This window comes from Phodopus roborovskii, unplaced genomic scaffold (genome assembly GCF_943737965.1).
Source record: "Phodopus roborovskii unplaced genomic scaffold, PHOROB, whole genome shotgun sequence".
Taxonomy (NCBI): domain Eukaryota; kingdom Metazoa; phylum Chordata; class Mammalia; order Rodentia; family Cricetidae; genus Phodopus; species Phodopus roborovskii.
This window is the reverse complement of record NW_026126410.1, coordinates 39,984,047-40,055,532: the sequence shown is the minus strand read 5'-3', so window position 1 is coordinate 40,055,532 and position 71,486 is coordinate 39,984,047. Positions and strand designations below refer to the sequence as shown.

General features: G+C 43.9%; 3 protein-coding genes across 3 annotated transcripts; 1 reads left to right on the top strand and 2 right to left on the bottom strand.

The window, feature by feature from the left end:
* Positions 1-32,638: 32,638 nt before the first annotated feature.
* On the bottom strand, positions 32,639-51,045 carry Atpsckmt (ATP synthase c subunit lysine N-methyltransferase). The gene is made up of 5 exons (XM_051182615.1): positions 50,878-51,045; positions 46,017-46,294; positions 43,533-43,670; positions 41,470-41,520; positions 32,639-33,349 (listed from the first exon to the last, which is right to left on the bottom strand). Exons 1-5 carry the CDS (start codon positions 50,888-50,890, stop codon positions 33,179-33,181), a joined length of 651 nt encoding a protein of 216 aa, XP_051038572.1. The 5' UTR covers positions 50,891-51,045; the 3' UTR covers positions 32,639-33,178.
* A 183-nt stretch (positions 51,046-51,228) lies between these two features.
* Positions 51,229-62,093, top strand: Cct5 (chaperonin containing TCP1 subunit 5). Its single transcript, XM_051182613.1, has 11 exons — positions 51,229-51,416; positions 54,538-54,598; positions 55,028-55,192; positions 56,560-56,758; positions 57,995-58,187; positions 58,264-58,413; positions 58,878-58,997; positions 59,513-59,698; positions 59,782-59,919; positions 60,114-60,294; positions 61,849-62,093. Exons 1-11 carry the CDS (start codon positions 51,312-51,314, stop codon positions 61,974-61,976), a joined length of 1,626 nt encoding a protein of 541 aa, XP_051038570.1. The 5' UTR covers positions 51,229-51,311; the 3' UTR covers positions 61,977-62,093.
* Positions 62,094-62,727: 634 nt separating this feature from the next.
* Positions 62,728-68,972, bottom strand: Cmbl (carboxymethylenebutenolidase homolog). Its single transcript, XM_051182614.1, has 5 exons — positions 68,744-68,972; positions 67,779-67,886; positions 65,919-66,061; positions 64,087-64,178; positions 62,728-63,353 (listed from the first exon to the last, which is right to left on the bottom strand). Exons 1-5 carry the CDS (start codon positions 68,956-68,958, stop codon positions 63,174-63,176), a joined length of 738 nt encoding a protein of 245 aa, XP_051038571.1. The 5' UTR covers positions 68,959-68,972; the 3' UTR covers positions 62,728-63,173.
* Between the last annotated feature and the right edge of the window lie 2,514 nt (positions 68,973-71,486).

Genomic DNA, 71,486 nt, shown 5'->3' with positions numbered 1-71,486 from the left:
GCTAGGGAGCTTGCCTGCAACTGTAATACTTCAAAACTAAGTAAAGAACTGAAGAGGACGGGAAGAAAGTATGGGAAGCACAATATAAGTCCACTCATGTGAAGCGTTTATCCCTGGGACGATGGTGTCTGCCAGAAGCTGTGAGCAGATGGGTAGGCATTATCTTTTAATGACACAGAGTTTCAGCTTTACAAAAGGAAACTGGTCCTGGAGATGAGGGATGGTGATGGCTCACAACAATACAATGTTATTGATGACACCCAGTGTACACTTAAAAATAGTGGAAATGGCACACTTTATTTTCCAAAGGAAATATGAACAAATGTCTGCCCACACCAGGCAGGCACTATTGCACCCAAGTCTAGCTGGGTAAGACTTAATTGGGGTTACTAGGAGGAGCGTGGGTGAGGAGCTACTTATAGGAACATGAGTGAATCTTAGTCCTCTCCTAATGGGGGGATGTCCTTCAGTTTATATGTTTCTCTTATTTGGTTGATGAATAAAATACCATTTGCTCAAAAGAGGCAGGAAGGTAGGACTAGGAAACGAGGAGAATTCTGGGAAAGGAAAGCAGAGGGAGACTGCGGAGAGTCACCATGTAGTGGAGGAAGGAGTAGCAGGTCCAGGCCCTTCTCCAGTAAGATAAGACCAAGTAGAAATACATAGATTTATAGAAACGGGTTAATAATTAAGAGAGAAGTACCCAGTAAGAAGTCCTAGCCATCGACCAGCAGTTTATAAATTAATATATGTCTCTGTGTGCTTATTTGGGGCTGAAGATAGGCAGGACCTGGTGGGAAAGAACCTCCAGCAACACTCTCCATCACTAAGAAGCCCACCCAGCACCCACCTAGGTGATGATGATCTGGGAAAGCTGAACCCAGAGCTTCCCCACCACCAGTTAAGTGTCTTCCTGAAGCAACAGGTCACTGGTTATATAACCACGATGGGCTTTGTGAGTTCTGTCACCTTCTGAGCTTCCTGTGTCGTTTGTACCTCTCTCCTCTTTCAAGAGGGGATATTATACTTGTGAGGAAACAGCTGCACAACAAACCACAGTTTAGGTGGAGAAATAGCTCAGCAGTTAAGAGCACTGGCTGCTCTTACAGAAGACCCAGGTCCAGTTCCCAGCACCCACATGAAGGTTCACAACTATTTGTAACTCTAGTTTCAGGGGATTCTGTGCCTTCTTCTGACCTCTGAAAGCACCAGGCACGCATACATTGAGGCAAACAGTCATAAAATAAAGATTTATTAAAAAAAACTTGATACAAAATAATAGGATATTGCACTGCAGAGGTGTATAAAAGAAAGGACAGAGTGAGGTGTCATACAGAGATATGGGGAGAAAGTGACAAGAACAGAGGCCATCTGAGGACCCCTGCCATGTTAAAGGACAGACACCAAGCACCCTAAGGGCACTGGCTTACAGCTCTCAGAAGATAAGTGAGCACTAATTTGGCACAAATGTCCTGCCATACACTTGGTTCTCCCATTCCTCTCGGTAAAGGCTCTGTTGCTTTGATTATGATAGGTGGGTCTTTATGATCGGAGTGCAAAAAGGTTAGAGAAGGGTTTGCAGAAAGATGAGGCCCAACAACCTAACGAGAACTTATCTAAAGTGGCTCCTTGAACTAGGACTTTAGACATTTCATCACCTAAGCTGAAGATGAAGGGACACAGCCAGAGAGACCTGTAGAGTAATATTCTGCATCTCCACAAACCTCTCTTCCACATTGCTTCAGGCAGGACCAGTTACACCATTTGCAAGAACCTGGTGAAAAATGAAATGCATGGTCCCTTGTTCAAAAACTAAGAATTATAGGCAACAATAGCCGAGCATTAAATCAAGCACAGGGTGTTCCCTGAGGCAGGTGGCATGCCTACATAGCCAGCCTGATTTCCAGGGAGCACGATATAGCAAAGGGTGAGTATTGGTGTGGTAGAAAATTCTCAGACTCACTTTTATTTACTGTGTGTTTGTGCATATGTGTGTGGTAGATGATTTTGTACGTGTTGGGGAGATGCATTTATACATATGTATGAATGTGTGAGTCGTATATGCATTAGTATGTGTATGTAGTCTATACATTTGTATGCGTACGTGTATAGAATATGCATTTGTATGTGCACACATGCATGTAAGTGTGGTATATACATTTATACAAGTGTTGTCTATGCATTTATATGTACATGTGTGCTTCAGAGATTCACCTGACTTTTGGTGCTAGCCAGTTTTGTCATCTTGGCACAGGTTAATCATCTTAGAGGAGAAAAAATACTCTACAGGCTGTAGACAAGCAGACAAGCCTGTAGAGCATTTTCTTAATTAGTGATTAATGTAGGAAAGCCCAGTGCATTGTGGGAAGTGCTCCAAGCATAAAGTAATGATAAGGAAACATTAACTAATTGAAGTTGATCAGTATACACTGTATGAATGTATTCAATATCATATTGTACCTTATAAATATGTAGTTATTATATATTAATACAAGAGCATTTAAAAGTGTCTAAGGGGGGGAAAGGCTAAATGCCTTTATTTTAACATTACATTGCATACATTATAAAATTGTTGCCTAGTCATGTGCAACCAGGAGGATTGAAAATAGGAAAGAGAGAGAGAGAAAGAGAGAGAGAGACAGAGACAGAGAGAGAGAACATAAAAGAGGGAGCCAATATTGGTTTGAAGATAAAGTTGAACACAAAGAAAGGGCGAGGGAACTACAAGACTGCTCCCAACTAACAATCTCAGCTCCCATGGAAAGGCTATCATAAATGCCCTTCCCGGAGAGTGAGATCAACAACTAACTTCTCCATGGAGTCCTCAACTAATGCCTGTTGAAAATAGGAGCAAACACCCATACATAAACACTGAGTCGAACTAGAACCCAGAAGCAGATGGAGAGGACAAGACCATGCGGTAGAAGTACATAGAGACAGCTTACCTGAACAAGGAGGAGCTAAGGGCCACTAGACTGATAGCTGGGAAGCCAACAGGGGACTGACTCGGACCCCCCTGAATATGGGTCTCAGCCAGAAGGTCTGAGCAGTCTAAGAGACCTCAGACAGTGGAGCCAGGATGTATCCCTGGTGCACAAAAGGACTTTGCAAACATATCCCCCATGGAGGGATAACTGCCTTATTCTAGAGATAGGAGAGAAGCCCTAGTCCCTACTTCACAGGACCTGTCAGATCTACATGACCCCAACTGGATGGCATTCCCCTACATATGGTATTGTGGTGGGGGGTTGGGAGGGGAGGGTGTTTAGAGTGCATGGGAGAGGGCAGAGAGGGCAAAAGGGAGGGAAGGAGGGAGGGAGGGCTGGAGGGGAGGGAGGGAAGGAGGGAGAGGGAACTGGGATCGACATGTAAAATAATAAATTAAAAAAAAAAAAAAAAACGCTTTGACTCCAAAATTTAAGTTGAAGAACAAGTTACTGGGGAAAAGGATTTCTATGTTTGTTTCCACAGAAAATGAAAAGATGTGGCTTCCTTCCAGACTAATGTGGTTTGATCACGCCAGACCGCCTGAAACAGAGTACAAGCTGATCCTACATTCCAAACAGCTGGACAAAACAGCCCTACAGACTACAGCTAGGATATCTGAATCTTCTTCGAATCCCCCAAGACAGCGCCCCTTACCAGCAGGAAGTAGTTTGGAAAGAACGACGCCCAAATTCCCAAATATTGTGTATAAATGTTTGTTTTCATTTAACTGGACTTTGTTATATAAAATTAAATAAAAAAATTGTTGCCTAGTAAATATATACAACTAAAATAATTAATTTTAAAAACATCCTGCCTTTAACCTACTGACAATATATTCTGGAGTGATGAATGCTGTGGAAATACATTAATTTTGTTATTTCTAATGCTTTCTAGAAATTTAAAAGTCCAGACTCAGTTTTAATATCTGTGCTACCAGGTCAGACCAGGCAGGCAGAGGACCAGAGACTACGGAAATGATGCGTGGTGGAAATAAACGGGGCGTACCCCCCCCCAGCTTAGAACATGGGCAAGTTCTCTTCTTAGAAGGAGATGCCTTTCAAAGCACACCAGAAAGCTCACCACTCTATCCATTCCCTCCACAGGATTGACTGTAGCTAACCCCTTGTCACCACCACCCCCTTCTAATGTCTGTTCATCCAACAGAGAAGGAGGGAGCTTCAATCCCAGCACCCTCATCCCAGTATGGTTCTGAGTTGAGTCCTCTGCCAAGAGGCACTATAGGAAATGAAAGACAGAAAAAAGGATGATGGCGGTTGTCCTTCTGTATCTTTGTTTCTTTTATTGGTTGTTGAATAAAACACTGATTGGCCAATAGCTAGGCAGGAAGGATAGGCGGAGCCACTAGATGAGGAGAAGGCTGGGGAGAGGAAGGCAGAGAGAAGCCTCAAGGAGAAGCCATGATGCCATAGAGTAATATGCCAGACTACAGGTAAACCGCGGTCACGTGGCAATAAATATATTAATAGAAATGGGTTAATAATTAAGACAGAGCTAACCAATCAGAAGCCCTAGCCATCAGCTAACAGTTCTTAAACTAATATAAATCTGAGTGTTTCTTTGGGGCAAAGTGCTGTGGGACCAGGCAGAACAGAAACCTCCATCTTCAAAAAGGAGCTTGCATTGCCTTCTAGAAGCAACTGCAGTCAGGTGCCAGCAAATGTGAGAAGGGAGCTCCTAGAAAACTCTGGAGAAGCACCTGCCTTGCACTATACTACAAGGTACACAGAGTAAGCTGCCCAAGACTCTTGAGAATTACCGAAGTTCCCCGGAGTCATACACCACCCACTGCCAAGTTCTGGCTGAGATCCCAGTGTCACGTTCTCTGCCGTCAGTCCCCCAGATGCTTCCACAGTTGGGTAAGCCTTTACTAAAACGGTCATCATCGAAACTATGTAGAGAGGCGACTGCTTCCTGATCAACCCTAGTCTGATCATATCATTAGAGCATGCTTTGGGAGGAAAATTAGGAAACCAGTAAACAGAAGTAGGGCGAAGTGCTGAAGGATAAACGACTGAGGCTTTTCGGCTCTTGAAGATGCTATAATGTGAATTTTTTTTCAGTTCTTAAAAAAAAAAAAAAAAAAAAAAAAAAAAACCATTGATTTTCATTATGTATAGTGTTCTTTTGCCTGCACACCAGAAGAGGGCACCAGATTTCATTATGGATGGTTGTGAGCCACCATGTGGTTGCTGGGAATTGAACTCGGGACCTCTAGAAGAGACTTCTAAAAGAGCAGCCAGTGCTCTTAACCTCTGAACTATTTCTCCAGCCTGTGAATATATTTTTTTAAAAACTGTACTTACACCATACAATATCGCTCAGCCGTGAAAAGAATAAAATCCTTTGAAATCAGAGGTCATTACATCAAGTGAAATGACCCAGGTGTAAAAAGACAAGTATTCCATGGTTTCACTTATATGTGAAAAGGATCTTTCATGGAATTGAGGGTGGGTACCAGAGGCTGGAGACACAGGGAGAAAGAGAAGTGAAGAGGGTTGGATTGTAGCTACCAAGTTCTTGTTGGCTAAGAGAAATAAATTCTGGTCTTTTGTACAGTAGCATGGCAACAGGTAATGATAAGTAACATATTTCAAAAAAGCTAGAAGTAATGATTTTGCATGACATTTTTTTTAACCAAGGACTATGTGTGCAGAGCATGTTGGCTTGCCTTTAACATGACATGCTGTGTACAAGTACTAAAAACATAACATGCTAGCCCGTAGCTGTGTATAATTCCGTTTCAAAATGAATGTAAAAGAAACCACTAGTAAGCTAGTGGGATCACATAACACTATGAAATATCAGTGAAGGCAACACAAAGAAAGAAGATGTCTGCTCTCTTTTCTCCTTCTGTTTTTATGTCCTTGTGAAATTTAAGATGAACTAGAGGTAGGAAGACACTATAGCAAAGTTATTTGAGGACAATGTCTGTTGGCCCCTTTGAAGATTCGTTTCCCACATGCATTAATGCTTGAGGCTGATGTCTCAAAGGATAAGGCTCAAGGCCCTTCTTTGTCTTCTAATACAGGATTACTTAAGCTTCAGATCTGTATGTTTTATGTTACAGAGCTAAAGTGCCTACTGACTTGGTTGATAAATTCTCAAGATTGATTTGGCTGCTCTTACATCCTCCCACTAATTGAAAAAGAATTAACTAAAGGCAGATTTTTGGCTTCCTGTTGCTGTAACAAAGTGCCTATGACTGGCACTTCATGAAGAGGCTACTTAGCAGGCCCTTCTTTTCCTTGGGATTCTGTTTCTGTTCTTACCTGTTTTATTCTTCCATTCCTCTCAACAGACCTTCTAAAGGGGCAAGACAGCTCTGTCAACAATTTTTAGCTTGGGCAATTACAATGTCTGCCACTAGAGAGAGAGAGAGAGAGAGAGAGAGAGAGAGAGAGAGAGAGACAGGTTCAATTCTCCAGACCTTAAGTTCAGACTCCTGGGAAAGCATCCACATGTGAACTGAAATCCCCAGTGAGCCAATCAGTTGTAGGAAGGGAAGATAGGGCATGTTGTACAAAATACCTTGTCAAGTAGATATGGTAGAAGGTATCTGGAAGCTTCCAGAAGAAAGGGCAATGCTTTGATTTGAAGGTCAATTTTTACCTTCTCCCTCATATGCAGCCTTTCCCCAGGAGTCCTCTCAAGGCTGTGTCCCTCTCTAACCCTCATTTCTTTCCTTGAGAGTCTATTTTCTGGACCTCAAAGGCTACCACATGTTCTAATTTATAGTGTGTTTCAAGCTAGTCTTAACACCCTATTCTAACAATGTCACAGAATGTGTGTTAAATCCCGTATAAACCTCATCATTCATAAGAATTCACAGAACTTAGTGGGGTTGCCATGCTCTCATTTGACAGCTGTTGAGAGTCACATATAATCTGACCCTGTTCTTGGCGTGTAGTTCACGTTTAACCTCTACACGGTCCGGAGATTTTTGGGAGCTCAGTCAATTCCTGTAGTGACACTGTGACCCAAAGTGAGTGGAACTAATGCTATGGGAACGAGGCCCAGGCTTGGCTCCGACTGGTGATTGCACACAGCCCTTGCCTGGATATATGGAAGCCAACAAGCAGGGAACTATGAGTGGTTTTAAGAGAATCAATCCATCATCACTACTAACAACCTAACTTAAAACATGTTCCTCCAACAAGGATTCAAGAGCATTACCTGAGTGCAAAGCATAGCACAGTGATTGATGGGCATCCTCCGAGGTTAGTTCTGTTTAATTAATAAAGGACAAACACTAATATATCGAATTACTTGATCATATCAGTCATTTTCTATGAGATCTGGGAAATTTCCTCTACCTTTTTTGTTAATTTGATCATCCAAGATAGATTTTGTTTGTGCCACTAATAAACCATCCCCACAACTAGAGTGACTTTAAATATTGCATCTCTCCTATACCCATGACTATTGTGGGTTGGCTGGAAACACAAGCTTACAAACACTCTGCCATCTGGATATCACAGATTGCAGTTATGAGAGGAATGAAAATACAGAAAGTGGTGCTTCAGAAGACAAGGCAGTACCTCTGCTAGCGGTAGGTACCTGTAATCCCAGCTCATGGGAGACAGAGACAGAGGAAGATCAGGAGGACTTCATGATCAGTCTGGTCTGCATGAGACCCATCTCAAAACAAAATAAAACAAAAAGATTCTATGCAGAAGAAACATCCATCACCTTTGCTCACATTGCTTTGGCTAAGTGAGCCATGTGGCCTTACCAAGAGGGTCTGGAAAAGAAACTTACCATGATGGAATACTGACACAAAGCCCTAACGATGACTACAACCTAGCATCTGGTCAACCAACTATATAAGCTGTCTTCACTTATTCTCTCCCCAAGAGAAAGACTTCAAAATCCCCGCCTAGTCAGGTTCGGACCCTCTGGGTGATGCTCTTCATATTTTCATAGGGAGTTCATTGTTTGCTACATCCTCTGTAACAAAATACCACAGACTGGGTGGCTTAAAAAGGAGAAAAGAGTCTTGGAATTCCAGAGGCTATGAGTCCTCTTGGGCTTAATTTCTTGTGTGGCCTGTCTCCTTAGCTTGCAGATAGCCATCTTCTCATTGTAGTCTGTTGTGGGGTAATCTTTTTGTACACTGTAAAGATGTGCCTCTGCCCTACGGTGACCTCTGATTGGGCTGATAAAGAGATGAATGTCCAATAGCTAGGCAGGAGAAAATAGGCAGGACTTCCTGGGAGAGAGAGGACTCTGGGAGGAAGAGAGACAAGAGATGGCAACGAGACACAGAACAAGTCAGACACACAGAATGAAAAAAAAGGTAAAAGCCATGTGACAAAACGTGGCTGAATAGAGACAGGTTAATTTAAGTTATAAGATCTAGTTGGGGAAAAGCCTATGCTAAAGGCCAATTTTTCATAATTAATAGTAAGTCTCCAAGTCATTATTTGCAGGCTGGTGGTCCTGATGAAAAGGTTGTACTACAAATGATACCCGATGTGGGATCTGGTCACATGACCCTGGGATTAAGAGTCCCATGCTCTACCAACTGAATAGACTTCATTATTTTTAAACTATTTTTATGGCTCTCTATACTCATTTTCTTTTCTTTAGCACCAAAACACATTTCTAAACATATTGTTCAGAGGTTTTCTTCAGTCTGGACATGACTTTTTGCATGCCTGCAGCCACACACTTGCAGCATTCTCTGTCCATGGGAGACAAACCTTAAACTGTCTACCTGCTGCATGGCTCTCCTTAGTACATGGTGCTAGCAGATGACTCTGCCCCCTTCAGATCTGTAGGCAAGTGGTAGCTGCATTTAACCTTCCCAGCTGAGACTAACCATCCCAGCTCTGGGAAACTGTTGAGCACACTTTCCAGAGTTCCCAACAATGGTAGCCAACTGTTGTGAGTGCTTGCTTGCTGAAAGGCCCACTGTTGTTGAATATTATTTTAAGATGTATTACATTTGTTTATGCTGTGGAATATTTGTTAATGATGCAAAGATGTGTTGCATTCTTTTATGTTGCATTTGCTTAACTCTGTAAAACTGTGTTACTTTGCCTGTCTAAAACACCTGATTCATCTAATAAAGAGTTGAATAGCCAACAGCAAGGCAGGAGAAAGGATAGGTGGGGCTGGCAAGCAGACAGAATAAATAGGAGGAGAAATCTGGGAAGAGAGGATCAAGAAGCGAAAAAAGGAGAGTAGGATGCCGGAGGCCAGCCACCCATCCACACAGCTGGACATGGAATAAGAAGGAAAGAAAAGATGTACACAAATAGAGAAAAAGATAGACTGGATAATTTATGTTAAGAAAAGCTGGCTAGAAATAAGTCAAGCTAAGGCTGGGCATTCATAAGAAAGAATAAGTCTCGTGTGACTTATTTGGGAGCTGGGTGGCAGACACCCCCCCCAGAGAGCCCAAAAAAAGTGAAAGAAAAAAAGATGACTACAGACCAGGTATGTCTGGTATGACTTCACCTTTTGTGTGGTAGTGACCCACATTGGGTGCCAAATGTAGTCAAACTTTTCTTTGGGCCACCAGCTTACAAACAAAAACATGACACTTATCAATTATGAAAGCTTGGCATTTATCTTAGGCTTTTTCCTAACCAGCTCTTATAACTTAATCTATCTCTATTAATCTACATTCTACCACATGGCTCAGTTACTGTATGTCCAACTTCTTCAGAGTCTTCCTAGTATCTCCTGCATGCCTAGATTCTAACCCTCTAAATTCCTCTCCTGCCTAGCTATTGACCATTTAGCTCTTTATGAAAACAATCAGAAGGCACCTTAGGCAGAGACACATCTTTAACAGTGTACAAAAAGATTATACCATGACAGTGTTCTCATGTGACATGTAGTCTTTCCTCTGTTGCTTTTATCTTCTTATCAAGCCACCAGTCTTAGTGGACTAAAACCTAGTCTTATGACCTCACATAACCCTAACTACCCTTTTGAAGTCACTGTTTCTAAATCTAATCTCACTGGGGGCTTTGACATAAATTCTGAGGGATTCAATGTAGTCCATAGGAAGAGGTGATAGGGTAACTGAACAGGGCTTGTTTGGTCACCTATTGTTCTGGAAACCATGAACTAAAAAGACACGTTATCTACAGTCTATACACCCCATTCACAAAGATGAAATAGGAAACACATGCTCCCAAGAACCATTCCTATCTAAGGAGAGGGAAGGGGGTGGACAGCAACACTGGCTGTAAGCACCTCTGACAGTTCCTGAACAAACAGTGTGAGGTCCACCAGGGGAAGGTCATCAGCTCTTAATTGTGCTCAGTGAGGGAAGCCTCATTTCCTGTACTCTGCTGTGTCTGGCTTACTTTCCCGTTATGTTACATGGCACTGTAAATCAGGCATCCGAGAACACCCTTAGCTTGAAGGCTGCCCGGCTTTCTCATATCACTTCCTGCTCCAAATTGTTTCTGGTCCTTGGGTCATTTTAAGTCTCTTATATTTTTTTCATTCTGTCTGGTGGTTCCTTTGTAGGACACCTCTTGCAATGACTTCATCTGCTCTGTATCTGCCTGATGACAGTTTATGCGCTAACAACCACACCTACAATTTTCTTCAAAGACTTCCCTAGCCTTTACTCTGGTACACTTTAGCCCCTTCATGGGCTTTGATAATGATGTGATGGCGAATGAAACATAATCAGGTGAGTGGTTTTTGAAGGTGGATGTAACAGGTCGTGCCCTTTGCTGCAAGGCTCGGCTTTAATATATTTTTATTGCCAGGAGGCTCTCCCAATTTTATCCCCTACTGTTTGGCACCTGAAATCAGTCAGGTTTTCTGACACTGTGTAGCTTCACACTTTCCATTAATTCCTGCTTGGGACCCAGCTAATTCTTTTGTGACCTTGTTTCTTACAAACACCTTGTCAAAGTCAACCAACAGAAACCAAAACACATTACTAGTATTGCCTTTCCCGCCTCTTTCCCTATAGCTATCAATTCTTATATAATCTGCCTTCCGAGTCACTGGGGGCAGCAGTTTAACCAAAGCTGCTAAGTCACTTGTCATCCTCCAAGACTTTGCAATGCTCCCTCCACAGCCTGCAACCTGTCCTTCAAACCAATAACAAATTATGCTCCTCTGGTTATGTTACTGCCCTGCTCCTGCCAGCAATTTATGAACTGGTCAAAATAAAAGTAAATGACTTCTTTCTCAAGACACCCTCATTATGAATTAGCTGGAGATAGGGAGGAGCAGATAGCTCCAGGTCATCTTCACATGGGGGTACAATCTGACAAAGCCCCCACCATCAGAACTGCTATGGCTGAAAATATGACTGTAATTGGTACATTAGGTCCTTCAGGCTTCTGATGACACTTTATTGACCAATTCAAGTCACATGACCATGTCTAATTTGTGATAGGGAAGTCCAACCTTACCTTGTCCCTAGAAATTACAGTATCAGGATAGTAATAAACAGCCCATTTGTCTAGCATTCATTCTGTGGTTTGTGTCAGATCAGGTTGCTTTGGGATAAGCTCCAAACAAACTTGCCACAAGCCTGGATTTAAAAAGGCACACCTATCTTCATCCATGCTTCTACATGTGTGAGAATACCTCAGGCCATTTCCCATCATGATCTCAGCATGCAAGTCCCGCTTGATTTTAAGAGATGCTATGTGTGAGCCGGGCGTTGGTAGTGCACACCTTTAATCCCAGCACTCAGGATGCAGAGGCACGAAGATCTCTGTGAGTTCGAGGCCAGCCTACAGAGCTAGTTCCAGGACAGGCTCCAAAACAATACAGAGAAAATGAATTAAAACAGAGAGAGAGAGAGAAAGAGCTGCTATGTGTGAAAAACAAATGTGTGTTTTAATAATGTTGACAAAGATGTCTTTGAAGCAGAATAGTTCTCTTCATTCTGTAGTGAAGCATCTCATAGGGCGAGCCACATAGCATGAAAGATGCTGTGTGGGGAACAGGGCTTTCATCTTTTAAAGAATGCTTTAGCAATTCATTCTGGATTGTGTTAACTTTCATTGTTCAAGAACTAATTCTCAACTTGGTTATTTTGGAAGATACAAACTATAGTCTAAAGAGTTACCAGTATTTGGGGAGATCTGCTCTCCTTCGGCATGCCACGGGATCTGTTCTGATGAAGGGAGGCAGTTTTCAGTTGGTGCAAAAACGTCTGCTGGCTTTCTTCACTCCCCAGTTGACTCACATCGGTCAGCGATATAGAGCTGGTCTTTTTCTCTTCTGCACAATACTAAGGGTTTTTAGGAAATCATGTCTCCCAAATCACCTCTGTAGTCTGCATGGAGGTAATTTTACTCATTTAACAACAGAACATAATGTCTATATTCCTTAAACCCAGTGTGAGGCCCAAACTCAACCAATGGAGCCTATCTTGATGAGTGTTATATTGTCATATACTGTTACTGGAACCCTTCTTGGTATAAATACTATGTCCTGGTTTTCCCTGTGGAGTGCAGGAAGCCCTGTACACACTTGTACCTGAGTTAATATGACATTCAGGACATAAGAAGCATAATACCATCTCAACTCTGTTGCTAAGTGCATTATGAAAACTGAATGCTGGTTATATTATCAGGAACAACTTTTTCCTCTTTCTGCTCTTGCTCTATTACTCTTGCCTTGCTCAAAAACATCGGGCACACACTCAAGAATGATCACGCTCCATGGTTATGTCTTCTCTGGGAGTTGCAAACAAGACTCAGCCAGCCTGCTGAGCACATGCATATGGGTATTCCAGTGTGAGACACAAGCTGCACTGCTCAGTGAACAGAATGAACCGCAGCTGCTAGTTTAGTTCTGGCTTGAATCACAGTTTGTGACTTCTGCCATCTCCGAGGGCTGGTTAAAGCTCTGATTCATGCATGGACCACTCAGGCCATATGGGGTAGGCAACTCAGCTAGGTCTGGGCTCTCTATTCAAATTTTATCAAGTCCAAGAAAACAGATTTCTGCTACCCACCTATAGCCATGTTCTAATGATTAGTTAGCAGCTCTGTTTAAAGTCACGTATGTGTTTAATCTGCCAAAACACAACCTGGCTTACTCATAGTGTGAGTTAGAGCTGTTAAAAATTACCCTTCTAGTCACAGGCCTTAGGACAGAAGCTAATATTGTTATTCCAATAACAATTGCTGTTAGAAAACCTTCCAGACATTTATACTTATCCCATAGGCCTGGACTACTCACAACCTTCTTCACAGAAGCTTCTTCTTGCAGTGGACAGCATTTAAGAGAGAGAGGTGCATGATGGGTCAAGGGGCTCAGTGCTCTAGGTTAACCCTCACACACACCAAAGGTGGGGTACATGTCAGAAGAGGCAGCAGAAAGAATGTAGAGCAGGAAGTTGGGAGGAGTGCTGTCTCTTGGACATAACACACCTTGTCACTATCATGAACTCACAACAGTAGAGTTTCCTGCCCAAGACCCACACAAGATCCAGCCAGCCAAAGATCCTAGCATGGGTGGGGCAGATAATCGCCAAGCCTCACCCCTTCCTGGAGAGATGTGAGCAACCGACAGTTGTTGGGAAGGAAGAATGGCTTCTTTCATTTGGCTTTTTGTGCCCCAGTGGATGGCCTCACACCCATGCATCTTTGGACAGCACTAACTGGACTTAGTGGGTTTTAAAAAAGAAAGAAATCGTTAAGAATCAGGACTGGAGAGTTGGCTCAGCGGATAAGAGCACTGGCTTCTCTTTCAGAGGTCCTGAGCAATTCCCAGCAACCACATGGCAGCTCACAAACTTCTATAATGGGGTCTGATGCCCTCTTCTGTCCTGCAGACATACAGGCAGAGCACTCACACACGAAATACAGAAGTAAACAGTTTTTTAAAGTTGGGGAAAGGAATGCTGAAGGGAATGCGGGAGGAGTTGTAGTGGGGAAATGGAGGTAGATATGATTATACTCATTCCTATGCATGGATGAAAGTCTCAAGAATAAAACAACAAATTTTTATATAATCCTCCTGACTGGTGAGTTGGCTCAGTGGATAGAAGCATGGCCAACAAACCTGAATGACCTCAGTTCAATTCCTGGGACCCACATGGTGATGGAAGAAAAGCAGCTCCCACAAGTTCTCTGGCATCCACATGCATACTGTGGTACTCAGGAGCACTTACATGCATGCAAGCACCCACACCTACCCACCCACTCACATACACACACACACACACACACACACACACACACACACACACACTAAATAAAATGTAATAAATTTTTTAACTAAAAATTATCCTCCCAGACAAAGTACCATGTCCATCTCCTTAAACAACGGCCTAGACAGTTTCCAGCCTTGCCTCACATGCCTCCAGGAACAAGCCTTGGAGCCTGTCCTCTCAAACCATCCCACAGTGGTGCCCCTTACATCATCCGCTGGCATGTCCACAGGGAGGTGAGAAGCTCTCCCGAAGATGTCTGCAGCTCCTTTCCGGTCTTGTTCTCTTTCATATGCAATAAATTTTGTGCATACGCTATAGATAATTGGGATTATTCTAAGAAGATGGGGAATACTGACTTGTAGGGACACGTGCCACCCAGATCAGAAACAAAGTGTACGCATTGTTTAACCAAGAATTTAATATGAGAAGATGACAGTCAAATATTGATTGCCTTTAAAAAGCAGATAGTAACTAAGACATCAGACCTAGGTAGACAAAGAATTTAGGATTATGAAACACCCAAAACTGAGAGAAGGGTCCTCCAAGAGCTGGGTCAGAGGCCTCTGCTGGTGTTACTGGGAGGTCAGTAGCCAATATAGTTCTAGACAATTGGAGAAACTGCAACATGAAAGTAAATGTTGCTTCCAAAAGATGACTCCAGGAATCAGTGGAATCCAGGGTCAGCAAGAGGAAATGAGAAGAAGATGGGTCTTCCCACAGCAGGCTTGCAGCCCCTATCCAGCACACACACACATTGAGGCTTGCAGCCCCTATCCAGCACACACATTGAGGCCTGCAGCCCCAATCCAGCACACACATTGAGGCTTGCAGCCTCTATCCAACACACACATTGAGGCTTGCAGCCCCTATCCAACACACATTGAGGCTTGCAGCCCCTATCCAGCACACACATTGAGGCCTACAGCCCCTATCCAGCACACACATTGAGGCCTGCAGCCCCTATCCAATTGAGGCCTACAGCCCCTATCCAGCACATATCTTGGCAGGATCAATGGGGAAGCAGCTGGCAAAGCATCGATGTGTTTGTGGTCTCAGAGTAGGCTACATTAGCTTGAGCAAAGGAGGGTAGGAAAGGAGCTAAGAGGCCACAACTGACCAGCTGTCACATGTCCTCTCTGCCTCGAGGAAGTTCCAGTTGATGCTCTAGGCAAATGGGCCATGACTTTCATTCTCTGGCTTTATATGCCTCCACCAAGCAATTTGGAGGCCTGACCATGCACTGGCATTGGCTGTAACCAGCCAGGCAGATATGAAGCAAACACTGGGACCATGGGTTTTCTTGTGCCAACACAACAAGCTTCTATGACCTTGAACACACCACTTTTTGAGTTGTCTGGTTATTTAACATCAAGAAATCGGACCAAATTTTCTTAAAACTCATTCCAACCTAAGAATTCTTAGAGATCCATATGGAAAAATTCACCTCTTACCAGCATTGTTTTGTGGGAGAGGGAACCTCAATGTCATAAGACGCTGGGATCCAGAAAAAACAAAAGGTGAGTCATGAATAGGACAAAAAAAAAAAAAAACTGTCAAAGGAGACTGGGAAAATGGAACAAAAGCTAGAATAGAGCCATGGTGGTGCTTGCCTCTAATCCCAGTGCTCTGGAAGCAGAGATAGACAGAGCTATATGATTTTGAGGCCAGGCTAGTCTACCAAAAAACGTGTTAGATTAGCCAGGGCTGCATAGTAAGACCCTGTCTCACAAAAGAAAAGGAGGAGGAAGTAAATGAAAATGCAAAGAGGAAGAAGAGAAATAAAAGAGATACAAAGACATCCAAGAGGAGCTGTGGTTGTTTAAGGGGAGGAAGCCCACAGCATCTCTGGCATCTCTGTGACTATGATCAAGCGTGACGGCTCCTTAATGGCTTCTGGTGGCTGTGACTTGGAAGTTCGGTGTGCTCTGTACCTTCTGCACAGGCTGGAGGCAGAATGGGCACCGGCCACATCAAGGAAAGGCAGCCATCTGTAGAAACAAGTTAGAGGCCCGATGCTGAACACCTACTCTTCTCTTCCCCTCAGGGCTGTAAAAATGGAAGATGAGAGGCCTGTGCGTACTGCCATCTGCCACAAAGCATTTCTTGACATCCGACTCCCTTCATATAGATGAAATACTTTGTGCTTCTTGGCAGCATGGTGTTATTTCAATGTGCATGTATAACTCACTCCCACGCTGTGGGACGAATTGCTTCTGACTGAATCACAGAAAGGCAGTTGACAGTACTGTGACTGGACTTTGTATGTGGAGGATGGACATCAAACACTGTCCCCATAACTCTCCATTGAGTACGGTTACAAATCATCTGATAATTAAATATCCTCTTCAAGACACCATGCTGGTTTAATGAAGGCCAAACCCACTGTAATATTGTTAGTCTGAGCAGGAAGGTCTTTTTCCCTGTTTCATTTCCAAAGGGTTTTTTTTTTTTTTTTATTGCTATAAGATATTTGGTTATACTCTTTATTAGGCTGATAAGTTTTGAATTGCTTTTCACTTTATTATCACATTAGTTCCTTCTTAATGGTTTTACTGGAATGCAGGAGTCTCCTGGGTTTTTATAACCTCTCTTTTCTCGGTACTTACAATCATGGAATTAATTGTATAGAATCACGATCCTTCACTGAATGTGTCACCGGGCCAAAAGAAGGAAATTCAATGAGAAGAATTGGACCTTGAAGAGTGATTAACGATTCATCCTGCTGCAGATTTCTCACTTGAAGACTTTCATTTGCTTTGCAGTGGCAGAATGTCCCTTCTCTCTTCACTCAGACTACTTCAGAGTTCTCTAAAGTGGGGAACAGAACGATTAACTGTTCAGGCACCAGCTAAATTGTTTGTAACATAGGAAAGGGCTTCTTTTACCTACCTAAGAATAATCTTTTTGTTACTAACTTTGCTTACTAATATGTGTGGAAGGAAATTTTCATGTTATCAGTAACAAAGTTTCTTTGCTTCTTACTTTCTGCTAATTTTCCTTGCTCCATGGTGATAATAATTACCCCAAGAATAAATGCCTACTAATTAGACTACTGAGGTCAAATCTTCTTTACTAAGTCACAATTTAATTTATATTAACTAATATTGAAAGAATAAATGTCAGCTGTAACAAGCTCTAAAAGAACAGAAAATTTACACAATTTCTTGGATATCATCAAGCAATAAGACTATCAAGTAGAAATGGTCAAATTTTCCAAAAAGAACAAATAATTAAACAACAGATTACAAGAATAAGAAATGAACAAATTGGAATCACATCTACAAAATAAATCATCATCAAGCAAATCAACATTTTTAATGATCAGAACTTTTATTTTTACCAGCATATTACTGGATATGCAGATAAATATATAGATAGATGATAGATAGATAGATAGATAGATAGATAGATAGATAGATAGATACATGGGTGGATGATAAAAAAATACTTCAGTTAACATCTCTACAGCAGCAACAAATGAGAATATTACTTCATGTCAAAGTCTCCCTCCTAAATCTAACCCATCATGGATGCACAGTAACTGTCTACTAAATGACTGGGTTTGTTCAATTGATGGATTTGATCAGATCAAAAGAACTGAGCCCATCAAAAATAACTCCTTGGTCTGACAAAGCTGAAAGCTCTGCAGGCAGTCAATCATTAACAAAGTCCAACTTTCAGGGCCTGAGTTGTTTCTTTAGATGTGTAAGTAAGCAAAATATTAAAGTGAGAAGCAAATTAAAACATGAGTATTAGCATGATGCATACTTAAACATTGTCAAAAGCACATGTGAATGGATTCACTGGTGAATTTTACAAAATGTATAAAGGGTGATTAACTTGAATACCTTAAAAATGCTACAAAATCAACATCAAAAACATCAAAAGGTCAGTGGGGTGGCTTATGTGTATAATCACAATCCTTGGGAGGCTGAAAGCAGCAGAACTAATGGAAAGTCAAGATCACCTGTCTACATACTGAGTTCCAGGAACACATGGGTCATAGAGTGAAACCCTGATTCATTAAACAAAACAAAAGTGTATCAAGGAAGAGGGAGCCTTTCCAGGCACACCTGAGTCCAGCCTCACCTTAATATCAAAAGCAGACAATGCCATCATGAGAAAAAGAAAGAAAAAAAAAAAAAAAAAAAAACTCCATAGCAACATCTTATGACTGCAGTCACAAAGCCTCAGCTAAGTACTAGGATGCAGGAACATGTAAAAATGACTCACTGTAACTGAGTGGGATATATCCTAGGAACACAAGACTGATTCAATTCATGAAAATCTACCAAAGTAATACAGCATAGTGACAGACACGTGCGCATGCGTGCATGCGCACTCAAGCACGCACGCACTCACACACAGCATTTGATAGCATCTGATACTATTCCATGAAAAAGGAGGACAGGAGTAGAGCTTCCTTACCTGGATAAAAACTGTACAACTCCCACAGATAAGACTGAATTTACTGCTGGAAATGGGAAGCTTTCCCCTGCAACTGAAGAAATCCTCAGAGGTTCAAAAAAGAACTATCATATCTGACACAAGCAACATTTGTCTGCTGAAACTATAAAACACTGAAGAAAACAGTTTTGACTAGCCTAAAACTCGTGGCCTTTGCCCCTCCAAGGCAACATGTACCATTACACCCAGCCTCGCCAGTTTTTTTCAACACAGGTAGGATTATAGTAACTCAGTTGAGAAAGAAGCCAGTGGCAAAGACACAGACTTTAACCCACACCTCACTCTATAAACAAAAATTAAACCAAAGTGGACCACAGACCTAAATGCAAAACTACAGGTATAAAAAACTCTCAAATCCACTAGAAAATGCCCTATGCCCTTAACAAAGATTTAACAAAGACATACCAAAGCACGATTCAATTATTTTAAAACATTATATTGAACTTTACCAAAATTTAAAACTCCTGCTCTGCAAAAGACATTGTTAAGTGGTGAAAAGAAACACCACAGACTGAGAGAAATATTGGAAAAATACAAGCCTGATAAAGGATTTCTATTCTATGAGGGCTGGAGAGACGGCTCAGAGATTAAGAGCATTGACTGCTCTTCAAGAGGTCCTGAGTTCAATTCCCAGCAACACAGGGTGGCTCACACCATGTATAATTTGATCTGATGTCCTCTTCTAAAGCAGGCATGCATGCAGACAGAACACTGTATACATGATAACTAAAAAAAAAAATCCTTCTTTTAAAAAGAACGTCTATTCTAACTAAAGACATAAAAGCTCAACATGAAATAAAAAATAGTAATCTAAATTCTGAGAGAGACAAAAGCTTCACAGACACTTCAGTCAAGGTAGCAAAAGCACATGAGATGCCCCACTGTGTACATCATGAGAACCCAGTAGGACACAGCAGGAAGAGGAGTTGGGAGGGCTGAGGGGGGAGCAATTGCCTCACTGGCAAGCTGCCAGGCACAGCCTGCTGCCTTCCTACAAAGATGGTATGTCCTGAGAAACCCTGCTCCCAGTGGTTTCATCTGTAATCAGAGAGAGAGAGAGAGAGAGAGGGAGAGAGAGAGAGAGAGAGAGAGAGAGAGAGAGAGAGAGAGAGAGAGAGAGAAGCAAATCTCCATCTGCTGGCCAGCAAAGTGGGGTATATCCACACAATGGACCCTACTCAGTAACATAAGGAAACCTCAAGTACATGAGCCCAAGTCAAAAGAGCCAGTTCAAAGAGCTGTCAGTGTCCAGGATGTCACTCATCTGACATCCTGGATGACACAAAGCCCAAGCATAGAAAATGGACCAGTGGTGGCCAGGCAAGAGTTGGGGAGAGGAGCCATCTTCAAACGGGCACAAGGGAACCTTGTGACTAGCCTGATTTATTCTGTATCTTCATTGTGGTTTTAACCACATGACTCTGAATTGTCAAAACTCACAGCACTGTGAACTAAAAGGTGTGGATTTTTCCACACAGGTTATATCTTAAATGTTAAAGTGTATGGCATTTATAGTTTATCACAAACACCTTTGCTTATGAGGTCATGTTTCTGTAGTGTTTATATATGTTGCCATTATCAGCCTGTACACAGAAGATAATTCCAGTTCCTCAGGACAGACTATCATTTTCATGTACAAAGTACTGAAGACAGACAGAAAATGTCGAGCTTGCTTTGAATCCTGCTGTGAGGGAAAAGATTGTTCCTAAATTGCAAATCACTGTTCTTCGTTTCCCTTCACATATGAGCCAAGCATAAAACCCTCCTTTTTGTTCATGTTCTGGCAATAGTTCATTTGCTTTGGGGAGAGACTTCTTCATAACTCATCTGAATTATTTCATGCTTGCTTGCAGTTTGCAGGATCTGGCCAGTTGTTATATAGATGACCTGAAATTTTTGTTTATTGATATCAGTCTAAATATAGTCTCTTATGTTTGATAGCAAAGAGATTATTCCTGCTTGAAATGAAAGAACGATCTGTTTTCCAGAAACTCTCCCTGTACAGATTCAAATTTCATGTCTTGAGTGGCACCAGATTTTTTTTAATTAAAAAAAAACAAGAAATCATCATCAAACATATGAAAATACAAAACCCTTGCATGTGAGTTCCTTGACCAAGCTGAGTAAACCATAAATCTACTGCACACTTACCTCATCAGAGATGTGCTGAGCACCCGAGCAGCTCCTCTTCTTCTAAGCACTAATGGGTAGAAATGTTTGCCTTTCATTTACTGAGAACAGAGATGCTGCATCAGCAGATAGACCACAACACAATCACACTGAAAACAAGATGCCACCTAGCAAACTGTGAGCAAAACACAACAGGTTTTGTTGGGGTCTAAATTCTGCAATCTAAAGTTGAATTTTGAAAAATTAAATTATGGAAGGAAAAAACCTCCACTGAGGACAGAAAAAGTACAAGGCACAAACCAGAGCACAGAGGACTAAGACATACACAGCAAAACAACAGAGCACCAAGCTGAATGTCAGAGACAGGAAGTTAAAGGCTTGACTCTCCACTAGATGCAAAACTGTTAAGCACAAAAGGGTTAGTTGCATGCAATAAAGGCAGGAACATGGCAAACTTCTCCTGGAATCTACTATCTCAAAGTACATGTTTTAATTAACATGGCAAAGGGAAAATAGCTAGTAGAAAAAAAATTCTCCTGGTTAATCATTTGTTAAGCATAATTTTTTATTAAAATTGCAAATTTCAGGCCAGCAGGATTACTCGAAGTCAAAGGTGATTGCTGCCAAATCTGGCAGCCTGAGTCCAACCTCAGGATCCATACAAGGGAAAGAGAAAACCTGCTGATTCCCTTAAGTCCTCTGACCTCCACATCCTGCCGTGTGCATTAGACAAATAATGAATAAATTAATGTAATTTAAAAATCATAAATTTCTAATTTGGGTCCATTAACCCAGGAAAAAGCTAAAAACAAAATAAAAACATTTAAAAGGCCAAACAAGGAGCGAAGTCTTCCAACTAGGGATTTTTAACCCACAGAGAGACAGTGCTGCCATCATCTGCTGTGAAGAAACCAAGCCTCAAGCATATACACATATGCAGTATTATCCAAGCATACAAGCATATGCTGTATTATCCAGAAATCCGAGCAAGCCCATAAAGGAAGCAGATAAATTCTTACTGAGGATGCTGGAGAAAATTGTGTAAAACAAGAGGTGACAGAGGTGTGGCCTGTACTGTGAGAGTAAAGACTTGGTAAAATCAGTTCTGAAACCTCAGACCAAAAGGAACCTGGCATTAACTGTGGTGACGGTATGACCTGGAGAGGTTCTGCAGACTTGCAACAGGAAGATGGGGTATATCACAAGGCAGTTATGAGTTACTAGGAGCCAATCACCATTAGCATGACTACTTTGTGTTTTAAACTTGGAGACAAAACCATTAGGGTCTGGGATAAAAAGGAAATAGTGGGGATGTAACACTCTCTGTTGTAGTGCCTTTACCTAACACGCACAAATTCCTGGGCTTCAGCCCCAGCACAAAAGAAAAAAAGCAATCCAGCAAGAGCATTGGTGGAGTGCAGTAAGACTGACAGTCTCCACCCAGGTATTTAGTCCAGGGACATCTGCATACTGCCCAAGAGGCGCAGAGAGGTGTGGTACTCCAAGCTGACCGTGTGTGGCTGTCATCCTAGTGACATAGTCACCTGCATGGCCTTTAGAATTGGGCCCCTGCAAGGAACACCCAGAACAGATCATTCACTAGAAGAGCAATCTCCTACAGTGCCATCCACAGAGCCAGGCAGCCACGGTGCAGCCGAAGGTCCCAGAATCGGATAACAACTGTGTCTCATTCAGCCTGAGACTGTTTCTCCCACACACAGACGAGAACACCTGCACGGGCTATTAAAGCTCCAGGGGCATGATGTACAAAGAGAAGACCAAATGATTGAGTGATTAAATTAGGCTCCCCAAAAAAGCCTTTAAAATCCACTGCAGTGGGCAGATCTAATATGGTAAAACATTTTAAGAGAATATGTATTAAAGGTTCTTGACTTGTTCAGAAACAGAATATATACTTGGGTCAGAAAATAGCTCCACTCATGTGAATATATATCTATATATATATATTAGAAAATGTAGCTTATCGGGAACAGGACTGGAAGCCCAAGTGAGTGAACAGTGCGATCTTATTTGAAGACAAATTTAAGATAATGGAAGAGTCTATTCTCCACACTTGGGGCCACACCTGGGGACTAGGACCACCTTCAGAAGCCACTTGAACAGATGGCATATAACCAAAGGTAAAGGATAGCAGCCTAAAGAACTGGGGATAGCAGAAAGATTCTGTAAGCATTTGGGATGAATTGGATGGGACAGGTATTCTGGTACTTGGGAGTCACACAATACTGAGTATTATGCTCAGATGGAAAGGTATCCTGGAGCTCAGAAGCCAAGGAATACCACAGGTCACAGTGTCGCAGCTTACAGCCCTGCTTCAGGGACGGCTTCCCCAGTGTATCCACTCTATTCCAGCAGAGGAGGGTTTCCCAGCTGCAAAGGCTTCCCCAGTGTATTGGCTCTGCTCCTGAAGGAGAGGGTTTCCCCGGCAAAGTTGTTGCAGTTCTGCTCTAGTCCACCAGAGAATGAAGAGCCAGTGTAGCAACTCGGCTCTGCCAGGGAAAGGTTACAGTCCTGCTCCACTCTGCTCCGCCCACGGTCGTCTCTGCTCTGCTACAAAAGAAGGTCTTCACCCAAACCTCATTCAAGAGATTTATTGGGAGGGAAGAATCCAAGAGAGTGGCTGCCTCTACCATGGTGGAAGGAGGCAGCCGAACAGCCACAAGCTGAACAGACGTGGAGTTTACATAGGGCATTTTAGGAGTGGAGTTTTTCCAGGGAGATTTCCAAGGTGAGGATTGGTCAGATTTCAATCCCTCAGCTCAGAATGGTTAGATCTCCTGCTCAGGGATTGGTTGGTTTTCTGCACAGGTTCAAGGTCAGATTTGGCTCTGGTTTCAGGGCCAAAGTGCGTTTCTTTCACTGGCCCTTTGTAGCCTTTTGACTCTAATTTTAGGGGCCAGAGTGTATTTGCTTCACTGGCTCTGATTTCAGGGCCAAAGTGTGTTTCTTTGGCTCTGTTGAGGGTGTGCTTCTTTAGCTGGCCCTTTTCCCTTACAGATTTATCAGGGATAGGAGAGCGTCCTTTAAATGCCTGACCTCGGTCTCATGAGGAAAGCAATCAGTATGTTCTGGGTTGCCTGAAGATGAACTCAGGGTAGAAGGGGAGGGGAAGTGTCAGGTATAAGAAGTTAAGCCTTCATTAAAAAGGACTGCCTTAAAATTTGGTAGGAGTCAGGTGTGATGGCGAATTCTTTTAAACCTAGCACTCAGGAGACAAAAGCAGGAAATCTCTGTGAGTTCAAGACCAGACCATTATACACAGGGTGTTTCAATCCAACTCTGGCTTCACAGTTAGACTTGATCGCAAAAAGAAAAGACTCAGAATGATCTGCCTGACTCTGAACACTTCCACAGCCTCTAAAGTTAGAGAATGTGTGTTTCAAACAGGTGCTGACAGTTGTTTAATCGATAGGCTAAGGTTTGTGTGTGACTCTCTCCTGCCCAACAGACCCTTTGTTTTAAACAATGCAAAAGTGTAGAGAGGCATCTTGGCTTTTATCTTGCTGTCAGAATTTGGTACTGATCATAACCAGCTCCAAAAGCACTGAAGGTCCAGAGAAGGCAACAGTCTCCAGAGGGGGGACATGAGCACTAGGGAGCTAGAACATGAACCAGGGACAGCAATGGAAGGTGTCACCGTGGAAGAGGTAGGTGGCCTACCAACACTCCCTCCACCAAATCTCTGGCTGCTGCCTAACTCTGACCTGTTCCTTTAAGCCGATGATTAAATCTCAAACATTGTGTTTCTTTTAATTATAGTTTTCATTTCTTTATCTGTTAAGAAAAAGCAGGTCAAAGGGGAAGAAAGACTTCTAACATGTAAAAATATCAGGAGACAGGTAAAGGCACTTAACCACACAGAGCTATTGACTGGGTTTGATTCCTGAAACCCAGATAAATGTGTAGAGAACTGACTCCACAAAGGTATATTCTGACCTTCACATACATGCACACAGATGTGAGCATGCACACATGCAGGCACACACACACACAAAATTATTTTATTTTGGTTTTCTCAAGCAAGGTTACTCTGTGTAGCCTGGTTGACCTGGAACTTTCTCTGTAGACCAGCCTGCCCTCCAACTCAGAGATCTGCCTGACTCTGCCTTCCAAGTGCTGGGGATAAAGGACTGTGCCACCATCTAGCAAATTATTTTTTAATGGTTAGTGGACACTATTTACCCTTGGTTCATCATAGACACCCAGGGTTCCATCTTCATGAAAGCCTGCATGCTGATGGATCTGCCTTGCTGAACTCCAGCTGCCCAGAGTACTACTGACCAATCTAGCAGCCAAACAGTCAGCTTACATTTCAGCCCCATGCCATCACTATTTGTAAATGAAGTTCTTAATTGGCCTAAGTAATAAAAACCCGGAGTCAGATATAGAGGAAGATGCTGAGAGATCAGAGAGAAGTAACAAGCTACAGCCACACCTTACCTCCTTAGTGTCTCTGCAGACACTAAAGTTCCTGTTTCTCCCAGCTTATATCCTATTTCCACCCAGCTATATCACTTCCTGTCTGTCTATACAGACCTCCAGACCTCTATGGTTAACTAGTGGCTAGCTCCATTCTCTGAACTTCAGACAGGCTTTATTTGTATGAGCAAGATGTCAGCACAACTATTTTCCCAGGCTTTATATGGGCTTTTTAAGGTTGCATCATGTCTTAGTCAGGGTTCTCATTGCTGTGAAGACACCATGGCCATGGCAACTCTTATAAGGAAAAACATTTAAATGAAGTGGCAGCTTACAGTTTCAGAGGTTCAGTCCATTATCATCTTGGCAGAGAACATGGTGGTGTGCAGACAGATGTGGTGCTGGAGCTAAAAATCCTACATGTTGCAGGCAACTGGAAGTCAACTGAGAGACCAGGAGGTATCCTGCACATAGGAAATCTCCAAGACCACCCCCACAGTGACACACTTTCTCTAGCAAATAATGTCCTACCTCCTAATAGTGCCACTCCTTATGAGATTATGGGGGGCTAATTATATTCAAACTACCATGCATACCTTTTATAAACCAAAGATAATCTTCTATTTGAGTATGTAAACTTAAATTTTCATTTTTTCACAAAACGTCAATTTGCTTGGTAGCTTTATATTGCTATAATAGCTGACTTATAAGGAGAAAAATATTTGGTTTTGGATCATGGTTTTGCAGACTTCCAGTCTATGGTAGCTCAGACCCATAGTTCTCAGCCTGCAGTGGACATCAAATCGGGGAGAAGAGGCAGAAGAATCCACACACCCTAGGGTGGCCATGAAGCAGACAGACGAGAAAAAGGAAGAGGCTGACTCTCCCAAATTCCATTCCAGAGAATGTCACTGGTGACCTAACTTCCTTCAGCTGGAACACACCTCCCAGAGGTTATCCCAGTGCCCCTCAGGCAAATGCCTCCAACCGCACTTGTAGCATACAGGACTCACAGTGAAATTGGCTGGGTTCCAATAGCCTTGGGTAGACTCGCTCCTCTGGTTCTGTAATGCACAGCACATGTAACCTCTCTTTGACCAGTTCCACTCTATGCCCACAGCAGGCAGCCCATGACCCTAATATCCTGCAGTCTTCCATGTAACTTGGGCTTTACCTTCACCACTTTTTGCAATGGCCTCCATGTGACACATTACCTAGCCTCAAGAATTTTCTGGAACCTTAGTGCAAGTCTCCATAATCCCCTCAATCTTGCATCTATCATGCCTGACAGAAAAAGAGTAGTTTCATGTGGCTAAGAATCCTGCTGCCAGCATGAGGTGTATCCTGGCCCCTTGATCTGCATCTGCCTCTGTGTACCCTCAAGGGTTAACCTTTCAAAGCACCACCCTGGCAGCTGATTTTGAACAGGGGGCCCTGGTCCCTGGTCGTGCCAGTCTCAGTTTGGGTTCTCTCCATTCAAATGACTTTGCATTTTCACAAGTAAAAGCCTTTGATGGGTAGTCTCAACATCCAGCATCTTTTCTATTGGCCCAGTGCAAAGCAAATGGTCTCTCAATGGTGCTTACTGTGAAGAAGGGTTTATAGGGGTTTATGGTTCCAGAAAGATAAGAGTACCTCATGGGGGAAGGGGGCAGGTGTGGAAGCTGGAGCAGGATTCTGAGGGTTCATGTGGCAAGCAGGAAGCAAAGAACAAATTAGAAACAGCTGAGTCTGAATTCTCAAAGCCTGCACCCCAGTGATGTACTTCCACACCTTGTAAACCTCTCTAACAGCACCACCAACTAGTGATCAAATGTTCAAATGTCTCATTCAAACCAACTCAGTGCTAATGTCTTCAACAACAGCTGTTATATTTCCTATTTACCTTTCCACGACTGAAAACTCACTCAAGCTCCTTCCCTCACTAAACTACACACTTTTCATCTTTCTCCAGTTGCTACTCCCTCTCTCCCTATAAACCTGGATAAGAAAGTGAGCAGTAGCTCACATTCAGGATGGGTCTTCCCTCCCATTAGAACTCTCTGGAAACATCCTCACAGATACATCCAGAGTGGTTTTCTCTAGATGATACTAAGTCCTATCAAGCTGACACTGAGGCTTAACTACCATGCTCCCAATCAACAGCCCGTGTCTCAGAGTGTGACACTGTTTGGAGACAGGGTATTTAAAGAGGCGAGTAAGGACTGAGGAGACAGCTCAATGGGTGTTTGCTGGGCAAGCATGAGGACAGGAGTTTGGACCCCTAGCATACAGTTAAAGACTAGACACGACAGTGAACATTTATGACATTAATACTAGGGAGAGTGGGGAGGACAGAGATGGGAGGATACTGGGGGCTTGCTGACAGATTTAGCCAAATTCATAATTTAGGTACAATGAGAAACCTTGTCTCAAAAAATAAGGTGAAGAGCCACAGAGGAAAACACTCAACATCCACAGAAGCATGCACATACCTGTGCACACACCAGCACATAGGCATGCCTGCTCCAACACACATACACAAGTTCATGCACGCACACTCAACACACATGACAAGCTTAAATGGGGTTGTTAGAGTGAGCCCTAAGCCAATCTGTCTGGCTTCCTTACTAGGAAAGCAGAGGAAGTCACACAGTGAGACACCAGGGACAGGGCACAGAGAAAATTTGTGTGAAGACACAGCAAGAAGGCAGCCATCCAGAAGCCTAGGAGAGAAGCCTCTGGACAAACCAACCCCATCAGTACTTGCACTTTAGGCTCCAGCCCCCAGAGATGAGAAATACATTTCTGTCATTTAACCCCCCACTCTGTCTACAGTGTCAGGTCAGCTGCACCTAATAGAGACATGTGCATGCAAAGCTGCTTTTCTATATGGGTGATGTGTTTGCACCAGAGTGTCTGCGGGACAACTGTAAAGCAATTGTTCTTAGAAGATACTGCTTTGCTAAGCCTCTTTAAAGTGGGTAGAAGAAATCCATCAGAGCTGCAGCTTTATCCTTCAGCATATGCCGCCAATCAAGGGCCACCCTTTGCCTACCAAAGAGAAGCCTATTCAAGGGGACTCAGATACTGCTAATGTCTGAGTTCACATAGTCAAAAGGATTGGCTCATAGCAGCAGTGGCTACCCCATGCCCTGACAAGAAATGTGAATAAGGAAAACACATGGTTGTGTTAACTGTCAGCCAGGATTAGATATCAGCACTACGTGTGCCTTGCCAAACGTGTCACTGCCTACATGCCTTAGTTTATCCAATAGAGAAATGCCATGTTTACACGGCAGAATTCCCATGATAATTTTATTCTTTCCCCCTTTTCTCTGAAACAAGGTTTCATGTAATCTAGGTTGCCCTTGAACTTCCTATGTAGCTGAATATGACCTTTAACTTCTGACCCTCTGCTTCCATCTCCCAAGTGTGGAATTACAGCTGTACCACCACACCCATGAAATCAAACTATGTGTGGAAGGCCTACGGTAGACAACTTAACACACATCATAGTTTCTCAGCTACAAACTTCTCAGCACTAACACATTCAGGAAGAGAAAATTCACGGTGGGCCAGCTTTGTCTGTCTGAGCTGCCATGGGTACGCAGTGTGGTTTGCAGAAGAACCTGACATTTCTCCGTTACAAATTAACTTTCTTCAGTCTTACCAAAATGAAACTTCTTTGACAAAATGCAAATACCTCTGAGATAGCAGTAAATAATCGAAGGTTTTAGTCAAACACCAGCAGCTACATGAACCTAAGGCCATATGATAAGATGAAGTGTAATGCACCAGGAACTAACCAGTCATAGGGGGGGACACAGAGGGACGATCACAAACAAGCTGGAAGTTTCACCTGTCTTGTGATTTTTCCAAATGATACTTAGACTTTTGGGGACCTAGATGCATTCTGCCACACTGTCAGCCACTCTGTTCACACACACACACACACAGAGAGAGAGAGAGAGAGAGAGAGAGAGAGAGAGAGAGAGAGAGCTGAATTTGCAGCAAACCCTGCAAGACCCCACTACCTAAATGTACCCACCAAACTGCAGAGATGTGTGCAGTTCTGAGTCTGTTTCTGGAGCTTGTGCTTTCGTGAAAATTTGGACATAATGCTTCTTTTCCGTAGTGATATGACAGAGAAGAAAACTAACTCAATGCCTCCCTTCCACCCTTGGATTAAACCCCGAGATCAATGAGCCGGTGTTTGATCAATCCTTCCTGGATAATGTTCACACCATAATATTAAATTAGAAAAATAAGACATCTAATTTCCCCACCTATAAAAGTTATATGGTCCTTTTGCTCATGTTCAATTTGCATCAGTTCATTGAGTCACAAGTGTGCCGCTTCCAAGAGAATCATGTGTCGTTATTACAGAGCACCTCAATCTAAAGGAAGGCACTCCACCTAAAAGAACTTCAAAACACCAGCGGTTTCCAAGCTGAGAGACATTACTGTGTTATTTAGATGCAGCTACCCCTTCACTTGTACAAATATCCGCCTTCCTATTCAAGTATATGGTCCACACTGTCATTAGAGATAATAAGTTCCTTGTGCTTAATACCTGTTTTGGCAAGTGGTATTTTCATTGGGTCTAAAAATTACTTATAGATGGGATCCTTAAGGGAACGGTTCACTCTGAGCAAAAGAAGGGCAGGTCAGGCTGTTCCCAAGGGTCTCTGGTCTTGTGGGCTGGCTCCTCCCACTTGGGACCACAGCACGCATGCTCCGGAGTCTGTTAACTTGACGGTCCAATGAGCACTGAGGTTCCTCTGGTCTCTGCTCTAGCCCTTAAATCTGGTATCTGGACCCCGTCTTAATGTTCCCGAGTCTAACAAAGTCCAAGTAGTTCCTCACTTCTGTCAGCACAGTCCAGCCACCAAGAGTGTGTCCCAACCCAACTAAGATAGTCAGCCCTGTTCCAGCTGACTGAGGGAGGCTGTATGGTCCCCATACGCTTGCTCTCTTGACAAGATTGGGAGTGGACAGTATCCCTTATGGGAAGATGAAGAGCCATTAGTGACCTATGCTAACAAGAGGCTTCAAGAACTGTGTCTATGGGCCAGTAAAAGGCTCAATGAGCAAGGTAACAAGGCCCTTGTTACCAAACCTGATGACCCGAGTTTGATCCCTAGGACTTACATGGTAGGAGGGAACTGATTCACACATGTTGTCCTCTGACCACCACATGTGTATAGTGGTACCACACACACACACACACACACACACACACACACACACACACAATGTCCATTCTAGCTAACCCTCAGACCTGAAATTTTAGAGCCCAGCTTTCCTGGCTTCATGGCTGTTTTGTTATAATTTAACTTCATTCACCAGTAGTACCCCAATACACTGACCACTTATTCTGCAAACCTACAGGGAAAAACAGCTATGAGCAACTTACATTTGTGGGGTGGCAATCCTGCAAAAACCACGCCCCACATTATTATCGTGGCTTTAGAGGTGCGTTCAAGTGATTCAGGAAAGTCTGGAAAGAGTGGAGAACCCCCATCATTTTGGTTCATCTTATGACTCAGATCCTTTGCAAACATTGCTTCTGCAATATCCCCACCAAGTGGCTGTTCAGCTTCTGCTTTCCGTTCACAGGTAGGAACTTCATGATCCAAGGCAAGCCAAGCTTCAACTAACTTCAGGGAGTACACTTCTACTGGGCATGGACTTCTTGTCTACATCTTCCCAAGGATCCTCAAGGCTCTCCGATGCTCATCAGCACACAGCCTCACACCAGGGCAGGCAGATGAGCACAGTGAGGAGCTCATGCTGATGAGCAAGGAGTCCTTGGATCAAAACATGTATGAGCGAGGAGTAACCCTGGGCTTGCACATGCTCAACAAGAGCCCCACCCAAGCTGCCATTCTGTCCTCTTTAGCTTTGAATTTATCAAGCTGGCACTGCTCTCTGACTCCAATCTGTTCAGACATGAACCTGTTTTTGACATTCAAATAGCTGTCATGAGCAAATGTGATCAGTGTCCTTAACCTAGTAACTGACAAAAATCCAAACTAGCCACCAAAAAGCCCTATCTTCCACTAGAAAAGTCACTGTTTACTTAACAAATCACCATCTCAAAGACTAATTCATAACCTCACAGAAGCTGGTCAAAACATTTCTAAGACACTCTGAGGTCATGGGACCCAGAGTGTCCCTAATGCTTACCATGTTAAAGGGGAAAATGGTAGGTACATATGACTGCAGTTTGATACCTTTACAAACTCAGAAACATATATAGAAAACTATGGAATACACCCAAAGTACAAAAGATCCCGCATCTACTGGCAAGGAGCAGTGGTGGCCCCTCTCAGTATGTGTCCAGAATATTATAGCAGTAGCTAGAACAGGAGGTGAGAGCAAGAAGCGGACAGCAGTGTGTGTTTCCACCAAAACCATCCAACCACACAGCAGCGCTCGATCACAGGAAAACCAGAGACCTGGAAAGTGATACAGCAGCAGGCAACAAATGGCTTAACACCTACACCCTCCGTGGGCTCCTCATAAACACACAAAGCTTCCATTTCTTCAGAGAACATCACACACTCTCGAGTTTACTGTCCCTTTCTGTCTCCTAAAGAAGAAACCCTGGAGGCCACCAGCCAGGCACGTGTTCTCATCATTATCCACACAGACTTCATGCATGTCACGAATGAGTGACAAAATGCATGTGTCTCCAGTCGGTCCTCACTTACAAGAGAATCATCAAATGCTTCTATTTTTACCATTTTAACTAAACATTCAGCCGCCTTTGAAAATTAAATTCCCATTAGGGCAGCTTGGGATCGGGGTCCCAGAGTAGGAGCACAGCTTGTTCTTTTCTCCAATAGGAGCAGATGAGGTGCTGCCACGCCACCATTCAATTCACTTTTCAGATCTATGAAGCCTGTCTACTCACGATCAAAGGTTTTCCCTAACCTGTCTTCTATCTAAATCAGCCAAGTCTCTTCTTGTGAGAAATGTTAAATAAATGGCTGTTCTCATAAAATACGAGAAGTGACTAGCAGAAATAATCGGTAACCTCCCTGCATACACTTTCCTTTTACAATTTACAGACCAGAGACTGCGGTAAATTTTAAAAACTGACCCCCCAGACCCAATGTTCAGTGTGTCACTGTCCTGACAGCAGACACCAAGGCTCGGAGATGCGAAGTCACTGCCCAAGGCCTTCTGCTAAGAACCAGAATCAACTCAGATCTCAGAGCTCACTCACCATTAAGCCTTTACCAACTTCTCCCTGGGCCTCATCAAAACTAAGATGTTATTCATGGTAACACCGTGACACCAAATGTACAACACTGCTAATCAAAGCCAAGTGCAATTTGTCACAATTTCCCCAATTTTAAAACACGCGCTTGTTATGTAGACTACTCACACACAGTTGAACATGCACATACACATATTTAATCAATAAAGTACAGCAAGCTACCAGCATTAGGACAATATATTCTTTATAAACATTACAAGATATACATGCCACTCTCTGAATCTTTTAGAAAATTAATTTAGCTACAAACTACAGAAAGGAGATAAATCTCACTCATGAACAACTGTAGGAAACTGAAGACATTGGCATGAGTGCCCCTTCTCTTCATCTGTGGCATTAAACCACATGCGTTGAGATAGATGACAACCTTCTAGACCATAAGCATGACTCAGTTATTTGTATCTTCAAGCATCTGAGAGTAGGAAAAGGTAGCAAACCCATTCAAAATATTCCACTAAGAGCAACATTACTGGGACTGTAGAGGAAGAATAATCAGAAGCTGAAGTCATCCTAAGCTACACAGAAAATTCAAGACCAAACCAAACTACGTGAAACCACCTTTACAACTGAATGTTTTCCTGAGCTCCTGTTCTTTTCTCCAAAAGGTAAAGGACAGCAACAGTGACTTCTCATTCCTTGTCGAGGAAAGTTTGTTCTGTGACCTCAGTGAAGGTCTACTGAATGACCCACCCACTTGATGCTCATGTTCAGACCCTCTTTTCCCGTCCCCTGAAAGTGCTCATGTCGTAGGCCCACACAGTGTCGATGCCCTCTCCAGCAGTGTGATTTGGAGTCCAGTGTGGGAAAGGGAACCTGCAGGCAATGACTCTAGCATCATCCTCAAGTTCAAGCTCAAGTTTCTTCTCCAGTTGCGGCATCTATGGAGAACAACAGCCATTAGGTTCCCGAACATCACTTCAGGCACAAACACTCATCAAGCAATCTATTAACACAAGAAGACACATTAACAGTCATACAAGGACATCTTCTAGTACCAATTATAAAATAATCTATTTTAACAGATACATATCATAAATGCTTGATTTTCTGACAAAAATCATGATATGACAATAAGTAAAAAACTAATTATTTTAAATGATCTACTACTTAAGCACTTTAATATAGTATATATTTCATGTATTTAAGACATATTTTTCTATACGTTTAACATCTCTGAATTGGAACACATCAAACAACTAACATTATCCTAGAATTGCAATCGCTGTTTTTTTTTTCCTCAATAACAACAGTACACTGTAGCATCAATGTTTAGAGTTGGTGAAATATTGTCTAATTAGACCATGAAAAAGTATACATTCTACCATTTAGAAATGATCTTAAGCCAAGAGGTGGCACACGACTTTAATACCAGCACTCACGAGGCAGAGGCAGGCAGATCTCTGAGTTCTAGGCCAGCCTGGTCTACAGAGTGAGTTCCAGGACAGCTAGGGCTACACAAAGAAACCCTGTCTTGGAAAACCAAAAGAGGAAAAGAAGAAACAATGTTTAACTGTGTACATAACTTACTGGTGATGCACATCCTCTCTTAGTAGTGTTTAGTTCTACGAGGTGCAGCCAGGACCTGACACACTGGGCACCCCTCCCCCACCAAGCTGTATCTGCAGCCATGACAGTGAATTTCTAGACAATATAGACTACATCAATCTCACATCATTGTATTACCCTATCTACCAATAAAGCGTTTTACATACTAGTGGAAGTACTGACATTTTAATTACATCAACAACTATTCAAAATTATCTGTAGTTTATAAAAATTATTAACACCCTCATATTCTAAAAATGCTTCACTTTCTACTCTTAACTGATTTTGAGATGGTGTCAGTTTGTAGACAAGCTGCAAGAACTAACAGAGAGGCTACCGGCAATCCACCCCAGCAGAGTTTTAGTGCTGTCTGCTTGTCCATTACAGCCCTCTTCCCCCACGAACTGTCTCTAAACTTTTAAGAAGAGGCTACATACAACACTGCTGTTTCTTACACACCTACGTGAGGCTCACACCAGGAAAACTTATTCTGCCCACAGCAACCCCAGGACAATTCAGTCTTTTTCTCCCAGTGGTACCCTGCACCCCCCAGGAAGGAGCTCTGTGCTCAGCCATATGGTTTCTTCAGTCTCCTAGTTTGGGGTTGTTCTTTTTTGTTTGCTTTGTGGAACTAGGATGGTCTGCCTTGTGTATGCCAACCCAAGGCCCTACCCCAGCTATACCCAGTTCAGCCTCTTCTGACCTGGGACAGTTCCTATCTTCCTTGTCTTTCAATGACAATAAACCAACAACCCTCACTCAGGTTCCTCTGCTAATTGCTTCTGATGGCTCAGTGGGTCTCTGGCAAAGGCCCACTGTAAGCCTGTAAACTTACCAGAGCTCCAGAAGCCCACCTGTTCTTAATGGTGCCATCAGCCACTTGCTCAGGCGAACCCGGTATCTCTGCAATGCATTGCCATCTCCCCTTTACCCTTAGTGACCATCTCTGCTCTAGAAGTAGCTAGAATGCTGTCAGTTTTTACTAGGAAGGCCACAAAGTGGCAAAGGGCTACTCCATCCCTCCCCTAGATCAGCAGTTCTCAACCTGGAGATTGAGATCCCTTTCGGGGTCAAACAATCCCTTTCACAGGGATCCCCTAAGACCATCAGAAAGCATAGGTATTTACACTATGATTCATAACAGAAGCAAGATTACAGTTATGAGGTGTGGAGGTCCCGGCAGGTGTCAATGCAGACAGTGATCAGCAAAGAAACAAGAATGAAAACCCAGTGTAGATTGACTTCATCAACCTGGGTCAGACTTCGGAGAACCTAATGCCAGCTGGTTCACTGTCAGCATATTTAAAACACAGTACACTTTGGGAAAAGATTTCCAAACAACCATCAGTCCAGTTCCAGGTGTACAATAAAGCTTAAGGTGCATCTACATCAAGACTCTTCTACAGCACATGTAATCATGAGGATGGGCTCTATAGGTAAAAAGCCTAGAATCCAATGTGGTCTCAGATCGACAGCAGAGTGGTTAACAGACCATATAATACTTGTGACAGCTACTCTAGAGATGTGTAATGGTCTACGGAGGAAAGAGTCTGGAATGACCATTCTGGGGACTTATGGTGGGGTCTGCCTCTATAGCAGAAGGTGAGTGGGGTCTGCCTCTATAGCAAAAGGTGGGTGGGGTCTGCTTCCACAGGTGGCAAAAAGGTCACTATGTCCTTAACAAAATCCACTCTCAACTTCCTAAATGGATGCGGGTATTAGCTTGTATCCCCCCAGGGAAGAGATACCCATGCATGATTAACCTTGCTTGTTCTCTTAGTGCTTCTCTGTGAGTACAAGGACCTCTGTGCTTGTACCCCCAATGAGGATGTAGCAACAAAAGTAATTTTATGGTTGGGAGTCACCACCCATGAGGAACTGTATTAAAGAGTCACAGAATTAGGAAGGTTGTGAACCACTGCTCTAAATGAACACTTAGTATTATGTTGCAAGGGCGAGCTTTTCCTTCCTGTGTCCCTCTGCCTCTCTGTCTGTAGCATCTATCTACTGCAAATATACCTATCCATACTCTAATTCTATTCCATGGTTCATAATTCACTGTTGGACCTGCTTATGCTAATGTTCAAACTGTCCCAATCTGGCCATGGTGCACCTCCTGCATCTGGCTGCTCTGTCCTTTGGACAAACTCCCATTAAATATCTTGAGTATTTCCTCATGTTTGGCTCAATAAAAATGTCCAAGCTTCCCTCCTATAACCCTAGATCAGCTATTCTCAAAGATTCCTAGTTCCCGTAGTGAAAAATGGTACTTAGAAATGAAGATCTAAGCAGAAACTACTCCCTCTGAAAGTAACTACAGCAAGACAGAGAAAACAGCTGGGCTCTCATGAAGGTTTCATTCTTGACCAGCACCTTACAAAAATGACTTGGAAAAAAACCCCAAGATATGGATGGAATAAGCCAAAATTCTAGTGCATCACTGGAATTGATAATGGAGAATAAATTCCACTAAGAAGAGAAGATTTCTATTCTTCTAACTGCCAGCAAAGAACTGAAAAAAATAAATTATTCCTTAAGGGAAAAATTAAATAAGCAGAAATGAGAAAACATGCATTTTTCAAAATACCAGGTTTCTTATGGTAATTTTGTTAATAAAAAGGTAATTGTAAATGTATTCAAATTCCTATTCTTTTCTCTTTTGTGGTTTCTTTCACTTCAGAGTGACTGTCATATGCTAAGTCAAGATAAACCTAAAAATGAAAGAAGATACCTCAATCATAAGAAATTAACTGACTAAATTACACATAAATATGCATCAAATCTGTCTTGATCTCACAGACACACACACACACACACACACACACACACACACACACACACACACACACACACACACACGGAGAGAAGTAGTGCTGTGTCATGCCTGTCTAATAGAATTCAAAATTATTCATATAATTATGGGTTGCAAAGTGACACAAATTCATCATATTCAAATCATAGCTTCAGAATTTGAAGCACATATTGAATCCGCTAAAGGCATAAAACAGACCTGTGGCTGAAAGAGCTGACCCAAGACCTAGCAGCCTCCTTCCTCCTCCACTTGGCTCCAAGGGTAGGGACATCCTTACCAAAGATCTCCTGAAGCCTTGACTGCTTATGCCTCACTTCCCAGACAAAGCTCAGGCCTTGAGCAGGTCCTCCCTGAGATCTGCCTGCCTCCTAGACTTGCCCCCATAGGTGTGCACAATCAGGTGTGAACCTGAGTTCCAGATCCTTCCTTACCCAAGACTGTCATGTGACTCCAGACAGTCATGTGACTGCAGACTCCAAGACTGCCAGTATGACTTCAGGAGCCCACACAGAGCTGCCTATACCTCTTTCAGCTCAGCTCCTGGTGAACCAAACATCCAAGATGCAAAAGACAAGAAGTAGCTAGCCTGGACTCCTGTTTCTTACCAATACTGGAGATACCTACTACTTCTGCTGAGTTTCTCTTGGGAATTTGAGGTCTTCTCACCAGCTAACCCAGTCTCAGTCAGGCACTTGGACACCGCAAAGAACATATAACTATCTCCCAGTCCCTAGTGTCTTGGTTCTGACCTCCATGCAGTGGTGGTCTTTTTCTGCCCAAACTAGTCTGCTCAACCTCAACAGTTCCTTCCCTTAGGAAGACCAGCATCCTTCATGTGCCGCTCCTATTCCATGACTCACCTCAAATTCACATCACCTCATCATCCGCACTTGCTTTTCGTTCTCCAGCCATGCAGGTCCTTGGCCTGAATGACTCTTCATGGATGGTATCCTTTCAGGGATACTGACCTAGCCCTGCTCCTTTCCTGTTCTCGATTAACTCCACAGAGCATATTCTCCTCTAGTACATGGCACATTCTATATAGATTTCTTATTTAACATATAATCTTCCCACTAGGGTAGAGGTATTGCCAGAACACAGTCCAAGAATGGAGTCACGGGAGAAGGACTTGGAATGATTTTGTGAGAACACTCCAAGAAAACAAGACAAGGGTCTTGTGACCTCGGTTTCTTTAAAGCATGGAATTGTTTTCAGATGGTTTCCATGCTCCTCCCAGGTGTAGTGGACGGGAGGGAGTTTACTTCAGATCACTCATTGTTGCTTGCTGTTAGTGAATTAATTAACTGTTTAATTAATTCTCTTTTATGACTCTCCTTTATGACTCTACAGAAACATGGTTTTGACACGTGTGGCTTGTCCTTGTGATTGAGTTCAGCTCGAGCTCATGAGAGCTTCACTCCAGTGACTCCTGTCTGAGGCTCTGCATGACTCATTCAATGGCTCCATTCTCCCAGGCCCTGCCACCGCTAGGGTGGTGACACACACAGGCACCTCAGGGCACTCATGCTTTGTCACGCACTCATATAGTCACGTGATAAGATCCTGCCTCGGTTGCAGCAGCCACACTTGCTGCACAAACAAAGGCTGCAGGCACAGAAGTATACAATATCCACTGAGTGGGACAGGGTGGAAGGTAGAACCCACCGAGGACAGCTTCAGAGAGGGAAGGGTAGGCATTCACTAAGCCCAGTGCAGAGTGGGCCTGAGAGCAACAAGAATGGATGGGCCCTGGGGAGCAGCACAGCGGATTGAGTCCAGGGACTGACAAGCTGAAGAATTGTGCAGAGAACTAACAAAAAATGACTAAGACAAGGTCACAAGTGGGCAAGGCCCACGCCAGGCTGAGTTCCATGGCATGTTTGGACCTTTTCCCTAAGTTAGCAAGATGTCACAGAGGGCTTACGGTTTGGTGTTTTGGTTTTTTGGGAGGGTGTTTGAGACAAGGTCTCATGTAATCCAGGCTGACCTCAAACAGGCTACGTGTCCAAGGATGGCCTTGAACTCCTGATACCGTGCCTCCACCTCCAAGTGGTGGGACTACAGGCATGCACCAGCACATCTGGTTTATGCAGTGTGGGGGGGAATTGAACCAGAGCTTCATGCACAAGAAACACCCTCACCACCTGAGCTGTATCTCCAGCCTCAGAACAAACACTCTTACCACATACTAATATCCTAGTATTATGATGACCCCGCCCCCTGACCACTGAACACCTGGCATTCAGGCAGATACTTAGATAGCTCAAAGGGTCCTGTGTTGCATGGCTACATTGAGCGTTACATGGCTGCTTAAGGACTCTGTACCATGTGCAAGCTTTCCCTTTTAAGCAAGCGCCTCCCACCTGTTTCCCTTCTCTCCTTCCACTCGGTTCCCAGTGGACCAACGCCTACCCCTCCCTTTGCTCCCTCTCCCCAATAAACTCCACATGGGTTTTTTTTAAAAAAAGACTCAACCTGTTCCATGCTTTAGAAAGAGCCTCTTGGTGCATAAATTCATGCTAAATATGAGTATTTGCAACCTTTGTAGAGAGTGTCCACCAGGTCCACATGGACTCCTCATCGCACTTCAATACACACTTCACATTAAAGTGGTAGCTGTAATTTCCACAACTGCACTGTACCATCAGAAATAAACCAGTTGGTATCAAAAGCAGGGCTGAGGAGTTAAATGCTGGCTGTTCTACTCTACGCTTGCCCAAGGCTCCTCCAGGCTCTCCAAGTGCCTGTCAGTGCATCAGCTACCCTGAGACACTTGCCCTGACACACTGGTTTTGGAGGGCCATCAGCCCATGTCAGGAGTACTGGGAGAATGGGATGCAATTTAATAACATCCTTACACAGACTGGTAAAGGACTTTCCCAGGCCACCCAGCTATGACAGGGCAAAGCTGGTCTCCAACTTCCCAGCCAGCATTCTCTCCTGACCCTCACCCTATCCACGTGACCAAGTTTGATGTGGGCTGAAAGTAGCGATTCCACTCGTGACAACTCAGCTCAACAGATGTCAAGAGAGCTCCTGGACAGCCCACTGTGTGCAGAACACCAGCTGGATCTTTAAGGAACACGAATGCTCTGTGAGTTCCCACCACTCCTCTTCCTTCCCAGAAACTGTGAAATGCTCACATTCCTTGCTTAAGATTTGCCTGTGTATAGCAGACTTAGCAATAGTTGCAAATGTATTTTCCAAAATAACCAGACCCACACTGCCCCTGAGGAAGCAGCCTCCACTCAGCATTACAAAGGCCACTGCTGCCCCCAGCAGGGCACCAGCCTAACTTCCTCTCCCCAGACAACATAGAATTCCCAGGAAATCTACTTTTCTACTTTAGACATTGAAGTTACTTGTCTCCAATATGCTCATTCTTACATCTTAGAAGGAAAAGCCCAAACACTGTAAGTAGTCAGCCTCCATCAAAGTGCTGTATCTATTCTATGATCCCAAATTACTTTTACTTGTGGGGTGGGGAAAGTTTGAGGGGAGGGGCTTACTCTGAAACCCAAACTTGTCCCAAACTTAAAGTAACCCTCTCCTCCCTTGGTCTCCTGAGTGCTGGGATTGCAGGTGTGAGCCCAAGCCTGACTCAAGCCAGGTTTTAAATGATCAGGGACCAAGACCTCACACCTGCCTTCACTTTTAGAACAAAAGCAGAGTTACTCACAGGTCCGTAGCAGACATACAGTATGCCATCATTTCTGGTTTGTAAAAAACAAGGATGTCCCAATGTGGGGGTCAATTTCTCAAGCAGTTAAACACTGTGTATAAAAGTCCCAAGCATAGCTGGGCATGGTGGCATATGCCCATAACCTCTACGCATAGGAATTGGAGACTGCAAGTTGAAAGCCAACCTGAGTTACATAGTAATTCCCAGGCTAGCCAAGGCTGCACATGATACTCTAGCTCAAAAAGCCAACAAAAGCCTAAGGCATAAATAAGAAAAAAAACAAAAATGAAATTCCCTTTTTATTTTAGTTTAAAAACCCTATCAGTTATACAGTGCCATTTCAGCAAACATCCAATTCTGCCAAGATTATTATGGCTACAATTGCAGACTTTGAGAAGTAAAAAGGGATTGATCTCTCTGGTCTCTAAAGCAGCACAGGGCAGTGAAGCATTCTGCCCCGACCATCTCTGCAAAGGCTAGAGAAGCCCATTTTCAGTAAAATAGTGTGGCATTTTCACTTTGAGAGTACAAAATCAGAGTTCAATACTCAGCTCTTTGGCAAATCTGTGAATTGGAGGAAATTGAAAGCTGTCAATGCTCATCCGCCCTTAAAATTATCTTCCAGCAAAACTGAAGAATGATCAATTCAACGGGAACATCCCTTTGAATGAGTGAGCAGCCATGAAAACCAGCAACTGTTCTCAACGCTAGGGCCTCATAAAGCAGTTTTCAAACTGGGATTGGTAAGCCATTGAGATTTTTTTTCCCCTCTGAGCTAAAATTTTTAAATGTGGCTCAATCTTTAATGATTAAACGTTGAAGGCCCTTAGTATTTTATTAAACCAATGGACTGAAATCCAATGTGCCCTCAAAGTCACTGGGAAGCCATCACTGCATGTGTGAGAGGCAGCTGATGGGGCCTGACATTACAGATCCCAAAGGACGGGGCGCATACTCACCATCTGGGGCACACCAAAAATGACAACATTGGAGTACTGTGCAAAGGTGACCTAAACAAGATGGGGAATAAATGCTAGATTAATGCTAAGAAGTCAAGAATCACAGTAACTTATCTCACTGGAGCGCACATGGCCAGGCAGCAGGCCTTCACGAACTCCCCCAAAGAAAAGCCTCCTTAAGAGGCACAGCAGAAAGAACACATTGCCCACACTCTGATGCATGCCACTCAAATACAGCAGCTTTCCAGATGCATCCTGGGCCTCATCTCCCCATCCTCACAACGACTCCACCAAGACAGAACCGTGCCCTGCTGCCAGTCAAATCACCTAAGGCCAACCTGTTTCACACAGCGGCATCTTCAGACTTCTAATCTTCCTCTTCCCGAAAACAGTGCATTGAAAGGTCAATAAAATGGCTTTTGCAGCAGTTGAAAGATGGGGTAAAAGTGCTTTGCCAGTCAAAATTCTTATTGCCCAATAAAAGTCGTATTTACTCTATGGAGACCATTTAGCTATATACAGCCTGAAAACAATACAACCAAAATCCAAGTGCATTTTTATAAGCTGTGAGGACAGTGGGAAATTCTTATTTAAGAAACAGCACTTTGAAGCTTCCTAACACAAAACACAGGCTTTTTTTTTTTTAAACAACAATAGCACAGGCACTAAGATCAACAATTAATAAATGGGACCTCGTGAAACTGAGAAGCTACTGTAAGGCAAGGACATTGTTGTAATTTAAGAAAAGCAGCTCGTGAGAGTAAGATGCCATGTGACAGGTTCAAGCAGAAGGTTTTTCTTTTATTAGAGAAAGGGATCATAAAAAGGGGGGAGACTGGCCTCCAGAAACAGGGGCAGCAGGTGGTTGGGGGGGGTAGGCAGGGCCCTTTTAAAAGGGAACATGAGTGAACGTTCACAGGTGATGCTCGAGAGAGGAGAGACAGAGCAGAGAGATGAGAGGGAGAGAAAGAGGAAGATGTGAGGTGGGCACAGCCCTTTTAAAAGGGAATATAGCACATAGTGAATGTGCACAGGTGATGCTCTTAGTGGCTGCAGCTGAAGGCGTATCCTGTCAGAACCCCAACGGCAGGCCAGTACAGATGTCTGAATACTAACAGACATCATCAATAGGACAAAACAAAAAGGCAGCCCATAGAATAGGAAAAGATCTTCACCAATTCTACATCTGACAGAGAGCTAATAGCCAAAATTAACAAAGACCAAGAAACTAGACAACAAACTAAATAATCCAATTTTAAAAAACAGGGTACAGATTCAAATAGAGAATTCTCAAAAGAGGGAACTCAAGTGGCCAAGAAACAAAGAAATGTTCAACATCCTTAGCCATCAGGGAAATACAATGCAAATCAGTTTTGACATTCCATCTTTTATCTATCAGAATGGCTAAGATTAAAAGTACAATTGACAGCTCATGCTGGCCAGGATGTGCAACAAGGACAGTCCTCCATTGCTGGTTTAGTTGATGTCCCTGGAGGCCTGCTCTGTTCTGAGGGGAGGTGGAGGGAGGGAGGATCTGGGAGAAAGAGAAGGTGGGGGCGAAAGGCCAGGAGGAGGGCAAAGAGGAGAAACTGCAGTTGGGATATAATATAGAGAAGAATGTACATAAATTAAAAATATAAAAGTAAAGAGCACAAATATATTTAGAAAATCCTTTTATGATTACGAGAAGGAGCCACCATAGCACGGCTCATAGTCTCTTCCTTTTATCATCCATTTTTGTCTCTCTTAACATGCAAGCACACACACAGAAAAGCCAAATATTTATCAAGAATAACCTATGATTTCCAAGTGAAATATCTCATTATTTCACCAAAAAAGTTAATGCTTTAATTTAGTTAATGAATTCTTAGCATTCATATGACTTTTTTTTTCCAAACGTGAAGCCTCTGCACTAAAGCACAGCCTATAACAAATCTACCATGTTACAATGCATTTGCACGGTTAACACCAAAACATGCATTTGGACTTAATTTTTCTTGTCAGTCACACTATGACTAAAGAAGTTCGCTCATCTACCACCATCCTCTGCATTCATTACATACCTTCCACAGATCTGAAACATAAAACTTGGCAGAGCCATGCACACCTTCTCTCCAGGCACGGTATCTGGAATACCAAACCAGCCAGGGGTTCAGTTCATAGCCCACAGCTGGGAACCCTTCCTTTGCAGCTGCAATCACCTGGACAGAGTAGGGGTTAACAAAAGAAAAATGCCATCTTGCATGAGAGTTCCATTTCTAGGGTTTATAACCCTAAAAGAGTCCACTAAAAGGCAACTCTTGAAAGCTATTGGGAAAGAGGAAGGGATCATTGTAAGGGGAAATATGGTAGTTTTAATGGCAATGGCCCCCATAAGCGAGTATAATTGAAGACTCGGTCCCCAGTTGGTGAAACTGTTTGGGAAGGGTTAGTAAGAGTGGCCTTACCAATGGTGGTTGTGCACACCAGTTCTCAGGAAGCAGATCTGAGTTCAAGGCCACCCTGATCTACAGAGAGGGTTCTAAGACAGCCAGGGATACACAGAGAAACCCTGTCTCAAAAAAAAAAAAAAAAAAAAAAAAAAAAAAAAAAACACACAAGGAAGAGTGGCTTCCCTCAAGGAGGTATGTTCTGGGAGCAGGCTTTGAGGTTTCAAAAGCCTGCAGCACTCCCAGCTAGCTCTCTCTCTGCCTTCTGCACATACACCAGACGTGAGCTCTCAGCTACTGCTCCAGCACACAGCCTGGTGCCATGCTCCCCATCATAAATGCTCCCCACCATGATGGTATGGACCCTAACCCTCGGTAAGTCCCCAAACACTCTATGAGTTCTTGGTCATGGTGTCTCATCACAGCAATAGAAAAGTAAACAGGAGTGAGGAGATGGTAAGTGGAATGATCAGGATCAAAGTGCATTGTGTATGTGGACAAAATTTCACAATGAAACCCATTATTTCATATAATTAGTATCAGCTTAAAAAGAAAAGAAAAAGCTACTACTCATTTTGATGAAGACCTCGTGTAAAAAATGTTTTAACTAGGCAGGGGATGGTGGTGGTGTGCCTTTATTCCCAGCACTCAGAAGGCAGAGGCAGGTGAATCTCTGTGAGTTCCAAGGCCAACTTGGGCTACAGAGCTAGTTCCAGGACTGCCAAAGCTGTTACACAGGGAAACTCTGTCTCTAAAAGTTATATCTTAATGTTAGAGTTCATGGACAAGACATGACTAACCCAAAGTTTTCTACATTTTGTCAAAGATTTTGCTTTGAGTTCAGGCTTGTGTTGAACAAATGCATCCCTAATTCTGGCTCAGCTAACCCTAGGTGACAAAAAACCAAACCAAAAACCACCATGGCTGAAAATCTGCACATCTCTCCATCACTGGCTGGCAGAGCAGCAGGGAAAATAGAAGTGAATAGTGGATAATGCATAATAAAAATAACCTGTCCAAAGACCATAGCCCTCAGAAGCTCACAACAGCTGCGGTCACCTGCATGCAATAAAGCCAGTCAACCTGCTAGCTTGGAATGGAGAGAGAGGCTCACAAGCCCCGCCCCCAGCCAGATGGGAAAGTTCAGTGGTGAGCAGTGATAAGTGAACACTGGGAATTACTTAATATCCCAGAATTAAAAATGGTTAAATATTATGTTTCATGACATTCTGCCACAGTATAAGCAATGTTTAGGGCGCCTGAGACACTTCAGTGTCTCTATCATGACTTGATGTCTCAGCCACAAAGCCAGTGTCCATGGGACCTAGAAAATATGGTACAGGCCTGCCTGTCTGCACGCCACATGCTGCCAGGACAAAAGCCCTTCCCGGTGCTGCCCCCACTCCTGCTCATGGTCAGGGTGAGGCCACCTTCCTCACTGAGGACCAACCACCTGACAGTGACCTTGTCTTTACTCAGAGATTCAGGCTGGGGTCACAACATGTCAAAGTCATTACAATTCTAATTTGTTTCTAAGACAAGACCTCTTGTAGCTGGCCTTGAAGTCCTGATCCTCCTGCCTCTACCTCCCAAGTACTGGGATTTCAGCTACATACTATCTATGCCCACCCTGAAATCCTATCTTTAGGCAAACAGAGCTTCACCAATGGCCCTTCTCATTTTAGCTTTCCATCAGCCCCAAGGAATCTTTACTTACTCATGTGTCAATAGAGAGAAATATAAAGCAAGCATCTAAACTGCAAAAAAGTAAAGGTAGTTTAACTCCACAAGTCCACGGTTCTTGTAATCATGCCATATTTACTGGACCAAAATTTCTACTAGACTATTTGGTAATTAGCAATTAACTGCTCCTTTCTATCCGGCATGTTTACAGAGTACTTTTCCTCCAGCAGGAAAAAAAAAAAAAAAAAATCAAAGAAATGAACGCTAAACACATGCTGGTGGTCCAACAGTTTAGCCAAACACAAAATGAAACATAGACTTTTCATTTTCAAACTGTCACATTTGGCAAATCTTTGCAGAAGTCTCATAAGAATCATAAAACACAAGTTTTAACAGTTCTGGTTCCAAGCCATAAGATATTTTGACATAACTCACAATGCGTCCATCGCCACTGCCGATGTCCACCAGGGGTCCTCTTCTGTGTCTCAGCATCTTCACAACATTTTCAATCTGCTTCGATGTCGCAGGTACAAATGGCAAACACACTTTCCGGAGGGCTGGTGTGATGAATGGTGTAGCCACAGCATATACTGTCACCAGCGCCCCACCAATGATCCCAGTAAACAAGAACCCCCAGTTGTTCTTCTTCAAGTTGTTGGACTCCAAACTGGTAGGCAGAACATGGCCCGACTGCCTTTCTTCCTCAGATATTTCTAGGTATGAACCATTGTTGAAAGAAAGCAGAAACACACACAGCACGCATTTGAAAACCAAGGCCACATCTTCTCAACAATTCTTCTAACATTCTTATTTATTTATGTTATGTGTGTACATGTGTGTGCATGTACACACACACACACACACACACAGAGAGAGAGAGAGAGAGAGAGAGAGAGAGAGAGAGAGAGAGAGAGAGGCCAGCAGAGATATCGCAGTCCCTGACGTTTTAATTTAAGAAAAGCAGCAGAGGGTTTTTTTATTAGGGAAAGGGATCATAAAAAGGGGGAAGGGGAGGAGGGAGATCAGCCTCTGAGATAGGAGCAGCAGGAGGGAGGAGAAAGCAAAGAGGGAGAGAGAGAAGCAGGAACAGACGTTGCTCCTAGTGGCCGCAGCTGAGGGTGTATCCTGTCAGAACCCCGAGAACAGGCTGGTACAGATGCCTGAACACTAACACCTGAAGCTGCGGTTACAGGGGGTTGTGGCTGCCTGACATGGGTGATGGGAACCAAACCTGTGTCTTCTGTAAGAGCAGTAAGTGCTCTTAACCAGTGAGCAAGCTCTCCAGCCAACTCTTTTTAAAGAATATATTCACTGGAAACAGCCTAATTTACAAGTATAAAATTCTACAATGACTTCAAAACTACAATGACCAAATTAAAATGATTTGGAGGAAATTCTTCAATACTAATGAAAAGTCAAAATCTTTTTTTTTTTTTTTTTCCCCAACGTACTAGTTTAGTACATGTTTAGGACTCCAGTAATTAATGTGTTATCTCAGTGTCCATTATTGCAAGTTTTAATCATAAACTTCACATTTTTACAGTCTGAACGAACAAAGCTTAAAGAAAAAACAATCATGAAAATGTCCAGTTATTGCCCATTTAAAGTGGGCTGAATGCACTATACACCAAAACTGCCCTATCATCTACAATCTAGTTGCTTTTGAAGCAACCAGAGATGAAAATCAGATTTTGCTGAAGTGTTTAATACATATGCTAATAAAAAAAATTGTTAAAGCGCATGGAGGGGTGGTTATCTCAATAGTCTCAGCACAGAAGAAAGCAAACATTCTAATCTATGACTGTGGAGAAATGAATGTCACCTTAATAGTCCTCCTCTTGAGTTTGCCCTTTAAAATGCATCCTTAGTGAGATGCAAAACTGAAGGGAAACAAGGTTGATTAATGACAAGTAAAGCACAGCTAAAAGCTAGACAAGGTGCCAGCTCTGTCACAGGGTTAACATGACCTCACAGCCCTCCTGATGAACCTCCACCTCCATCAAGTGTGGGCCCCAGAGCGGCTGGGGAAGTGACTGAGTTGGTGCAGGTAAGGCACTTATAAGGCTCGGGCACACAGGAAGCAGAGGCACCCAGTGTCAACTATTTACACATCACTGGAACAATGTGGAACCCATGGCAAACAGAGCAGTGCTGTGGGTAAGACTGAAAACACAGGAATCCACAGGAAGCAGGAAACAGTCAGAGGAGGGACAACAGATGCTCGCCATTCACATGTGGCTGGTCATAGCTGTCAGGTCATTCAAAAGGCATGCAGCGTGTATTCCAAGCTGCTCTAAGAAGTGGCCACAACCTTACTGGCTTACAACACATTTCTCACTGTCCACAGGAGGTCAGAAGTCTGCAGTGGGTAGACAAGGCTGCATTCCTCCTAAGGCCTTTAGACCAAGAAGTTCCTTTACACATCCCAGCCTTCAAAAGCTACCTACATGCTTTGACTTTTAGCTGCTTCCATCCTGAAATCTCCTTTCTTCCATCCCCATCCTTCTTTTTGACAGCAATGTGCACACCTAGTTTGTCCAAGATAATCTCTGATCCAAGATCTTCAGTCACATTTGATCAAGCTACATCAGTTAGAATGCAGATATGTGGGGGACGGGGGCATTCTACCCACTATACCCGTAAGTGGGTAGACTTAAAACTGACTTAAAACCATGAACATCGGACAGAATAAGAGCTGCAACGCAGCAACTGGTCACAATCCAGGACAGCTCTCCACACCCCGTTTCCTCGGCTCCGCGTGGCTTTATTCCCTTGCTTCTGACACCCCTTAAAGTGAGTTTTAGAGCTGCTTTTGTAGTAGAGAGACATGAGAAGGGGGGCGGGTGCTGCTGTGATCATGAGGAAGGGAAGCTATGTCTGATGCTGTGATGGGCGGTCTACTGCTTATGCTGCCATTTAGGCGTATAAAATTACCTTTAGGTGTTTGACAGTAGAAACCTTCAGTAATTTCAGTTATAATTTTGACACTTGTGGAAGAGAAGCCAAGGCTCATTTTTACTTTGCCTTCATGCAGTGTTCTCCTAGGAGCATCCTAATGGGACACAGCACAGGTTGTAGACACATTTAAGAGACAGTCCTGGTGTCTCAGAACCTAAGCTAGCTCTCTAACATCTGATAAGCTGCTACTGTAGTATGGATTGCTAACTGGAGAATTTTTCATTTTCTTTTCCTGCATAACTCAAAACTTAAGAAAAAGTTTATTACCCTTCTGATTATCATGTTTAAATTAACATGTATAAGGTATAAACAGAGAAAGACTGTGCAACAACTGTTAAAAGCCATCCTTGAAGACTACCAATGGGAAGAGTGGAGGCTCCATTGTTTTTTCCTTTTGAGACAGTCTTGCTATGAAGGCCATGCTGCCCTTGAACACATATTGAGCCTCTTGCCTCAGCCTAGAAGCATGGTGTTTTAGGCTTTACTGGGACAGAATTAATACAATTTGTCCACTGGATGTGTACAATTCAATGGGTTTTAGTATGGACGTATGCAACCCTAATCAGTTTTAGAACATTTTCATTGCCCACGTGCCCCTAATCCTTTAGCTGTCCCCATCCACCCTCTGCTGTCCCCTAAGTGACTATTATTTTTGGTCTCTATGTCCTCTACTTTAGACTTACATCAAATAGCTTGCAAAGGCCAGGGAGATGGCTCTGGATACAGTGCTTGTTGTTCAAACATGATGACCTACGTTCAGATCCCCAGCACCCCTGCAAAAGATAGATACACCCCCAGCACTGGACCCCAGGGATTGGCTCACCAGCCAGCCTAGCCAAAACAGGCAAGTTCCAGGCTCAGTGGACAAGCCTGTCTCAAACAATAGAGTACAACAGAAATACCTTATGTGAAGCTCTAGCCTACATGGGTACACATATGGAACTTATGCACACACAAACATACATATAGTATGTGGTCTTCTAACCAGGATCTGCATTTAAAATGATGTACTCTAGAGTCGCCGACCATCGATTCCTTATCACAATTTGATTCCTTTTTATAGCTGAACATAATCCCGTCATATAGACCACACTGGTTATCAATTTGGGCAATAATTAAAACACGGATCAGCTGGCCCAAATTCTACCTCATCTGTACCCTTCCATAAAACCAGCAATGTATGCAATAACAAGGTCCTGGTCTCCAGGGTCTTCCAGCTGGTCTGTGTAAGTAGTGGGGACCAACTGAGGTAGACAAAGGATCCAAGAAATGTTACAGGAACAAATGGTGGGGAACTGTAAGTAGAAAATTTGAACTGAGGGCAAAAGCAGCGAGCCTTGGAACCAGGGCAGGACAGAGTAGGAGTCTTTGAATGCAAGTGGTCATTGCTCTCTCCTTCACCACGTGGGATGGAGATCTAGCACCCGGTTGTAGACTTGGCAGCAAGTGCCTTTACTTGCTGAGCAACCCTTGAAGGCTTTCATGAAACCATACTTGATGACTACCCATAGATGAATGGCTAGAGTTCGGTATATACACACAATGGAGTTTTATTCAGTTGCAAAATAGGAATGACTCATGCAAATAAGTTTTCTCTCAGATGTAAAATCTTGACTGATTGGGGGCGGGGGAGGAGGGCAATCCACAATCCCAGCATCCCTCCGGGAAGAAGATCTCTGTGAGTTGGAGATCAACCTGGTCTACAGAGCAAGTTCTAGGACAGCCCGAGCTCACGTAACCCTTTCCTTGTCTGGTATAAGGGCAATGACATAAAATGGAGAGATGGTTCGGTGGCTAAAAGCACTGGCTGCTCATCCAGAGGTCCCGAGTTCAATTCCCAGCAACCACATGGTGGCTCACAACCATCCATAATGAAATCTGGTGCCCTCTTCTGGCCCGCAGGGATACATGCAAGCAGGACAGTGTATACATAATAAATAAGCATTTAAAAATAAAAATACTGCGTGCTGACAACCAGGCCCCTCAACACTTCCAGCGACCATGTCAAGCAGGCAAGATTATTGCTGCTGTTTTTGCAGAGAAGAAAACAAAACCACAGGCTCAGTAACTTCAGTGAGCCCAGCAGCCCTGGGCCTTCAGATCCGGCTGAGAACTAAGTGGCGTGCGGTGTGCACGCAGCCGGGAAGCAAGCACTGTGGTCGCCACCACCCAACCAGAAGGAAACCCGCAGGGGCGGGCGTGCGGGACGGCGCAGGCGCAGAGCGCGGCACCCACGCGCGCCCGCGACCACGCCTGCTGCCGGCCGCGCACCCGCGCCCCACGCGCGCCAGCGCCGCAGGGAACAGAGGAACCCGCCGCCATGCCGGCCAAACCTCACCTCCTCTCTCCATCGCGAAACTTCCGGGGTAGGCCGGAAGTGGAATCTACCATCTTCCCAGAGCCGGGGTGGGAATGAAGGAGAAACTGTCTTAGGGAAACTAGCTCCCTGCCGCCAGTCTGTAGCCAGAAACCCTCAGAAATCCAAACCTTCAATAAGTGGCTGAATTAGCATTTGGGTTCTAGACATCGCCATCAGGGTTTTGGAATCTCCCCCCTAGCTTCGTGGATAATAGAAGTTTCCAAGAGCTGAGGATTCCAGAAGTTACTGTGGGTCGTTAAAAGAGTCACAGTCGGGAAAAAAAAAAAATTCTCGGGCGGTCCTTACTGCGCACGCGCGCGAGACTTCGCGTCCTCTCGCGAGGGAGAGGTGCCTCTCTGTTCCGCAGTGGTCCCTGCCGGTTGTTGAAGAGCGCGTCTTGTGGCTCGCACACCATGGCGTCCGTGGGGACCCTCGCCTTTGATGAGTATGGGCGCCCCTTCCTCATCATCAAGGATCAAGACCGCAAGTCCCGTCTCATGGGGCTTGAGGCCCTCAAGGTAACGGCCCGGGACGCGAGGCAGCGGGATGAAGGGAGGCGGCCCGAGCGCTCCTCTGCGCCTGCGCTGGCGTGGGAGCGGTTCGGCCATGTGCTGGCCCGAAGGGTCGAGAATGAGCGGTTCCGAGGAGCCCCTGCGGGCTCCGTGTGCTCACCCGGCCCCCCGTGCGTGGGAGAGAGGAGGGCCGCCCGCCCCGCGTCCCTGCGTGGGGCTCAGCCACGCGCTCACCCGGGGACTCAGCGCGGGGCCGGGCGTGTGCTTTCCGAGTGACAGCGCTCGATGGAGGGGACTGTGCGGTGCACGCACTCGCGCGCGCACGTGTTTGCAAGGGCCAGAGCGTTGTGGTCGGAGCGGACTGTACATCCTCTTGGGCCAGGAAACACGCATTTTTTGGAATGGAGGGAGACAGTTTTCAGTGGCGCACAGCTGCCTCCAAACTATGATGTTTTCCCCAAAGTTGCAGCTTTTGGAACCCCCATCACAGGGAAACAAAGACGTTATCCCGAGGGAAGGCGGAGCCGAATTGATGAGTAGGAAGGAAAGGGATGAAAAGGGCCAAGACTCAGATAAGAAAGGAATAAGAAAGAGCTCGAACCCAGATAAGGAAGGAATGCCATCCACAGGTGTTGCCACAGAAAACGCAGAGGAAGGAGGGAGGGAGCCCCGTCTTGGGTTGTATGTGTGCCCGCCGTGCCTCCGGGTCTGAGGTGCCCTTGTTCGCCTAATGTTGGGGTCCTACTTAAACAGACTAGGAAATAATATATCTTCTCACTGACTCCAGTTACAAGAACTCTTTGGACCTGGTTTCTCCATGTGGACTTTCTGTCATGCCAACGACTTGACAGGTGTTGGAGTGACTGGAGAAGTGCACAGAGCAGTTGTAGATGTTTGGTTCTGTTCCCTTTGTACGGGGAATTATTTTCCAGGTCCTATGCCTTATGTATTTAGTTCCATTCTCCTCCCCCCCCCCAGGGTACTTGCAGATTGAGAAACATTCCAACAGGCAGAGATTTTAGCAGTGTAATTCATGTTAACAGTTGTGCGCTGTCAGCCATTTGTGCTAATTACATGGGCTATTGCCTGTGGTCCTCACTCAAGATAGATCTGCTTCCAGAATTGGGCACTTAGGGCAGGGTCATAGAGAAACGGCCAAAGGTTTCACAGCTGCTGCGATAGAGAAGGGCCATGACTTCAGTGTACCCCAGGCTGTGTCACCGCTAGTGATCCAGAGCCATGGGCTTAGCCTTGCTATTCAGGGCCAGATTATTGTAGTACAGGCCTGTTCTGTGTACAGCAAGGAACTGTTGCCCTCTGCTCAATGCATACCCTTTAGCCAACCAAAAATAAGCTCGGGTGTCCGCTGTCCTTGGGCACAGAAAGACATTTCTTTGTGGTGCTTTTCAAACAGCCCATTATGAATACCTACTTCAAAGTGCATTTTAAGAAGTCACCGGAGTTGGCAAAGACAAAATGAACTTGGTGTTTTGTGGTCAGCCATTGGGGATGATGCGAGAAGTTGAACGTGTGTACTTGCACAGTTCAGAAAACACGATGTTTCTCTGGTTAGAGAAGTTTGCATCCTTGTGCACTGTGAGAGTGAGAAGATTGAGTTAGCGCCAGGGACAGCCAGGAGTGCTTTGCCTTTGAGCTCTAGTGTTACAGGACCATGGGTCCTTTTAAACCTTTGGAATTGTTAAGGGACTTTAAAAATAAGTTAATTAGCAAATAAGGAGTGCATGGGATGTGGTTTTAGAATTCTGTAGGATAATATTGACCTGAGTTAAGTTAGTGGTGGCAAGAATAAAAACGAGACATTGAAGGAAACGAGAGCCAAGTGTGTCTGGGAACAGGGGATGGGTCTTGCAGGCTTGTACCCTTAATACTTTAATAACAGTAATATACATTCTGGTGTGGGGAGATTGTTGCCACTAACATCTGAGTTAGAAGAATTTGAATGAAAACTAATCAACAGGCCAGATGTTGCAGTGAAGCTGTGGGTTGCATTCCTAGAGTATAGAGGTCAAGATCTCAGGCCTACAGGGATGTTAGTAAGATTGTTGTTAAAATTGGTTTTCTGGGTCTGCCCCTTTGAGTGTGTTTAGATTTCTTAGAACTTCTGACACACTGAAGGGCCAAGATGACAAAAAGGTACCATGTGCTTGCCATGGCTGAAGATCATATAAACTTTTCTCCTGTAAAGTTCTATGTGACCCAGGGTATAGATGTATATAAAACAGGCATACCTTTACTGAGAATAAATAATAAAGAACATTACTTTTAAACAATGTTTGTTATACATATAACTTTGCTGTTTATTAAAGACAAAGGGCAGATTTATGTAATCATGAGATGTCTTGTGTGTTGATTTTGGGTTTTTATTTTAGATTTATTTATTTTATGTGTGTGTATGTATGGGTACCTTCACGTATGTATGTGCACACTGGTGCATGTGGAGGCCAGAAGAGGGCATCAGATCACCTGGAACTTGAGTACAGGCCTTTGGGAGCTGCCATGTGGGCAAGAGCAGGTGACCTTGACCACTGAGCCATCTCAGTCACTCTCCCAATGAACTGCACTTCCAATCCTTGCTCTAGTGTCTCTACAGCTAAATTTAGCCCATCATCCTTAAAAAGATTTCAGGGCAAAGACGAATTTTAGAGCAGTTTAAAACAGCAGTCTCCAGGTTCCAAGCCCATGGGTCATGGTACTAAATTCTCAGCCACCATTCACAATTTTCCTTTTGAAAATAGTGCTTGATAAGAATGTTAGCAACAGTGGCGTTCCCATGTGGGATTAATGTGGTATTTCTCTACAATGGGCTTTGGTGAAAACTGAAGATGTTATGTTTTACAATTGGACTTTGTATTCTCAGTTCAGTAATGGAAACAGCCTGCCTCCTGTGCTGAGAATGCAAAACACAGCACTTGACACTAAAGCTTATAGTTGTGAATGTTACTGTTCAAGTCAGACTTCTGTTGGCGTAGAAATTTCTAGATTTTAGAAATTACATCCCAACTCTTTTTTTTTTTTTTTTTTTTTTTTTTTCCTGTAAACATGAGCTATGTGCCTTTAATTGTTGAAATGATAGGTAACTGGGTATTTGCTTTTCTGTTTTATTTAGTCTCACATCATGGCTGCAAAAGCTGTAGCAAACACAATGAGAACTTCATTGGGACCAAATGGTAAGAGAAATGTTGATATTTTTAAATAAAGGATTGAATTTATCATACAGTCAGTGTAGCAGTCTTCCAGCTCATTCAGCCAAGATGCTCTGAGTGTCTGTGCTCCTTACTGTTCCAGTGTGCTCACAGCTTTAGATAGGTCTTTCTTTACATCATTAGCCGTGTTCCAGAACACACCTCTATCTTAAGTTGATGCTGTATTTAATGGTATTCTGTATGTAGTGTTGGTCTGCGTTTCTTTGTTTTGAGACACACTGTTTCCTTTGTGGAGCTTGAATTGTCTGATAGAAGGGTATCTGGTGGATGTTTTATGAGTATTGAATTTTTTTTCTAATGAATTTCAGGTAAGAGTTCCTTGAGATTTGAAATGGCTCTCTCTAGCCCCTGGTCATACATTCTTTTGCCAACTTCTGAACTTTTGTCCTTTAGGGCTGGACAAGATGATGGTAGATAAGGATGGCGATGTCACTGTAACAAATGACGGTGCCACCATTCTAAGCATGATGGATGTGGACCATCAAATTGCCAAGCTGATGGTTGAACTGTCCAAATCCCAGGATGATGAAATTGGAGATGGAACCACGGGAGTGGTTGGTAAGAAAAGAAACAGCCTTTCTAATGTAAGGTGTTTTAAAAGCGTCTCAGGAGCAAATGCTTCTGCATCAAGTCATGGGGACTGACTGAAGTTGGGGAGCACATTATGGCACAAGTGGGCAGACTTTGAAGAGTGGGGGCAAGAAGAACGGGAAGGAGGCTGGGAGCATTGGCAGCTTGTGGTGTGTGCTTCTCTGGTCCATTTGTTTGTGTGTTTGTTTAAGCTGCGGGTGTTAGTGAGATACGTTTGGAGGAGCAACATTTAGGGTTGTAAGTTGTATGGTATCAGTATTCATTGTCCTTGAGTTGACAGCTACATGATGATTACACAGAGAGTGCCCTGGTTCTCCTACCAAAATATGGAAGGGGGTTGACATGCCTTGATTCCTGCAGCTACTTCTCAATGAATTAGCTGGAAAAGGTGTATACATCTGAAGAGAAAACGTGCATTATCATGTTTGTTTTTACTATTAGCATTTTTTTTTTCCTGAAATTTGAAATCTTCAGATCGATCCAGAGTATGAGGGCTGGCAAGGTGGCTAAGCCAGCCAGTAAAGATGCTTGCTAGCAAAACCTAAACACCTGAGTTTGACTCTTGGGACCCATATCATAAACAGAGAGCTGAATCCAGCTGGGCATTTCTCCTCTCCATACCATGCATGCTTGTGCATACATACAAAACTAAATCTAATTTGTACTTGCTTTACAGATCAAAGGAGATGGGAACACATTAATATGTGCAGGGTTATCTTTGCTGTAGCTAATTTAAAGTTGTTAAAATATGGAATTGCCATAATTTCCCAAGCACTATTGTAGGTGTGCTTGGATGCAATGGGTTTTTAATTAATAGAACCAAATTCATTTCTGTCACCAAGGGGGAAGGAGATGGGTTGATCCTTGGGGAGCAGGTACTCATTAGCCCTCCACAAGTCAGGATGCCCTCAGGTGTTCCTTGCCCCATTTTGCTGCTTTCCATTTTAAATGTTGTCCTTGCATTGTGGCCTACACCTTTCTGTTTGTACATTTATTGTGGGGATGTGTAAGACCAGAAGACAACTTTTGGGAGTCAACTCTCCTACTGTGTGAATTCCAGTGCTGTAAATATTGGCAATATATACCTTAAACTACAGGCCCACCTCTTTGCCTGTCCACTTTCCTAAGTTTTTATTATCAAGTTCATCTTTAAGGGGTGGCCTATTGAACCTTAACTATGATCAAAACTAAGACAGATGGCCTCCTCCTTTCCAATCATAGCCCTGACCTCTAAGATAACATCCATCCCAATTCTAGAACTTCGTTAGTTTTGAGTTAGTATATAAGGCTGTACTAAAATTTGTAACGTAAACTGTCTACTGTCTTGCTTGCAGTCCTGGCTGGGGCCTTGTTGGAAGAAGCTGAGCAGCTGCTGGACCGGGGCATTCACCCAATCAGAATTGCTGACGGCTATGAACAGGCTGCCCGAATTGCTATAGATCACCTAGACAAGATCAGTGACAGTGTGCTTGTTGACATCAACAATCCCGAACCCTTGATTCAGACTGCAAAGACCACGCTGGGCTCCAAAGTGTGAGTGTCCTATCAGTAGAACTTTGTGGGTTGCAAGCCTGTCCTTTGGAGGACTGTTCATCTGTTGTATGCTTCGCTGAAGTTTCTGTTGGTTTTGCTTGTTTTCCTGTGTTTTTCTTGGAGGCTGGATTTGCCAGTTGTTATTAGTAAATCTCCCTGACTGTACAGTCTAATATTTTTTTCTATCACCTCTTACTAGGAAGTCATTCTGGGGAAGCATTTGTGTTTTTAATCAGTAAGCAAATGTACTGCTCCAAAGTTTTAATGTAATTAGGAAGATGATCCTAAAATTGGCCTTCCTGTCTTAAAATTTCTGTCAGTGTTTCCTAACGTCTGCTCTTGCCCCTAAACACTTAAAGTGGTCTCAACTTAGGGATGTTCCTGTCTACAATGGAAGAAACTCCAGTCTGCTGCTGTACTGTGGCATTAAAACTTAAGTGCCAGCATAACTACACGTAAACTCTAACCACACGTAGTAGACGCTTTTATTGTGTTATTTCAGCTCTTGTTTGTCCTCCTCCTGCTTAATACCTCGATGTGTGTGGGTGTTAGATAAAATGGGGTGGTTGCCTTTATTTCCTTCTTTTTGCCCTCTCATCCCCCACCCCCATTACTCTTCTTACGTTTATTCTGTGTGGACGTACAACTTGTAGGAATCTGCTCTCTCCTACCAGGTGGGTCACCAGGCTTGGCAGCAGGTGCTTTGACTCATTGAGCCTTCTCTGTTAAGTCACTGAACAGTGTGAGCAGTATTTAAATGCGGAGCTGTGTGTGTGGTACTTCTAGCATAAGGAATGGTCTCAATATGAAGATGAGTGCAATAAATATCTCTGGGCTGTGAAGCACCTAAAGCCTGCTCCTTCATGTCTGAGAAGACACAGGAAAGCTGAGTGTCTGCAGTAAAGGGCAGACGTCCAGAGCAAAACCGAGGCTAAGGTGTAGTTGGTATTCCAGTAGAGAACTCCCACCCTGCCTTCAGGTGGACCTGGTCTCTGTTAGATCATGCGTGTATTTTTAGAGGAAAATTAACATGCCTGTAATTTCAAGGTAGAATTGGTTCAAACCATAAAGGAAAGGGTTTACACAGCTCAGGCTTTCTGCTTTGCCTGGCTGTTACTGCCCCTTGTCAGCTTTAACTTGGAAAGCAGTTTTCCTAGAAGTGTTGTTGAGTTGCGTGATGTGATGGTTTGGTTACTGCCATTGTGAAGGAATGTGAAAGCTGTGTGTTTTCATCAGAGTTAACAGCTGTCATCGACAAATGGCTGAGATCGCTGTGAATGCCGTCCTCACCGTGGCAGATATGGAGCGGAGAGATGTTGACTTTGAGCTCATCAAAGTGGAAGGCAAAGTGGGTGGGAGGCTAGAGGACACCAAACTTATAAAGGGTGTGATCGTCGATAAGGACTTCAGTCACCCGCAGATGCCAAAAGTAAGTTGTTGCTCTTACACTTACTTGTACACTGTTTGCCCAAGCCCTGCCACTCAGGGTTCTTTCTTCCCCACAGCAAGTGGAAAATGCTAAGATTGCGATTCTCACGTGTCCGTTTGAGCCACCTAAACCAAAGACGAAGCACAAGCTGGATGTGACCTCTGTGGAGGATTACAAAGCCCTGCAGAAATATGAAAAGGAGAAGTTTGAAGAGATGATTCAGCAGGTAAGTCCTGCAGTGCTGCCTGAACAGACTCCACAAGCTAACAATTACCATCTGCAAACTTTGTCACCTGGCTACAAATAATGTATAGTGCATCCTGTGTTCAGTGTCAGGCCCAAAAATAAGTACAGTAAGAAAAACCAAGTGGTATATTAGGAAAGACGTTGACTTTTCCTGGGCTGCTTTGAGAGTTTGGCATCTTAGCTGTGCCTTTTGTTACCACCTGTCCTGGGCTTGAATGGAGCAAACGAGAGCTTTGAAGTAACAGGAATTCAAGCCTAGTTTAGATAGCAAAATGGTTTCCATTGACACACATGATAGTGTTGAGAGGAAAAGATAAGGCCGCACACTCATATACTTCCTTCTTTTAGTGCACTGACTTCACACACTGCTCTTAATGACTTCAGATCATGTAACAAGGAACAAATACTTGTTATTAATAAGAGTTGTGGCATTTCTTTTCCCAGATTAAAGAAACTGGCGCTAACCTGGCTATTTGCCAGTGGGGCTTTGATGATGAAGCCAATCATTTACTTCTTCAGAATGCCCTCCCTGCAGTTCGCTGGGTAGGAGGACCTGAGATTGAGGTAGGAGGCCAGCACTTAGAGCCCTTGTTGGGTGTGGGTGAACCTGCAATGCATGCTTGTATTCTGTGCCACTTAAACAGCATTTGCCTGAAACAACCACCACAGCTTAGAGAAGAGTAACTATGGAAGAACATTCTGGGATTGTGTTTATTTGGATGACGATACTTTGTATTTCTGGTGTTGCCAGTCTACTCTGGGCTTCTCTGTTGACTTTTGGGGGCGGGAAACCCTGGTACTGTGGCAGCTGGGTAGGAACATCTCTCCCAAGCCATGATTTGAACAAGCCTTGCTTCCCTTCTGCTCCGCCTGTGCTCTGGGGACGTGAGAGCTGGGTTCACAGACAGGGCTCCCACTGTAAGATGGGTTGGGAATTGACTGCAATAGAGCTGAGTATACCAGTCCCCTACTTTGGTCTAACATCGAATGAGCGAGGTGATCCCGGGTTAAGTGTCCTTCAGGGTAGTCCAGTTTTGGAAGTTCACTAGCATTAACCACATCTGTCTGCCCTCTAACAGTTGATCGCCATTGCCACAGGAGGACGGATTGTGCCCAGGTTCTCTGAGCTTACCTCTGAGAAGCTGGGCTTTGCCGGTATAGTGCGAGAGATCTCGTTTGGTACTACGAAAGACAAAATGCTAGTCATTGAGCAGTGTAAGAACTCGAGAGCTGTGACCATTTTCATCAGAGGAGGAAACAAAATGGTAAGGAGCTGGGAAGTGGCTCAGTGCAGCCAGGGTTTTTTCTCTACCTACATGAGGTGCTGAGACATGACCTTCTCCCCCAGATCATTGAAGAAGCAAAACGATCCCTCCATGATGCCTTGTGTGTCATCCGGAACCTCATCCGAGACAATCGAGTTGTGTATGGAGGAGGGGCTGCTGAAATATCCTGCGCCCTGGCAGTCAGTCAAGAGGCAGATAAGGTAACGGGCAGAATCGAAGTGAAAATTGCTGTGTCTGGTTTCAGGAATGTTCTAGTTCATCACCTTCGTTCTCTAGATAAGTAATCATGGTTTATTAAGCTTGCCGTGAGTAAGTTTGCCAGTGTATGCTTAGGAACTGCTGTAGGAGCCGGGTTGGCTCTTGCCAAGTGCACTCACTGTCTGTACCCTTCCAGTGCCCAACTTTGGAGCAGTATGCTATGAGAGCTTTTGCAGATGCCTTGGAGGTCATCCCCATGGCCCTTTCAGAAAACAGTGGCATGAATCCCATCCAGACCATGACTGAAGTCCGAGCCAAGCAAGTGAAGGAGTCCAACCCTGCCCTTGGGATTGACTGTTTGCACAAGGGCACTAATGGTGAGTTGTTTGTTGGCGTTCTTGGGTGACCCAGGTTTCCATTGACTTGGAAGGTGGTATGCTCTTGCCACACATGAACTATTGCCTTGTGAGTTTTTAAATGCACTTGGATAGTTAAGTTCTTGGTTTTAGTTGTTTGACTTGATTGCTGTAGGACCTGGTCTTAGTGACACACTCATTTTGCTATACAGTTCAGCCTGTCTTCCTTCACACACATGTCTGTCTCAGTCTGTACAGAGTAGTTAGTTACACCCTGGCACCTGGCTGTCCTGTGACTTAGGGTGTTTGGTAGACTTGTAACTCTGTAGCAGCTTGGCAGCTCTGCTGTTAAAAAAAAGTGGCAGACATTAACATATTGAAACTTTGCTAGTTTGCTACATTTGTTTACTGAACAACAGTGCCTGCATTCCTTCAATGAGTTCAACAACAGAATAAGTATTCTGACAACAGCAACTCCAGCATATAGCAGGAGTTGAGGGTCCAGGCTACACCAGCATCCAAAATAAAAAAGCTGCTGTGACATGAGGTATCTACTGACTCTTTTGCAGAGATTGTGCATCTGGGTGCTTTGAGATGTCATGTCACTGACTAACTTCCTTATAGGCATGAGTCCTGGCACTTCTGCTACCAGGTTCCAACATAAGCATGTCCTCAATACTAATGAAATACATCTGAAAATGACAGGGAAAACTGTAGCTCATTGACTGCTACAGCTTTAGAATTTTTGGTTTGAGGTTTTGTCTGTCAAGATTTATTAGCCAGTGGTGGTGATGCATACCTTTAGTCCAGCACATGAGAGGATCTCTTGAGTTCCAGGACAGTCAGGGCTACACAGGGAAACCCTGTCTTGGATAAACTCCCTGTTATGTGCATGAGTGTTTTGCCTGCATGCATTTAAGTGTGCTACATGTGTATGGTACTCCTGGGGACCAGAAGAGTGGAACTGATCCCTTGGCCCTGGGGTTAATTGGACGGGTGTAAGCTGCTGAGTGGGTGCAGGAAACTCAGGTCCTCTGTAAGAGCACTTGATGCTCTTAATCGCTGAACCGTCTCCAGCCCTTTTACTTACATGGTTTTTATTTCCTTCATTGTTTGACACTGTTTGCTATAGATAGGTGGGTATATGTGTAGATGTGATGTATTCTCGGTATTCTTGCCCCCACATCCTGTTTCCCCCTGTGAGTCCCTTTCCCACGATCCTGCTTTTGTTCTGAGTTTAACCAAAACTCACCTGTGGGCTCAACTGAAGACAAAGATCACCCAGAGTCCACAGGAGCCTGTAGTTTAACAGGAAGAGATAGGGCCCCATGAGCCTCTCTCTCCCTCTGTGACTGACAAATGGTGCCGTTTTAAACCAGTTTTGTTTTTGAAATGCAGTTTTGCCATGTTGCCTGGGCTGACCATGAACCTCAGCCTCCCCAATAACTAGGAACATAGACATGAATGCTGCAGCCTGCTTCTTTTTCTAAGCTTTCTTGTCTACATACATTGAAGCTGTTTGTTGATAGTAAATTTTTAGGCTCCGGGGACCACTGATTGCTGTTTGTTTTTCAGATATGCAGTATCAGCATGTCATAGAAACCTTGATTGGCAAAAAGCAGCAGATCTCTCTTGCCACACAGATGGTGAGAATGATCCTGAAGATTGATGACATCCGTAAGCCTGGAGAATCTGAAGAATAAATTGTACCATCCACCACTGTGACTAAATAAATGGTGTGTCATGCTGCATCTGCAGTGACCACTGGTCCTCTCACAGCCTGTAGATGCTGGAATAAAAACAGCTGTTTGGGAACTGTTGCCCTCGTTCAGAGCTCAGTACAGGATACAGTCTCGCAGCTTCTCTGTTCCTTAGATGTCTCTAAGCATCCTTCATCCGCAGCATTAACCATGTAAGGAAGCAAAAATACACTATTTGAGCAGCTTAGCTGTCCTGTTGTCAGGAACATGCGCTACCCACCAGAAATCAGAGGCAGGGCAATCCTGGCCATAGAGGTCCATGGGGTCATTCCTAAGTTACACAAACACTGCAGGACTAAAGCCAGTGCTGGAGACTGGTTTGCTGAATGGTGGCCACAGTTAACTCAGGTGCCAGTCAGAACTGGCATGGGCATCACTGTCCCTCTAACGCATGCTTAGAGGGCAGCTGAGGCACAGGCCCTTTTTGGCTGGTATAGCATGCTTAAGCCTGGGAGGTCAGACCCAGCCCAGTCAACCTGGTACTCCTGCTTTCAGTGGATCCCATGAAAAACCGAACATTATTGATATCTGGAGCCTCGTTCTTGGAAATGTAGACTGTGTATGGGCTCTGCCCTCCATCTCCACCAATTGAATGGACATTTGCAGCCCAGTCTTGAGCACACAATACCAGTGCTTGGGGAAAGTATACACATACAGACACAGGTGTTTCTTTAGAAGTAAAGCTACAAATTCATAAATTTTTAAAAAATCAGTTTATTAGGTTGAGTAATTGGGTCTGTGGAACTGAATTCTGGGACTGGTCACAGTGAGTGCATATGGGTGGCATTGAGCCCATATAACACCTAGGCAGGGTTAACCTACCTAGTTAACAACTTGTGACCTTCTGGCTTTACACATGAATTGTTTTACCAGTGTTCAGTTGACAATGTAAGGCCGTGTCTGAGCACCCAGCTGGTCCCTGATGGCCCCAGATTCCCCTAATAATTACAATTACACTGTCATTTGAATTCTCCATATATCTAGCATTTATTAAAATTTTCTATTGCATTTTTTTTAGCTTAGTTTATGTTGTATTTGTTTCAGAATTCTAAGATTCCCGTAACTTACATAAATAAGGAATCAGGTGGTCAGTTATTTCTAGGCAGACTTGATTGCCAGCTGTCCTGTGTGTGAGTGCTGCTAGAGGAACCTGTTCAGCCACTCAATGAGGTTCCTCCTCGCCTCCTCAATGTAGGGCTTGTCTTCAGGGGAACAGTCTTCTCTCTTACGATGCACAAAGCCATGAGTTTGCCCAGAAAATGTTTTAACTTGGTAATTAACTATGCAGTGTTTTTTCAGTTTCTGGGTCAGCACAGAGACCTAGTGTACAAAAGAAAAAAAAAAGTGAGGTGGTGTCACTTAACCCTGAGCTGGCGTACTTTGCATAGTGAACAGGCTCCAAGCTGCTGGATTGACTTCCAGTTCCTAGCCCCTGTCAGGGATTGCAGAGCAGCATAAAGGTGATACCACACCAATTATAGAAGATACATTTATCCTGGGCTGATACCGGACAAATCCACTGTGAACAAAGACTAGATCAGAATGTTACTGGGCATGGTGGATTGATGTTTCTACCCCTAGCAGGGAGGTAGAGGCAAGCAGGTCTCTGAGACCAGCCTGGTCTGTGCAACGAGACCTTAGTATACAAAGGATACTTGGTGGTGGGGCCTGCTGGGTTGTCCCCTACAGCACTAGACAGCTGCCCCACTGGCAGTCCTAGCATAGCAAGCACAATGACACAGACCCTTGTTGGTATTGCCTAGTGACCCTGGGGTGACTGCTTTTAACTTGGCCGTTTTCCTTATCAACTTCTCCACATAATAAGTCTGACACCATCCTTAGGGTAACTGGTGAGCTACTGTGGAGACCATTCCTTCAAGAGAATAAATAGGCAGTGTTGGGAATGTTTCCTTGGTTCTCACTCTGAAAAGACCGTTCTGGGCTTAAGTTCCGTTCTTTGGAAATTTTCATCATTGGAAACAGTTACAGTGATAAATGAGTTCTTTGGAACTTACTCCAAAAATGTTAAGATACGCTATCAATGCCCACTTACCTGTTCAAGGGGGATCACAGTATCATTTTCTGCAAAAATGAACAATGTTGGGTTCTTCAGATTGTAAATTTCTTCAGTGTCTCTTATGATGCCTGGAAAGAGTTGAGATTGACATCCACAGAAAGCCGCCTGTTACATCTGGTTATAATTTTCAAACCGCTGCCCTAGAAGTTTCTATGAAGACCTATTCTGGTTTCAGTGGACTAGATAGCCATTGGACCAGGATATTAATCCAACAAGAGTCCAGTGCTCTGCAGGTCATTGTATGAAGTTCAATGCCCACCTCTTTGAGTTCTAAAGGTTAATGAATGAGTACAAAGATTGCTCTGCCAGGTCCAGGTGTGTTTACTTGGGGAAAAAGCAAGTGTGTGTACTGTTGGAAGACTGGGCAGGAAATGGCAAGTCAGGAAGGCACACTTGCCACACAAGCCTGAGAACCCGAGTTTGGTCCCAAAACCCACATTAAAAAGTTGTTTTCTGGTTTCCACACAGGCATTGTATGCAGGTCCACACAGTACATGATCACGATGATTTAAAAAAGAGAGAAAAGCAACTTTTCCCCTGCTTCCTGCCCATGTGATAGCAAAGCTAAGAAGCACACAGTGTCTCCCTTCCCCACACCCTTTGCCAGGAGGCAAAGCCTGAAAGGATAGCTGTGCTCTCTGACCAACTCTGGCAAAGACACATAATGGGTCTGGATATTGAGTGGATATCTCTTGTGCCATAACCTTCCACTCAGATGCTGCTCAACAGCAGTCAGCAGGTGGCGCCAGAGAGACAGGCACCCTCAGCCTGACAGTTGACAGGCCTCATGTCTGAAGCCAACAATTGATTCATTGCATCTGTTCTGTTGTTTGAGACTGGCTTTCACTATATAGCTTATGCTGGCCAGAAAATTCCAATCCTCATGCTTCAGCTTCCCAAGTGCTGGGATTACAAGTGTGTGTGCCATGCCTAACTATATTTCCTTTTGTGTAAGGAAATATCTTAGTGTTTTTTCTTAGTGCTAATTGTAGATAAAGTGCCATGTCGAGGAGCATATATACTTAGGCCAGGTAAGAAGTACTTGTGCATGTGTAACTTGAAATAGCAGTCGATTTTCTTATATTTTTGATGATTTTAAACTGTACTCTTACATTCTGCTTCTGCCAACAGATAGTTTTTAACTCATGGTTAGAATAACTTGTTTTCTTTTGGCTAAAATGTAAAAGTTGGGGCCAGAGAGATGGCTCAGTCGTTACTGACTACTCTTCCAGAAAAGTAGTCAGATTCAATTCCCAGTACCCCCATGGTGGCTCACAGTCATCTGTAACTAACAGGGGATCTGAAAGCCTCTTCTGGCCTCCATGGATACCAGGCCACACACATGGTGCACAGACATATGTGTAGGTAACATGCCCATACAATTCTTTCATATCAGCTAATTTTTTAAAGTGAAGTTGCTGTTTGTAATTTAAAGTGAACTTTGCTTTTTTTCTTTGCGTGAACAGGCACACGATTGCATTCGATGCATAGGTACCCATGCATGTGGGATGTGTTCCTGGGGAGCCTTCCCACCTAGATGTTTGAGACAGGACTTAGGACTTAACAAGTAGGCTAGGCAAAATGCCCAGTAAGCCAAAACATCTGTCTCTGCGCCCCTTAACATAGGTTCAGGGACCAAATTCAGGAATTCCTCCTTGAATCCCTATACTGACAAGACCTATCTGAACCATCTCCCCAGTTCTGTTTTCAGATTTCAGAAAACCATCAGGTTTTGTATTGCAGCATGTGAGAGAGGCCTGTCACTCAGTCACCCTCCTTCCACTGAGTGACACAGCCTGAGCACTTACCATAAACAGACACCCCTGCTCTGACTTCTGGGTACGTCAGCATCACGTGGTGAACAGCAGCGCCCCCCCAGCAGAAGCCTACAATGCCAATCTTCTGGGCATGGCACTGTTGTTTCAGATACCTCAGGACAGCCTCGACCTCTCTAGGATAAAAAGAAATGGCATTGGAAAGGGTGCTGATTGGTGAATGTTCAAGGTTAGGGTGACTGCCATGTCTCAGTGAACATCACTCTGTTTTTATTTGTTTGGTGATGAGAATCAAAATTCTTGAAAGAAGCTGTGACTGCAAAGCTGGTGCTTACAATGAAAACCTAAGTAGCTGTGGAGAGTTTGGTTGCAGGTCTGCAGCCTAATTACAGAATATCTTGAGCTAGCTTGGCCCACTAATAAGCCATTTCTTGTCCACCTCTGTTGGCTCTAACTCCTGTAATTGGCAGATAAAGCTGAACCTAACATCCTGATAAACAGATAAAAACCTTTGGAACTATCAACCCAATAAAACCCTACTCTCCACCAAACAAAAAGCTAAGAATGCTGGCAGTATGTGGGTCCTATAGCTGAAATTTATTCTGTTGCAACCACACAATGTTTCCACCAATGTATTTGAAAAGTGTCTTGAATTAGAATTTATCTTTGTTCTGTTACTATAAAACCTTAATGACCTGCTTCCATAGTTGAATGTGGAATTTGGGTAAACTAAATCTCTGTGGCTCATACCTGACCAATCAGAGAAGAGCAATCTCCTGATCAGCATTTTGAGTTTCCAGGATGGACTGCAGAACCAATCATAACTGGGGGAGTGGGTTGCTCTCCAGGTTGCTGGGAGAGAGACTATGGAAGAATGGGCTGACTCTGAGATGGGAACTTTTTCATTATTTAAATAACTTTTTTTTTTCATTTATTTTTACATCACAACTAGTTTGCCCTCCCTACTCCCATCTACCCCCCCCCCATCCTTTCTCCATCTCCATTCAGAAAGGGGCAGGCCTCCCATGGGCTTGCACAAAGCATAGTGCATGAGTTGAAGCAGGACTGAGCTTCTCCCCTTAGGTGGAGGCAGAGCCTGGTAATCCAGCTTGGGGAACAGGTTACCGAATGCCAGCTAAGCGCCAGGACATCCGGTTGAGCTCCTCCTAAGACCAAGCTACGCAATTATCACACACGTGCAGAAGACCTAGGTCCGCCCCATGCAGGCTCCCTGACTGCTGGCCCAGCGTCCTTGAGCTCCCTCAGGCTCGGGTCAGCTGTCTCTAGGTTACTCATCATGACCCCTCCCCCCTTGCCTGGTAAAACTCCTCCCCCTGTCTTAGTTGGGATTGTCCTTGTGGGTTTCTGTGGTTTCCCTAGCCCCAGGTTTCTCCCTCACCCCAGAGGTGACAGCTTCTTGGGGATGAAACCAGCATACAAGAAGTGAGGCCAAGCTGCAATGGGAGAATGAAAGTTGGGGAGACCTTTAAGCTATGGGCCAGTTTCTATTTGATGCTGAGCTAATTTCCTTGCTTCTATAAACCAATAGCTCTTTGAACTGCTGATCCACTTGGGATAGGTGTCCTAACTTTTGCAAACAAGCACCCATGTGGATGAAGGGCTTTGAACTCATGGATGCTAAGGGAGGTGAGCAGCTGTGCTTACTGGGGCAGTGGGACAAGGATGTCATTGTCCATCTGCAGCTCATATAGTGTGCCAGGAGCAAAACTTGTTTCCATCATGCTGTTGGAAGGACTTTGTCAAGGGCCAGACAAAGCCCTACCCCATCAAGGGGGGAAGGGAGGAAGGGAGGGAGGGAGATTAGAAACGTAGTGAAGCCTAGCTCCTCCTTGGGCTGTGTCACAAACAAAACCAAGCCTGCTGATAACATACCGATTGATTTCTCTGGGGTTTCTTGATTTTATCCACTCAGGGAAGGTGGACCGGTCTGCAGCTGGGTCCCACGGCTCTCGTCCCACAAAGAAGTCTGGGACAATAGTTCTGTAAAATATGGACATGAATAAACCTTTGGTCACTTCCACTCAATGTCCGTCCAGGCTCATTAAGCGCCTTGATGGGTTGCCAATTCTAGGCAGAGGGAAAGAAAAGCCTGGGCCACTAAGGCCATCTTTGATTGCATCAAAGGTCATCTGACACCAGGCCAAATTGCCTAAGCTTCCACAGCTGCAGGTACACAGCTTCCAGCAGCTTGGTTATGACCCTGCCACCAGCAGGAACACTTCTCGAGAACTACCCCAGTGCAGAAGAAAACCCTGGACTGGTGGGCAAGGGTATGTACCCTCAAATGTCCTTCCTTCCTCCATGGAGTAAGTTGTTATCAGCCAGCCCAGGACTTTCCTGGCCTTGAACACTGGCTTTGGCCAAAGTTCACCCCTAAGGAATATGACTAGTCATTGTGATCAAGTAATGCTCCCCTCACAGGCTATCAACAGTTTCCTCCCCAAGAGTAAGGTCCACAGCAGGTTCTAGAACAGGCCACAGAAAAAGTAAACAAGCAAAGTGAAGACTAACAGAGGGTTCCTCTGCCCTCTACGTACTCACTATGATAGGCATGAATCCTCATATACATGTGTGTACATCGTGCACATGCACAAATCATATAGGGGATCAAATGACAGAGGTCCCACCACAGGCCACTGGCACAGTTTGGAAATCATGGTCATTACAAACCCATGCCATTCTCCTAGAAGCCAACTCACTGAGATAAGGAAATAGACAATGTAAATGAGAATACAGCTCAGACTGTGTTAGGTTTTTGGTTCTATCTTTCTGAAGGAAACAAAATGGACCACAGAAGTTCACATGAATTTAAGCAAAGAACAGAACTTCATACTTACGTGTATCCATTTCCAGCAATCATGTCAGCCATATACCTGGTATTGGGCAGCTGCCAACCAAATATATCCTGGATGACAATCACAGCTTTGCCTTCATCCACAGGGGATCGGGTGATATATGCCTTGATGTGCTCAACCTGAACTTCCTGGCCCATGCCACCATACTCCATTTTGTGACCAATGTCACATGGGCAGGGGTTAGCTTCATTAGCCATTGGGGTCTTGTCGTCAGGCTACAGAGGAAATGAAATATTCATTACATGCTGATTAGGACAGATTTAATGATAATCTAAATAAATTATCATCAAGATTACTGGGAAAAACATACAACTATGGCATTTATTCTGAAATAATCCAGTGGTGTGCTGGCTGTTGCTGACTGTGGCTTTGACTTCATTAAGAGACACATAGGTGTTTAGTGATCATGCCATTTCCACAGACAGATAGATCATGGTACTAAGGACTTGTTCCACAGATTAGTCCCATGAGGTAGAGCTTATCACCATTCCCATGCACGAAGAAGTAAATGGAAGCTGTGCAGTGCTGGGACTGGGAGTCAAATCCACATCTTCTAGCTCCAAATCCTAGGCTTTGGATTCAGACACACTGTTCAATTCCTAGCCTGCTCATTTAATAGCTGTTTAACTTTGGGCAGGCTGCTTAACCTCTCTGTGTTTGTCACTTCATCTGAAAATGGAGCTAGTCATCACAAGTACTTACAAAAGATTAAAGGAAAGCTTGACACGTAGTAACACTAGACAAATACTAGGAATTATTACTATTATTTCTCCATAGTAGAAAGAACACAATGACATAGAAAGATGACAGCAATTGCTGTGTCATTTGTTAGCAATTTTTAAAATAAAATGAGAATGTGTGTATGAATGTATATATTTTTAAAAATATATTAGTGCCTTGATGATTTTTGTATCAGGATATACAGGTAATGTCTTCACAAAGCATTGGCTAGGACAATCTTTTCAAACAGATATGAACAAACTTCCTATATAGTAACTTAGATGTAAATCTTAACAAATACTTTATGTAAATGTTATAAGTGTGATAACAAATCAATCTGGAAATATAGCTCAGTTGCTAGAGCACTCATGCTCTAGCATGCATGCATGAAGCCCAGAGTTAGATCCCTAGCACTTCATAAGCCAGGTTGCTTTGTTTTAAATAACATTGCCTGATACTTGGGAGATTTGTGTGAATCTTTATTTCAATTCCTTGAATAAGAGACAGCAAGCCTGAAAATGCCTGGCCCAGACCCTGAGCAATTATCCTGGTTGGTAACTCAACCAGCATTTAGGAGGTAGAGGAGGCAGAAGGATGAAAAGGTTAAGGTTATCCTCAGCTACGTAGCAGACTGCATGGGAGAGAGCATGTCAACACTAACTAAATAGGACAAGATCATAACAAAAACTCAAAACGTTTAAAAATCTTTTACATATTAAGTTGTAAGGCAGTCCAGTGCACTGCAGAGAACTCCCCAGTCTACACTACAAGTATTCAGGGGGACAGAGGGAAAATGAACTCAGCCTCAAGAAGACATTGGAAATGAATCCACTGAGGCTGCTATAACAATACAACAGCTCAAAAGCAATTGCATGGTCCTGAAGACTGAAGGGCTAAGAAGCCCATGATCAAAGTGACAGTCGCTCTGCTGGCTGTAGCAGGCACTCTTTCTGACCCACAGATGTCACCTCCTCCATGTGTCCTCACATGGTAGCAGCAGGCAGCTCTCTGGAGTCTCTTGTAAGGGTACTCATAAAATCCTAGGAGGAGCTGGGCCCTTGGGATCTTTTCCTCTCCCATTGGCCCCCACCTCCTGACTGCATCGTCTTCAGGATTACATTTCTGTGCAATTTGGAAGTACATGTGCATTCAAATCTAACAAATCCTTCAAAGAGATGAACAACAGAAGAAACTGAAAACATTAAATTCTGAATCTTTGATGAGTTCTAAACCAAGCTCATACACAGCCAAGATGCAACTCATAGACAGAGGGAAAGAGAGAGAGGGGGAGAGAGAGAGGGAGAGGGAGGGGAAGAGAGAGGAGGGAGGGAGGGAGGGAAGAAGGGAGGAAGAGAGGGAGGGAGGGAATAAGCACAGGAACACCATGGGTAGGGAGCAGTGGGAAGTAAGACAAAAATAAATCTAAAAACTAAAATGTAAAAGGTGTTCAGCACCTGAAGAATGTTACCCAAGGTTGTCCTCTGGCCTCTCCATGCATGTACATACATGTACACCTGAACACACATGCACAAAGAAATAAAGCAAAGCACGAATTATCTACAGTCAGTGGTGAGATTCCGTGGAACCTAGAAGTAAGGGACACAGGAGGGAACTGTGCGCCAAGGTAGCTGTGGGGCCAGAGTTGCTTCATTCCCTCACAGAACTAAAGACTAAGATCAGAGAGGTGGGGGCTGGAGAGATGCCTCACAGGTCACTGCCTGCTTTTCCAGAGGACCTGAGTTCAATCCCCAGCAACCACATGGTGACTCACAACCATCCATGATGAGATCTGATGCCCTCTTAAGACCTGCAGGGACACATGCAGGCAGAACACTGCATAAATAATAAATAAATAAATCTTCAAGAAAGAAAAGAAATGCAAATCTTGGGGGCGGGGAACCAGAAAGGTTGAGACTTAAAACCAGGGGAGGGGGACACTGTCCTAGATCCCCCAGGCCTTGTTTGTCCAGTGAGGCGATGTCAGGTGCCAAGAAAGGCACAGCAG

Bases quoted from the DNA above. Each gene is read 5' to 3' on its own strand.
- Atpsckmt (XM_051182615.1), bottom strand. The intron at 41,521-43,532 runs GTATGTAATGAA...CATCTTGTTTAG, and splicing joins ATGTTTCAGATCTGTGGAAG to GTCACCTTTGCACAGTACTC. The intron at 33,350-41,469 runs GTGAGTATGCGC...TGTTCTCCATAG, and splicing joins TTTTTGGTGTGCCCCAGATG to ATGCCGCAACTGGAGAAGAA.
- Cct5 (XM_051182613.1), top strand. From the start codon at position 51,312: ATGGCGTCCGTGGGGACCCTCGCCTTTGATGAGTATGGGCGCCCCTTC. The intron at 51,417-54,537 runs GTAACGGCCCGG...TGTTTTATTTAG, and splicing joins TGGGGCTTGAGGCCCTCAAG to TCTCACATCATGGCTGCAAA. The intron at 58,188-58,263 runs GTAAGTTGTTGC...TCTTCCCCACAG, and splicing joins GTCACCCGCAGATGCCAAAA to CAAGTGGAAAATGCTAAGAT.
- Cmbl (XM_051182614.1), bottom strand. From the start codon at position 68,958: ATGGCTAATGAAGCTAACCCCTGCCCATGTGACATTGGTCACAAAATG. The intron at 66,062-67,778 runs GTATGTTATCAG...TTTTTATCCTAG, and splicing joins AACCCCAGAGAAATCAATCG to AGAGGTCGAGGCTGTCCTGA. The intron at 63,354-64,086 runs GTAAGTGGGCAT...TTTGTACACTAG, and splicing joins CTGTGATCCCCCTTGAACAG to GTCTCTGTGCTGACCCAGAA.